Source organism: Rana temporaria, chromosome 2, assembly GCF_905171775.1.
Source record: "Rana temporaria chromosome 2, aRanTem1.1, whole genome shotgun sequence".
Classification (NCBI taxonomy): domain Eukaryota; kingdom Metazoa; phylum Chordata; class Amphibia; order Anura; family Ranidae; genus Rana; species Rana temporaria.
Genome location: NC_053490.1, coordinates 310499970 through 310572058, shown reverse-complemented (window position 1 = coordinate 310572058; position 72089 = coordinate 310499970). Strand labels below are relative to the sequence as shown.

The 72089-nt window shown below is 45.6% G+C and overlaps 1 protein-coding gene across 3 annotated transcripts; it reads left to right on the top strand.

Annotated features, from left to right (window-relative positions):
• Positions 1-27662: 27662 nt before the first annotated feature.
• Positions 27663-70896, top strand: LOC120927004 (zinc finger protein 22-like). Of its 3 annotated transcripts, none has more exons than XM_040337380.1 (5): positions 27663-27827; positions 42860-42942; positions 55145-55271; positions 64000-64113; positions 68554-70896. In XM_040337380.1, the coding sequence occupies exons 2-5, from the start codon at positions 42868-42870 to the stop codon at positions 69297-69299; spliced, it is 1062 nt and encodes a 353-aa protein (XP_040193314.1). In that variant the 5' UTR covers positions 27663-27827; positions 42860-42867; the 3' UTR covers positions 69300-70896. The 3 variants fall into 3 exon arrangements, with proteins under 3 accessions (XP_040193314.1, XP_040193313.1, XP_040193316.1); XM_040337379.1 differs by having other exon boundaries at positions 27664-27810; XM_040337382.1 differs by lacking the exon at positions 27663-27827 and adding an exon at positions 27834-28305.
• Positions 70897-72089: the final 1193 nt, after the last annotated feature.

Here is a 72089-nt window from a genome sequence, read left to right as displayed (position 1 = left end):
TAGCTACATTTAAGTGTATCTCAATTTGAGAATACACTTAAATATACAACGGTGCAGATTCGGAGTTACGACGGCGTATCTACTGATACGTCGTCGTATCTCTACGTGAATCTGGCTATCCATCTCCAAATACGGAAAGGTTTTTTCACAGTAAGAGCTGTGAAAATGTGGAACAGACTCCCTCCAGAGGTGGTTCTGGCCAGCTCAGTAGATTGCTTTAAGAAAGGCCTGGATTCTTTCCTAAATGTACAGAATATAACTGAGTACTGACATTTATAGGTAAAGTTGATCCAGGGTAAATCCGATTGCCTCTCGGGGGATCAGGAAGGAAGGAAGGAATTTTTCCCCCTGCTGTAGTAAATTGGATCATGCTCTGCTGGGGTTTTTTGCCTTCCTCTGGATCAACTGTGGGTATAGAGTTGGGTGTATGGGATTGTACTGTGTTTTTTATTTTGTTTGTTTATTTTTTTGTGGTTGAACTGGATAGGCTTTTGTCTTTTTTCAACCTGACTAACTATGTAACCACATTCACTTCTCTCAATGAGTACTATGCATTCCCCATTATATAGTGTTGCCGCTTCATCCCTTTAAAACTGAACACATTTTAATTACACAGGTTCTGTTGCTGATTAACCACTTAAGGACCAGAAGGATTTGCCCCCTTAATGACCAGACTATTTTTTGCGATATGGCATTGCGTCGCTTTAACTGACAATTGCGTGGACGTGCAACACTGTACCCAAACACAATTTATGGCCTTTTTTTCCTCACACAAAGAGCTTTCTTTTGGTGGTATTTGATTACCTCTACAATTTTTATTTTTTGCGCTATACACAAAAAAAAAAAAAAAGTAATGCAATTTCGAAAAAAGACAATGAGCTAGATTCAGAGAACACTTACACTGGCGTATCTCCAGATACGCAGTGTAAGTGAACAGATGCGCCGTCGTATCTATGCGCCTGATTCCTAACACTAGATACGCCTGACATATGGCTTCATCCGACCGACGTAAGTTGCCGTACGCCGTCGTATCTTGGGTGCATATTTACGCTGGCCGCAAGGGGCACTTCCATAGATTTACGCGTAGAATATGCAAATGACCTAGATACGCCGATTCACGAACGTACTTGCGCCCGTCGCTGTAATCTACGCCGTTAACGCAAGGCGTACGTCCGTCGTAAAGTTATCCCTGCTATAGGTGGCGCAACCCATGCAAAGGTATGGACGTCGGAACAGTCGTCGAATTTTGCGTTGTTTACGTACAGTAAGTCGTACGGGAATGGGGCTGGGCGTAGGCTACGTTCACGTCAAAAGCATTGAGCCGACGTATCTTAGGGAGTATTTGCGACGTTATTCTGAGCATGCGCCGTACGAACGGTCCTTCATTTACATGGGGTCACAGTTAATTTAAATGTAGCACGCCCACTACCTGCCTACTTTGAATTAGGCGGGCTTACGCCGACCATATTACGCTACGCCGCGGCAACGTACGGGCGAGTGCTTTGTGAATACTGCTCTGGGCTCTGTGCGCGCCGTCGGCGTAGCGTATATTCGATACGCCACGCCGGAAGAACTATGCGCCGAGCTACCTGAATCTAGCTCAATATTTTTTTCATTTTGCCATAATAAATATCCCCCTCCAAAAAAAAAAAAAATGTCTTCATCAGTTTAGGCCAATGTGTATTCTTCTACATATTTTGGTAAAAAAAATTACAATAAGCGTATATATTGATTGGTTTGTGCAAAAGTTATATTGTCTACAAAATAGGGGGTTGATTTATGGCATTTTTATTATTATTTTTTTTTACTAGTAATGGCGGCGATCTGCGATTTTTAGCGGGACTGCAACATTGCGGCAGACATAACAGACACCTTTGACACATTTTTGGGACCATTGACATTTATACAGCAATCCGTGCTATAAAAATGCACTGATGTCACTGGCAGGGAAGGGAGGTGTTTCTTACTATGGGGGGATGAGACTGACTGGAGGAGGAGAGAGATCACTGTTTCTAATTACTTGTAAAAGCAGATCTCCTCCCCTGTTAGAATGGGGATCTGTCTGTTTACATTGGCAGATCCCCGTTCTGGCTCTCTGAAGCGATTGCACGTAACGTCCAGAACAGACTTTGTCAGCGGTGCGTGGCTCCCACCCAGGAGGACGTAACGTGCGTACGGGGGGAGGAGCTACTGTTTGTGGACGTCACCCACGATCCATCTGAATTTGTTTGTGGTCTTTATATGCAAGTCTTCTGTGCCTACTATGGCTTGTACACTGTTTTTAAGCCACTTTGCTTTTGAAATATAGACAATCTTTTATAGTCTACACTTAGATCGTTTCTGTCATTTCTATTCCAACATATACTTGCACGATTGACTCCTGTCTGTGACCTTGCTGGACCGAATCATCGTCTTCACCCCATTTGTTGGAACAAGTGCTATTGACCATTTGTTGATTCAGTGGTCCATCACACCTGATAAGTGTGTTTACTTCTAACGGTGGAGGATCTGTCACCCTGATATACCGTTTTTACATATTTGCAGTTTAATATATGCCACAGTTCTAAATTGACAGATTCAGTGATCGGTACAGATCACTAAATTTCGATTCAGAAAAAAAAGGGTGGTAAATTACATATTTATCGGCCCATTTTCCACTCTGACAGATCCCCAGCTGCAGCCAGCACAAGAGAGGATGGGGGAACCTGGCAGAGCCGACGAGGGGGTCTAGGAAAAATAACACAGGGCCTGGAGAGCATACCTTGCTGTACTCACCCCCATCTCCAGTGACCCCACGCTGTAGCCTGTACCCCCCCTCCCCTGGCGTCCAGTGAACCCTGCTGGTACACCCCCCAAATGGCTGGGGATTCAGATTTTCTCTGTTTGTTCTGCCCCCTCCTCCATCCTGGCACCCTAGGGTGGCTGACACCAGCCCTGCCAGCCAGCATTGTCTGTAGATGGGGTTCCTTTTCTCCAGGGCAGATGGGGTCCCTGTCCCCAGGGGAGATGGGGGGGCCCTGTCCCCAGGTGACAAGGGGGTCCTGTCCCCGGGTGAAATGGGGTCCCTGTGCCCAGGTGAGAAGGGGGTCCCTGTCCCCAGGGGAGATGGGGTTCATTGTGTCCAGGTGGGAAGGGGTCTCTGTCCCCAGGAGAGATTGGGTCCCAAGGTAAGATGAAGTCCCCGTTGCTAGGGGAGATGCGGTTCCTGTCCCTAGGTAGGATGGGGTCCCCATCTTCAGGGCAGTTGTGGTCCCTGTCCCCAGGGGAGATGGGGGCCCTGTCTCCAGGTGACAAGGGGGCCCTGTCCCCAGGTGTGATGGGTCCCCTGTGCCCAGGCGAGAAAGGGTCCCTGTCCCCAGGGGAGATGGGGTCCTTGTGCCCAGATGGGAAGGGGTCTCTGTCCCCAGGAGAGATGGGGTCCTTGTCCCCAGCGGAGATGGGGTCCCTGTGCCCAGATGAGAGGGGTCCCTGTGCCCAGATGAGAGGGGGTCCCTGTCCCCAGATGAGAAGGGGACCCTGTGCCCAGGGGAGAAGGGGACCCTGTTCCCAGTGGAGATGGGGGTCCCTGTGCCCAGGTGAGAAGGGGATCCCGGCCCCTGAGGAGATTGGATTCCTGTCCCCAGGCGACAAGGGGGCCCTGTCCCCAGACAACAAGAGGGCCCTGTACCCAAGTGACAAGGGGGCCCTGTCCCCAGACGAGAAGGGTGTCCCTGTGCCCAGGTGAGATGGGTGTCCTTGTGCCCAGGTGAGATGGGGTGCCTGTCCCCAGAGGAGAAGGGGTCCCTGTCCCCAGGTGAGAAGGGAGCCCTGTCCTCGGTTGAACAGGGGGCCCTGTCCCCAGGTGAGAAGGGGTCCCTGTCCCCAGGTGGCAAGTGGCCATGACCAAGCTGCAGGCCGGGCATTCATCCATGGTGGACTGGGCTCCCTCCAGCGTGCTGGATGGGCGATCAGCATATCTCCCCAGAAAGACCTGTCATCATCTGTGCATGAGGGGGATGAGGAGGGCTGGCAGACAAGCCTGCAGAGAGTCGGCTTTCACAGGGCTGCACTGCATCTGTGTGCTTAATGTTTGTTAGCCTGGGAGAAGCCAGTAATGCAGTGTGAGCAGGACTGAGGGGGGCAGGACTGTGGCAGGGGAGAACAGACACCAGACTGAACGGCACTACATTGAGCATGAGAGGGGGACCTGAGGAGCCGGCCGAGGACCGAGGCTGATTGGTCACAGCTGATCACGTGGAAATAATCCTCTGACAGAGGCTTCTTATCATGATTGGAGATGCAGTGTGTCAGACTGACACGCTGCACTCGCAATCGATGCGCTGCGCGCCCCCATGGGTGCGTGCCGGCATGTTATCCTGCTAGACGTCATATGATACCCAGTTAATATAAAATAACCTAAGACAACTGTCCTTCAGACCGTTTTCATCGGATGGACTGATCGTGTGTACGAGGCTTTAGTATCCTTGCCTTACAGGGTTAAATTTCACCAGAGAATCTCTGCATAGAGCTTGAAAACCATCCCTAGGCTGTGGTAGAAACATTGTGATGGATGCAGCTAGTTTCATACACTGTTACATGCTGCTTAAAGCGGAGGATCACCCATAGTCAACACCTTTTCCCCTTAGCTTCATGCTCGTTTTGTCTAGGGGAATCGGCAATTTGTTTTAAAATATGATCCGTACTTACCCGTTTTCGAGATGCATCTTCTCCGCCGCTTCCGGGTATGGGCTGCGGGACTGGGCGTTCCTTCTTGATTGACAGTCTTCCGAGAGGCTTCCGACGGTCGCATCCATCGCGTCACGATTTTCCGAAAGAAGCCGAACGTCGGTGCGCAGGCGCAGTATAGAGCCGCACCGACGTTCGGCTTCTTTCGGCTACGAGTGACGCGTTGGATGCGACCGTCGGAAGCCTCTCGGAAGACTGTCAATCAAGAAGGAACGCCCGCTCCCGAAGACCCATACCCGGAAGCGACAGAGACGATGCATCTCGAAAACGGGTAAGTATGGAATATGGATCATATTTTAAAACAAATTGCCGATTCCCCTAGACAAAACGAGCATGAAGCTAGGGGGAAAATAGAAAAAAAAAAAGAATTGGGTGAACTCCTGCTTTAACTTGTAGGCACCATATAAACATCCGAATGCTTTACCCCAGTGATGGCGAACCTTGGCACTCCAGATGATTTGGAACTACATTTCCCATGATGCTCATGCACTCTGCAGTGTAGTGGAGCATCATGGGAAATGTAGTTCCAAAACATCTGGGGTGCCAAGGTTCGCCATCACTGCTTTACCCCCTTAAATAATTCCTCAGCACCTACAAAGTACTAATAATTTCCCCCATGCCTTACCTAGTACTGTCTCTAAATGAGGTCTAGCAAGATAAGGAAATACATTTTTAATACATCAGTGGGGTTGAGCGAACCCGAACTGTACAGTTCGGGTTCGGTACGGACTTTGGGTTTTTCCCGAACCCGGACCCGAATAATTGAAAAAAGTTCGGGTCCGGGATCGGAGTTCGGGGAAAAAAAAATGTGCGGAGGTCCCCGCAAATTCAATAACCAGACCCTTTAGGTCTAGTATGGATATTCAGGGGAACCCCGCTGTCAATTTAAAACAAAAATGACGTGCAGTTCCCCCTAAATATCCATAACCAGACCCTTCAGGTCTGGTATGGATATTCAGGGGAACCTGAATCTGACGGAGGCAGAGCCACCCGTCACGTGACCCCGCCCCCTCTGACGTACCCTCTGCTACGTAACTGGGTAAGCCGGCTTCCCTCTTCCTGGGCTTCCCCAGTGATGTAGCAGAGGGTACGTCAGAGGGGGCGGGGTCACGTGACGGGTGGCCCTGCCTCCTCTATATAAGAAATGTCACAGCTGCAGCGCGTCATTCGCTGGGCTGTGTCCAGCGCTGAGAGGAGGTCGGGGATGCTGCTGCGCCGCATGGATGGATCTTCTCATCGCTGGAGCGGAGATCACCCGACGCAGGATCTTCTCATCGCTGGAGATCACCCGCAGCCGTCGCAGGATCAGGACAACGCAGGAAGCCGGGATCGAGTGGATTTCTCACCGCTGGAGGTTTTTTTTTTTTTTTTTAATAAAGGACTTTATTCTATGGTGTCAGTGTGTTTTTTTTACAATACTTTACACTTCCTTCGTGAAATGGTATTTCACACAGGGGGGGGGGTCAGGATCTGGGGGTCCCCTTTGTTAAAGGGGTCTTCCAGATTCTGATAAGCCTCCCGCCCGCATACCCCCACAACCACCGGGCAAGGGTTGTGGGGATGAGACCCTTGTCCCCATCAACATGGGGACATCCTCCCCATGTTGAGGGCATGTGGCCTGGTGCGGTTCAGGAGAGGGGGGGGCCGCACTCTGTCCCCCCCTCTTTTCTGCGGCCGGCCAGGTCAACGTGCTTGGATAACGGGTCTGGTTATGGTTATTTAGGGGGAACCGCACGTCATTTTTTTTTTTAATTGACGGCGGGGTTCCCCTGAATATCCATACCAGACCTAAAGGGTCTGGTTATTGAATTTGCGGGGACCTCTGCACATTTTTTTTTCTAAAAGTCTGTGTCCCATTGACTACAATGGGGTTCGGAGTTCGGGTTCGGGTTCCCAAACTTTTTTTTTAAAGTTCGGGTTCGGACCCGAACCCGAACATCCAGGTGTCCGCTCAACTCTATACATCAGTAAACCCCCCCACCAAAAAAAAAAAAAAAAAAGCAAACCATTCCAAATCATTTTTAGAATGTCTCTGTGCCATTTATTTGTATGTGAACATTTTCCTTATAGATACATTATCTGTTGATCCTGACATTAATTTATCCTTCCTTATTATCGATTACAATGCTTTGTGGAGTTCTTGCAGCATTGTCACCACAGTATTCATGCCCCACCACCTCTACTCTGTAGGCCATGACAGTGGTGTATTAAGGTTTTGTGCTGCCCTAGGCCTGACAAAACACATGTAACCCCTAATTAAGATATGATCCACCCCTTCCTGTCAAGGTCACACCCCTTCCTGTTTAAGACCTGCCCTGAAATTTTCCAGTGGGGACACTAGTTCTGAGGGCCACACCCCAAAGCTACATAAGAACTGTCAGACATGGGAGCTGCCAGAATGAAGACATTGTGATTGACGTAGGATCTACAACAGGGGACAATAATTATTTTTAATAAAGGACTTGGCAAAAACTGCCTCATGTTTTTTGTTACACTCCACTGTTTTTTTGGGGGTGAATGGGTATGGGTACTAAGCACAAATTTCTGCAACATTTATGGAGGACTAAGAGGATATAACCATTCCAGTGGCGAAGCAGAAAACATGTAGCACAGTGATGAAGGTATGTGATCCAGGCAGGGAGCAAAGGAAAGATTGGGGGCAGGAACAAATAAATCCATCTGTTTATTTTTCTCATCAGCAATAAACAGAAATAAAATTAAGATCCCTAATATGTACAACTGACACAAGCAAAGGATTGCAGGAGAGTCATACTACCTACCTGCCAGGTATAGGTGACCATGTCTTTGTCCCTTGTGTCTGCGCCATCCCTTACATACCGGCAGCAGTGCGGCCACTTTATGGGGGCGCCAGACCGATTTGTCTTGCGGCCAATCCACCTCATAAGACTGGCACTACACTAAAAGTGGGGACTCTTTTTCATGCTGCCCCCCTGCAAAGTGCTGCCCTAGGCCTGGGCCTTGTTGGCCTAGGCCAAGATACAGCATTGGGCCATGACTATGTAATGGATTAATTAATTTCCTGACACAATTTCCCAGAGTGAAACCCATTCTGCCGCTTGATTCAAATATGGTGAGACAGTGCAATCCATAGACAAAACAGACCACATCTCACCTTTCCAACGTTCACCAGCAAAGAGAGAGTGGGCTATGGCCCACACAGCTTTATTAAAAGCATAGAATCACAAATACATGCATTTGATTGGTTCACATCATACATCCCAGCCCCCCTGTGTGGCTTGTCCTTGGCATGAAGCTCTCATTGGTCAGTCCATATAGGGATGGTTTCCTATTCCATGTTCTTCTTGGAAATCCACGTGTCATAAAAAGTCCATTGTCAGCTCAGCAAGTTTCCTCCACAAGCTTCAAGTGAGGGGAAGGGGTCCTTATACAAGTCCATATCTGCCTTCTCTCCACGAAAAGGCTTGGAATGTGAAGCTGAAGGGGAATGCAATAGGGGGAAGGGCCGGAGGACACATTTGAAAGATGAGAAACAGAAGGAGAAAATGGAAGCTGAACTCTCCGTTTATCCTTTTGTATGTCCATCCAAGTTGAAATATACTTAAAAAAAACATATCTGACTAATCTTATCAAGGAAAACAATTTTCTAATACACTCATATACATATATATTATACCATATATCTATCAAGAAATAAAGGAATAAAAAACAATATATAAGAATATAAGAAAAGCAGCATTTGGAAACATTTAAGTGATTCTAATGCCGCGTACACACCATCACTTTATGTGATGAAAAAAAACGACACTTTCTGTGAAGTAAAAAACGACGTTTTTGAAACTTCAATTTTCAAAGACGAAGTTGCCTACACACCATCGTTTTCTCACAATGATCTTGCAAAGTGAGGTTACGTTCACCACGTTTTTCCATTGAAGCTTGCTTCTGGGCATGCGTGGATGAAAAAACGTCTTAGAAAACGACGTTTTTTGCTACACACGGTCAATTTCTGTGAAGTAAAAAGTGCACTTTTGAAAAACGACACATAAAATTGAAGCATGCTTCAATTTTTTTTGGTCGTTTTTTACAAGACATAAAACGACGTTTTCCCCCACACACAGTCAATTAAAGTGACGTTTTTAAAAACGTCATTTTTTTTCATCACATAAAGTGATGGTGTGTACGGGGCATAACACTAAATAAAATAGAATTAGCCTAATTTGAAAATAGGGATTTTAGAATCATCCACTACAACTACTCTTGGATTACTGAGTAATCCTCTGTTGTCAGCACAGCCATGGGCTGGGCTAAACTGTGATGGGTCACATGTCCTTATAAAGTCGGTTCTGCTTTTTTAGGCGGAGTGGAGTGGAGCTGTCAGTCAAGCATCTGGTCCACCCTGCAGGCATTTCTGCCTCTTGATTCACCTATGGGGCAGATCTGATGTGTGATTTACAGCTCCACTTATTTAACTCAGTAAAATGCATAATTTGTAGCTTGTTAGGGTAGTGTTGGTTTGTCCCCAAATGTCATGTTGTTGGGCTTATTTTACCCTGACAGGGGTGTGGATGGGGGGGGGGGGGGGGGGTCCAACCCCCTACCCCCCCCCCCCCTTTAGCTCATTCTAATGCCACAGGTACCACTGACAATCACTGCACAGTAAAAGCACTTGTAGATGTGGCTTTTGTCACCTGCCAGAACTCCAAAACAGCAGCAGTTCAGAGGGTGGGAAGGAGGCTCTTCTTTTTTCTTCTCTGGCTCTGGTCACATAACACAGGAAAGACTTCCCCTCACACGGATATATCTAAACGGCAGGAGAGTGGATTATTTGGAGGAGGGAGAGCTGTAATGTGTGTATGTGGGGGAGGGGGGGGGTTTACACTTAATGAAAGCAAGAATTGACCCTGTAAATTAAATCTGATGTCCCTGTCACACAGTTGCAGAAAAAATGGTCTTTAGGTGTTGGTGGTGCCTTCACCCTGTAATCATCTATAGGTAGTCTTGATGAAAGAAAGAATTAGACTTGCTGTAAAAAAAAAAAAAAAAATTACGCCCCTGTCACATAGTTATGGAAAAAATGGTCTTTACCAGGAGATCGCTCCATCCAACAACTGAGCGATTAGTTGTTTCCAGTTCAGCTAATCCCCTCTCCTCTGACTGATCGTTAGTGTGCGAGGAAAGGAGGGAGTGGGTGCAGCAGCGCTGTGGGTTGGATTTAAAGTTCCCACAGCACTGATCTGATCTTCATGCTCATCCATCTCTATTAATGGCATATCCATCCCCATCCATGGCTCATCCATCCTCAAATATACAAGAACAAGTCTCCTGCGCTCTGATATTTTATAGGGAATACTATGCAGTGGTGCGATTCAATTAAGAGTTATCATCTAGAGTCTTGCAGCCCTCCTCAGAATCGTGGGTATTCATGAAACTATAAAAGAGAAGAAAGGTAAGATACTCTCTAAGACCCATTTCAAACCAAGCGCAGGAAATTCATATTTACATGCCTCAAGTCAGCACCATCCAAGATGGATCAAAAATGTACCATTTGGACAGTTCTGTCGTCTTAAACGAACTTGCACTCAGAAGGAAGACTACGAAGCACAAAGCATCATTCTAAGAGAAAAATTCAGGGAAAAAGGGTACGGTGAATCACATATTGAGGAAGCATTTCAAAAATATTTCCAGCTCTATGAGGAAGATGGGTCAACAGGTGAAAAAACCGTAAAACACATGGAGAATGAAACCCAGACGGTACGTTTTTGCACTAGATACAATAACAGAGCCCCAACCATTCAGAAAATCTTCAAAAGAAACTGGAAAATCCTGGCAGCTGATCCATTTCTAAAGACCTGTATCCCCCCCCATCCCAATCTGGTATTCAGAAGACCCAAGGATCTAAGAAGTATGGTTGCCCCAAGCAGGGTGAAGAAAAACATCAACAAAAACAAAGGATTGGAAAGTCCCTGGACCACAATCTTTGATCAAAAAGGAAGCTACAAATGTGGTGTAAACACATGTGGCAATTGCTCACATATGCAACACAGGAAAAAAGATGTCATCGGGGTGGATGGAAGACGCCACACGATTAAACAGTTCATCAATTGCGGAATTGCCTTTGTGATATACGGCATTATATGCCCATGTGGCCTACTATATGTGGGACGTACATCACGTCAATTGAGAACTAGGATGAACGAGCACAGGAGTAGTATTCTAACTAAAAAAGACAAAGGCTCTATACCAAAACACTTTAAAGAAGCCCATGGTAGTGAAGTGGAGGGCTTAAAAGTGTTTGGCATAGAAGCCATCCAAAACGGTTTGGACAGTGGGAAGAAATACCAGATCCTCTGTAAAAGAGAGGCCTACTGGATCTTCACCCTGGGCAGTATGGTCCCGAATGGGTTAAATGAAGAGATCGAACTGCACACTGTGACATGAGTATCTGTACACCAGTGGGACAACAATGAAAGAGGTCGACCTGATTCAGGTCCACCCACTATCATAGTACATCCTTCATGCACTTCTTGTCCCCCACCACTAGGGCTTCTTCCCCCTTTCGTTTCTGATGCATATGTTTATACATCACAAACGCAATTAAACATTAATATATTAGTATGAGTAGATAGATCTAGTAAGTTAATTAACACCATATTATGTAAAATAATTTTATTTTAGCTATAGATACAAAACAGCAAACACCATGTTGGGTACTAATGTAACATCATTGAGGGATTTTTTGTCATTTTATTTGTATGTTGCATCTTGTTATTATGTAGATGTCTTGATGGTCTGCAGTCCCCCCTATGTCAACCACCTTGTGAGATGTGGGTGTCTGTGCATGGGCACAGATATGCACATTACTATTGATACAGTGCTTCAACTGTATTTCCCTTTGTACGCAGCCCCATTTAAGCTCCTGTGGATTTTGGCTAAAAGCACCTATCTGGAAAACCAATGAGTTTCTAATATTGCCTTTCCACCCTCCAACCACTAGAGGGTGGCCATCGAGGTAATTTCCCCTCAGGATCCCATTAGTATGGAGTACAAGTGTCCTCTGCACCCTCCACCACTAGAGGGCAGACATCGAGGTCCACCATCTATAACACTTTGCCACCATAGAGTCGCAGTGACGTCACAGCCCCTATGCTGCAGAGCCTGGAGCAGGTTGTCTCCCCTCTGCTCATAGGGTGACGACTCACTGACAGGGTGCGCAGCGCGCAGTACGTCGTGAATGCGGGGCGCGCGCGGCGCGCGTAGTACGGCGCGCGCGCGCCGCGAACAGTACGGCGCGCGCACGCGCACCAATCGCTGGAACGCACTGCTGTCCTATTTGGCTGGCGTGCGTTCCAACGGACTCACATGGAGCTTCAACATCTATCCAGTGGGGATAAGCGCAAAGGGGCAGTCAGGTAAGCCCCCATTATCTCTCCATATGGGGATATAACACACGAGTATTCCTCCACACACTCGGCCTATAATCAATCAACTAACCATAATAAAAACAATTAAATAAATAAATAGTTTAGCCAAAGATGGGAGCCTGTGCACATTTGCAATGACAGGTCCAAAAAAATCCAAAAAATACAACATACACTGTATTACTTTTGTGAGACCACCCTCATTTAAGGGACTGGTGCTCTGAGGATGTAGAGGTGTGGTCCCTGATTAAACGGCCCCCCCCCCCTCCCCTATCTGGGAGGAGTACACCCTGACAGTGACCTATCATCATAGGTCTACCTGCCCACTTGTGGGCGTGTGGCCATGTGCATTAGTGTGTGTGTATGTATATTTAGTCCCATTACCACCACGGCGAGGGAGCACTGCAGACCACGTCAGCTCTGAGGAAAGGGGTACGCCCCCGAAACGCGTCAGCTTTTACTTCTACTGATTGGTTCAAACGATTATTCGTGTTCCACTGACGATGCTGGATATCTGCTGTATTCATTTTTAAAGCCTGTTTTTAACTCCAATTTTGTGAGTATAACCATTGATTCTATTATTGGAATAAATATTTTTTATCAGTATCACACGAGGTCGGTGCGCCCTCCGCTCTCTTTCTTCTCATCCATCCTCATCCATGGCTCATCCATCCCCATCCATGGCTCATTCATCCCCATCCATGGCTCATCCAGCCCATCCATGGCTCATTCATGCTCATCCGTGCCACAATAGCGCTCAGCCCTTGCCACATCAGTGCTCATCCATGCCACATCAGTGCTCATCCATGCCACATCCATCCCACATCAGTACTCATCATGCCACATTAGTGCTCATCCTTGCCATATCTATGCCACATTAGTGCTCATCCGCGCCACATCAGTGCTCATCCATGCCACATCAGTGCTCATCCGTGTCACATCCATGCCACATCAGTTCTCATCTGAGCCACATCCATGCCCCATCAGTGCTCATCCATGCCACATCAGTGTTCATCCATGCCACATCAGTTCTCATGCATGCCACAGCCATGCTACTACAGTGCCCATCAGTGCCACTGAAGTGCATCACAAAAATCAAATTAGATTTGAAACGTATGCCCCTAGAACACCTAATGGTGCTTCCTGCATGTTGGGCCTCTGTATGTGGCCAACTGTGGAAAAGTTTCACACATGTGGTATCGTTATACTCGGGACAAATAGCAGAATATATTTTGGGGGTGTAATTTTTGCAACACAACTTTGTGTAAAAAAAAAAATATTTTCTTTCCATATTTTTCAAAAACTTGTGGGAAAAAATTACATTCAAAAGACTCATTATGCCTCATAAAATATACATTGAGGTGTTTACTTTCAAAAATGGGGTATTTTTTGGGGCATTTCCATTGTCCTGGTGCTCCAGGACCTTCAAAAGTGTAAGAGGCACTCAAGAAGTCAAGGGCTTTTCACCCCTCTGGTCCCTTACAAATTGGTGGAGGTAGTAGGAAGTTTAAGGGGTACAGGCCATACCATGTCCTGGGTGAAAGCTGCACAGGCTGTGAATTCTTCAGAACAAGCCATGCAGGAGCTAATTAAACAATTAACAATGGCTAATACCCAGGCAGTCGATTTGCAACAGGAAATAAACCGCTTACTGGTTGAACAGCTAGCAGGACTGCAAAAGGCGGTGGACCCAGCAGACTGAAATGATGAAAGGCGATCCTGCTGTAAAGAGTGACCCCCGGAAAACTGTTCAGCCGACTATGCAAAAGATGACAGCCACAGATAATGTGGAAGCTTATATGGCAGTGTTTGAAAGGATTGCAACTAGGGAGGTCTCCCTGAGAAAGACTGGGTGAATATAAGAGGAAGTAAACCCTACATTAAAAAATAAAAAAAAATTAAAAAACCTGTAAGACAAACGCATAATGAGCTAGTATGCATAGCATACTAGCTCATAATTAATTACTTACCTGAAAACGACGCCTCTGCAGCGGTCCTCAGAGACGTCTTCTGTCGCCGCCATGATACCCGGAGTGACTTCCGGGTATCGCTGCTCCGGCACTGTGACTTGTCGGAGCAGCGATGATGTCACTCCCGCGCATGCACGCGGGAGCCGCAATCAATACATGTCACCCTCGAGTGAGATTTAAAAAAAAAAATAATAAGTGGCTTGCGCTAACCTCTGAATAAATACATTTGTGTCTAGCCAGTTTTATCACTACCATGAAAGGACTCATCAGACCAAAGCACAGATTTCCACTGGTCTAATGTCCATTCCTTGTGTTCTTTAGCCCAACCAAGTCTCTTCTGCTTGTTGCCTTTCTTTAGCAGTGGTTTCCTAGCAGATATTCTACCATGAAGGCCTGATTCACACAGTCTCCTCTTAACAGTTCTAGAGATGTGTCTGCTGCAAAAGGTGGCTACTTTGAAGAACCTAGAATATGAAATATATTTTCAGTTGTTTCACACTTTTTTGTTATGTGTAATTCCACATGTGTTAATTCATAGTTTTGATGCCTTCAGTGTGAATCTACAATTGTCATAGTCATGAAAATAAAGAAAACTCTTTGAATGAGAAGGTGTGTCCAAACTTTTGGTCTGTACTGTATATATATATATATATATATATATATATATATATATATATATATATTGTAATGTTGGGGTTATTTAGCATCTGGGTAGAGCATCCCAGTGAGCAGAGTCCACGCCAGTTGTGCTTTTTAAGGGTTTGTTGACCCACTTTTATTAAAAGAAAGAAAAACGTCCATCCAGAATTTCCCACGCAGGGGGTTTCAAGTTGCTACAGCAATAAAGAAATAGTCAACCGAAAATGCCGAGCCACCTGGCTCTCTTCAGAAATACAGTCCCTTAGGCTTACACTTCAGCCCTCTTGGCCACGTACCAAAGTACCTGTACAAATCACTGTACCTTTCTCTGTGCTCTCAGCTTCTGTGCTGCTCAGCCCACAGCTTTGGGTCCTCTGTCTATACCATGCAGACATGCATCCTTCTCCCTTGCTTGCCTGGACTCCTCGGGAGGGTGGAGTCCAGAACACTGGTCCTGACTCTACTATAAGCCTAGGAACCACCTGTTCAATCAACCAGCCAGACTCCTGGCTGTTTCCAAAACCCGGTCCCAGGATTAGAGATTCCATCCCACCCATGTCACTATAGAATCTCCGGGCTCCAGGTCCCCAAGTGGATTTTATAAACCGATTCCTCCACATTAAATAACCCTGGAGCCCCTCAACCTGCCTATTTGAGAATCCTGGGCGACCATTACCAGGACAGGGAACTGTACTATCACAATATATATATATAATTAAACAAATAATGCAATAACCATATGGATCAGGTGTGCCATGCTCCTGATCCACACATTGTAATGACAATTAAATAATCAAAAGCGCAAGTGCAAATTGTGAAACAAATATTAAACAAGTCCCAAGAAATTAAAAGTGCAAATGCTGATATGTTAAGTCAATCAACTTATTCCAAGTCCATAAATCAATAAAGTGCGGCTGCAAAGAAATAACAAATCATAATGGCTAATCCCAGTGAGTGATTGTGACGATATTGGTATGATATCCCCGTCAACGTTCCCTTCTTCCCATAACGAAAATCACCCCAATATTCCACGAGGAGGGATATCCCTGGAATCGCCCAGAAAGCCACACATGCCAAGCTTACTGCTAGAACAAGACACTTTAATGACACAAAAACTCAGCTTATATGTGGTTACAGCCTGTTAGGAACGCCCCCCTCACACAGTGGGGTTTCCCATACAGATTATAGGAGACAAGTCGGAGCCGACCATGCAGACACGTTTCTTTAGATAAAGACATCAGTGGAGTTAATTAATACACTGAAGCAATCAGAATAATTAACATACTACTTCTCTAATCATTTAGCCTGATGATACAATACACATCTTTTAAGGGTAAACACAGATCTTCTTCACACAACACAATAGATCAATTAACGTTTAGAATAGTGAGGGGACATTAGCACGTCAATAACCTGTCAGAGGAATGAATCACACATGAAATTCCTTTCTACCTCTACCCATATGGCTAGCAGGGAGCAGTAAACTGAGACATATAGGCAAATGTATCACAATGGCCCCCCTTTTGCTCCCTGCTCCGGCAAACCCGGTTGGACCTTCCCTGGTCCAGTAGGGTTGACGGGTTCAGAGCTTTTAGTCCGAGGCTAACTCCGTTTGGCATGACTGACCTCCCTTGACAACTGCTTCAAACTCAGGTATGTCACCGGGTCGTCAGATCACATGCCGGTCAGTCCCCAAGTCTTTGTGCGATCTGCAAAGTCACCAGAAGTCAGTGTGAAGACAGCAAATGGGTCTGTGCGCCGCCGTCTAGGTGTCCCGCTATGGGAGGGGGCAGGTTATGGCTCTGAAGTGACAATCACAGGAGATTCATAAAAAGAAAAAGTTATATTTGTTGAAATGCTGTAGCACTGGTGCTCAGAGTCCGGGGGGGGGGGGGACTCAGAGCCCCATAAGGTCAGCCACCCCCTGCTCCCTCCGCAGCCGCCGGTTCTCCTCTTTGAGCTTCTCCAGCTCCATCTCCAGTTCATGGAGCCTGGGGGGGTCAGCCCGCTGTGACCTCAGGTGGTTGTTCTCCTCCTCCATGCGGCTTATGCACTCCTCCAGCTCTATGTACTCACGGATCAGATCCTGCTTGCTCATGTCCTGCAGGCTTTCCACGTGGTCCTTCATCATCAGGAACTGGGTGGTGGTGTAAGGGGCCACCGGTGGGCCCTTGGCGAACATCTCGGCCCGCATCTGGGGCGCCCGCTGCGATTCCATCTCCTCCAGTCGCTTCTTCTCCTCCCAGGTCCGCTGGTTATATGACTTCCAGGACCTCTTCTTCTTGGAGGGTAGCTGGCGGTGCCTCTTTCTGCCCAGCTCCCTCCAAGGCCCCTCCGGCTCATGGCTGTCGCCCACGACCAGCTGACAATGGTGTTCCCTGTTGTCCGTAATAACAGATTGTACCATGAGGGCTTCGTAAGGGGTGCCCAATGGTTCTTCCTGACCCAGCTCCTGGGGATCCCAAGCCGAGTCTACACAATGGGCTGCTGCTGGTGGGCGGTACCCAGGTTGAGACCAATTTGACCTGGTGTTGTCATTCATGGGGCAATTCTGCTTGAAGTGACCCAACTGTTTGCACCGGAAGCAGCGTTGTTCGTTGTCCTCCTGGCGTGGGTAGCGAGGGCTATATGTCATCGGTCTGTTAGGCGGTTGGTATCTAGCGGCTGGTGGGTGTGAGGGCGCCGTTGGTTGTGGGGGTTGTACCCGTGGTGTGACCTGGTTTGTCTTGCGAGTATCCGCATATTCATCCGCCAACTTCGCGGCCTCTGGTAGAGTCATGGGCCTGCGATCTCTCACCCAATCCTTGACGTCCGTCTGGATGTGATTGTAAAATTGCTCCAGGAGCATTAGTTGCAAAATGTCCTCTGCGGTGGTGGCCTGGCTGCTGTTAACCCAGTTAGAGGCCGACAGGGACAACTGGCATGCCCATTCCGCGTAAGAGTCTTTCGTGGTTTTGCGTGAGTCCCTGAACTTCTGTCGGTGGGACTCTGGGGTTACCGCATAACGAGTTAGGAGCACTTCTTTAACCCTGGCGTAGCTATGGATATCCTGATCTGGCACGGTCCGGAAAGCATCAGAAGCTTTGCCTGCCAGTTTGCCTGACAATATTGCAACCCACTCTCTTCTAGCTATTCGGTGCAGGTTACATTGTCGCTCAAAATCCGCCAGGTAGTTATCAATTTCACAGTCCTTTTCATCAAAAGCTTTAAAAGCGCTAAACGGAATCTTCCTTGCGTCTGCTGTGCTGTACTCACTGTTCGGAGAATGTGCGGCTGCTTGTTGGACTGCTGCCAGTTTTAACTGTAGCTCTGCGTCTCTTATTTGTTTAGCCTCCTGTAGTTCTGCGTCTCTTATTTGTTTGTCTCTTATTTCTTTAGCCTCCTGTAGCTCCATCACTTTCAGCACCACATCCGGCGTTGGGTTCGGGCCGAACCACGCTAGCTTCTCTCTCATTAGCTTGTTGGTTGGTGACTCCTCCTGAATCACTGGTGTCTCCATCTCTTGTACTGCTGGCGTTGCTGCAATCCCGTTCTCCTGGTCTAGCTCCATTAATTCTGCTATGATGACCCGCTTGGTTTTGTTGCTAGCAATCCTTCCACGAACTTCCAGTAGTTCTTTCAGTGTATTTCTTTTAAGCAGGGTGTAGCAGCCTTCCATTCACTGTTCCCAGTGTCTGCTTGGAATCCTGGTGTAAGGGAGAGTAGAAGGGAAGATCCCGCTGCTGCCAACCAATTTGTGACGATATTGGTATGATATCCCCGTCAACGTTCCCTTCTTCCCATAACGAAAATCACCCCAATATTCCACGAGGAGGGATATCCCTGGAATCGCCCAGAAAGCCACACATGCCAAGCTTACTGCTAGAACAAGACACTTTAATGACACAAAAACTCAGCTTATATGTGGTTACAGCCTGTTAGGAACGCCCCCCTCACACAGTGGGGTTTCCCATACAGATTATAGGAGACAAGTCGGAGCCGACCATGCAGACACGTTTCTTTAGATAAAGACATCAGTGGAGTTAATTAATACACTGAAGCAATCAGAATAATTAACATACTACTTCTCTAATCATTTAGCCTGATGATACAATACACATCTTTTAAGGGTAAACACAGATCTTCTTCACACAACACAATAGATCAATTAACGTTTAGAATAGTGAGGGGACATTAGCACGTCAATAACCTGTCAGAGGAATGAATCACACATGAAATTCCTTTCTACCTCTACCCATATGGCTAGCAGGGAGCAGTAAACTGAGACATATAGGCAAATGTATCACAGTGATCAATTCGTTACAATGCTTTTGTTCCTTATTCGTGAACTAATGCAATGGCCACTCACCAGATACAACTTTTTGTTCATTCGTTTGGATAACCACTCCTATTCAATCGATCAGAATGCAGCCTTTTTAAGCAGGCAATACAATAGCCATCATAGTGTAGTAAATCAATACTCTTTATTAAAAATGTCAATGATAAAAGACTGTTGCACTCACATTTAGGTGTGCCCTTAGGCCGGCACCAAGCTATTTCAGCCGTGTATGCGGGGTAAAAAAGTGTTGGCGTGTATGCCCCTGTAATCTCCACTATCAGCGTGCGTTCCAGGCCTCACTCTCGTTTTTGGCAGGAAGTGACTTAGATCTTCTCCCAGCAGCCTCTTCTACACATTTCGGAAATGTAATTGCGTCATCAGGAAGCTGCTGTGTTGATGTCCCTCATGGGAGTGACTGTAGCTTTAAGGGCAAACCTTGTTCATGGCTGGCGCTTTGACAGAGCTAAGCCTGCCCGTGTGCAACTCTATCGTCTAATACACCTGTTCCAGGATTGGCTGAAGCCAGAGGAGAAGACCACCACACACATTGTAGAGAGAGTTGCACTGGATAGCTTTTTGCATGTGTGGTGACCGGGGAGGGTGAGCCCCACGGCCACACACATGCGCTTGATGGTTAGCTACTTGGTTCTTGGGGCTAGCAGCCCAGGGTCAGGTGGTATTAACCCTTAGTGAGGGCCAGATGGTATTAACCCTCTCTGTCACGTGACGCCACTGTAGTCTTGGTATACCCCGGGAAACTACAGCTCCGGGGGCCTCCGTATCCCCGCTAGTTAGGATGGTAATAACACAGTCCACAACAGGGGTTAATACAACGAAGGCTTTACTGGCATGAAGGCAGGTATCAAAATCTTCACAGCGTTTAAACAGAGTGTCACAAAGGTTCTGCAGACAGTCTCTAGAGGATCACACAGCTGATAATGCTTGAGCTTGGCTGATCATATATATACTCGGCTGCTGAGGCCGGATTAGTAATTCAGGGTCTATGCTTAACTAGGCTGAAAAATAGATACACTTACTGAAGTGTCGGTAGACTTGAGGCTTTTCGCCGGAATAACAGATTGATCCGATAAATGAGCTGAAGTACTGGTTCTGTAGTGTTTAGGGATACTCCACGCTTTGCTGTACTTTCTCCTGAACTGGAGGCTTCTGGCCTGCACTGCTTCTCTTCTGACTGTGTTTTGCTCTGCTCTGCCAGGAACTGTGTGAAGCACTAGACTGACTTAAACAGGAAGTACAATCCCTTATAAGGGCCTGATGAGACTGAAGCTCATTGGTTGAGAGCTGTGGATCATAGAGACTGACCTGTATTCTCCTTGGAACTTACATTCAAAGTTTGTTACAAGTTAAAGTATAACACAACACAATAAGGTCTTGTCTAGCACTTAGTCCTCCTGACTCTAATACACTCTGACTGAACATGAGATGGCTGACTAAACCTCTTAAAGCTATACACACCTAATAAACGTATTATCAACCATAACAGTTTAAATCACATTATGATTGGCTGAGTCCCTGCAGGGGAAACCCCACAAGCCGAGGGCCTCAATCTGACAGGGCCTACAGCAAATACCTGTACTGGGACACCACACATGGTTTTCTAAGGAGCTGCAGCGATGGGTGGCTCAGTCCGAGCCTCAGTCCCTAGATGAGATGGCTACTGCTGTCGAGCCCTACAGTTGTGCAGAAAGTGTCCAGGAGAGTCCCTCTATTACCAGAGAGCTGGCCCGTTCTAAAGGAAGTGCGTTCAAGTGCCAAGATGGCACCGGTTGAATGCATGGTATCTGCTCGGGTCCTTGACACTCCTGCTATGAGCACTAGAATGTCAAACCCTCCTGAGAGTCCGCAGGGAGAACGGGAACCCTGTGAGGTTCGTTGTTGGTCCTGCCAACAACTGGGCCATATGGCAGCAGTCCAAGACTGGAGGAGCAAATGGAATGTGACATGGCTCGACATGGCTCTATGTTTGCTTTTGCCACTGATCCCATGAACAATCTAAGCCTGCTTGAGAGTGTGGTGTGAGTTAATGGGCAGGAGGATGTAGCACTTCTTGATTCGAGGAGTGGGGTTACCCTGCTCCGATCGGACAGGTTTCAGGGAAAGCTGATACCCGAGAAAAAGATTGGAGTGGTCTCTGTACATGGGGTTGTCAAGGAATATCCAATGGCTCATGTTACCCTGTCCACAGGTGATCCTGGGGTTACCTCATGATTTTCTAATTGGGCAAGACTGCCCCCTATTTTGTGACTTGTGTTAACAAAAGTTCAATGGTTCAGGGGCCTCCCCTAAAAAGGAGAAACCCCCATGTAAAGTGTTAAATACTGTTTTGCAGGAGGCAAACAGTAAAGAAATCTGTCAGATGTGTGAACCTGCAGGAGCTGACCTAGATCCCCTGGAGGTGTTTGTAGGATTGGAGGCAGAGAGTTCTCCCTCTGGGTCTGACTTGTCATATCTTGGGGGCTCCCGAGGTGATTTCTTTGGTGCTCAGAGGAAGGACTTACCTTTGATGTGGAAGATATACGCTCTCCCCGAGCTGCTGTGCATCATACTCTATGCTACAGGGTAGCCAAAAATCGCAAACTGCTTAAACGTGGGCATAAACCATTAGCAAGGACCCAGAGGGGGGTTGCCAACCAGTCTTCCAGGGTCAAAGAGTCTAAACCTGGGGATCAAGAGCTAGTGGTTGAGCCTAACGTGGAGAGCAGGTGTCTCACGGAGGGACAGGAACCCTTAGAAAAGGCTGGCGCTGCTCTCAGTGGTAACGAAAATAGAATCTGTGCTGGTGACTTTTTACAGCCGATGTGTAGAAAGAAGGACTCCCGCGCTGTCTGTAAACTAAGCTAGGGGGCACTGCTGCAGACACCTAGTGATCTGTCCTAACCAGAAAAAAAGTGTCAAATAAATAAATAATGGTATCTGCGCTGTGTGACACAAAGGGAAGAGGAGAAAATGTGACTGATGGGCACACTAAGTGAATACTGGATGTGTAAATCACAATGGAAGCAATACGTGATCCAATAACATCAAAATCTTCAGCAAACAGTAATTGATCAATTAAAAAATACTACAATGCATAAGTGAAACATATACAATGAATCTAAGGTGAATCACATATATAAGAGCCAAGAATTGTCAGAAAAAACCCAAAAACTAAATAGCATAAAATTAACAAAAAGTCTCTATATGGTGATCCCAACACCAAACACACATGTGTTTGAAAGGAAGGAAGCTTCAGTGTGAACACCTCTTGTTTCTCCTAGCAGCTCACCTCACAGCTGTTGTACTGACAGCCTAACAATCCTCAGATGTACACAAGTAGATTGTTGTAGCACTGCGATAGTCCTATATGCAACTAAAAGGACTCAGTACCAGATGTTGCATGTGGAAAGACAACATAAGGGTATATATAGCGTAACTCTGCAGAACCAGTAATGGGGCAAAAATGGGTCACACAGTGATGCACTCACTCGAAAAAAGTGATCGCAGCAGGCCACGCCCCCGTTTTAAAGTATTTTAAAAGCCAAATTTTGAAGATGCACACAGTGTGTCAACATGTGCTATCTGCCATCACGGGATATCAATGTACACGTTTTGTAGGTGCAACCCCTTCCTCGCAACTCAAGTAGGTGAGAGGAAGGGGTTGCACCCCTGAAACACGTACATTGATCCCCCATGATGGGAGATAGCACATGTTGACATTAGGCATGGGATCAGGAGGGAAATCCACATTTTGACTCCCAATTTGTGTGCATCTTCAAAATTTGTCTTTTACAGGGGTGACATCTGATGAATCCCTGATGAAGGCAAGATCAACACAGTTTTGACATTCTAATGTCTGATATTGCCTTCACTTTTTCAAAGTTGAACTTGAATCAGGCACTTGCGATGAAAACTTGCGGCGGTGTAACGTATCTACGATACGTTACGCCGCCGCAGTTCTACGTGAATCTGGCCCAATATTTCTAATGTCAAACATAAAAACAAAGACATTGGTTTATTCAAAAATCCTTTTCTAACGCACATGTGAATGTGCACAGAGTAAAATGTTTTCTATTTAACAATCTGTGGCTTCTTCTTTCAATGCTCAATACCAGTTTTTGGAGTAAGATGGTGTTTACAGTGACAATGGGGGTTATTTACTAAAGGCAAATCCACTTGGCACTACAAGTGCACTTGTAGTGCCAAGTGGATTTTCCTTTAGTAAATAACCCCCACAGTGCTGTAAAATTTGCCACAATCAGGCATATCAATGGCCCCCCTACCCACAAAGTATTCCATATATTTTTGATGGACTTCACGGGCGCTTTGGGGGGGGGGGGGCAAGCCAGGACGGCCAGCTTCAAGTGCCGTCAGGGTTGTTTGTTCCCTGAAATCCGGCCTCAGGCAAACTGAGGCCACATAGTTTGTTGAATTTTTCCTTAAGAAATTATGGAGTATGCAGCATGCAAGGACAATATGATTCAGTTTATATTCCGCCATTTTGATTGCAGAGGAATAGGCGGAACTGGCTGGCCATTATCCCAAAATCATTCTCCACCAGTAATTAAAAACCCTCTGGTCCGAGGTGAGGGTCCTCATGGGGAATGGCCGCAACAGGTGTTCACCCAGCCCAAACGCTTCATCAGTGACAAAGACAAACGGGAGTCCTGCCACGTTATCTTCAGCAGGTGGCAATCCTAAGCCACCATTCTGGAGCCATCTGTAGAACACAGTCTGGGCAATGACTCCACCACATGACATCCGACCATTCTTCACCACATCCCCATACAAAAACTTGCATGTCGCCGACACCACCGCCAACATCACTATACTATTAAACCCCTTGTAATTATAATAGTATGACCCCGAGTTGGGGGGTGGGACGATGTGGACGTGTTTGCCCATCGATTGCCCCTCCGCAGTTGGGAAAGTCCCACCGCTGGGAAAATTGGGAAGCCACAGTCTGCCATTCCTGTGGCATTGAAGGAAACTGTGGAGTCAAACAAGAAAATAATTTATTTTTTTTACTTTTGCACATAACATTGCAAGCAGATTAGACACAAACATTCTTGGCCAACATCAGTATAACATTTATTTTAAGGAGTATTTAAAGACAAAATTATAAAGTCCACTAATCAGATTCCTCACCCCGCTCTGATGGCCCATTGTAAAAAAAATTAGGGTGGGGGGGTTCTAAATGAGTTTGGGACCCCTCAAAAAAGCCTCTGACACTCTGCCTGAATTTAAGGAAAACAATAACATTTGTACACATTTTAGGTGTTTAGGGTAAAAAGCACTACAATGGAGCTGACAAAATACATTGTTAAGTGACTAGGCTAGGTATGTATGGGCCCAGGTTAGTGAACGCAAATATGCATGAAGGACAAAAAAGGAGCATTAAAATCTTACAGCATACATGAGGACAAAGGGAACATTCACAGCATATTATAATCATGGTAATTAGGGAATGATGAAAGAAATACAATACATTAGCAAACATTAAATACAGAATGTGATGTTAAAGGAGAAAACTTACCTTAATATAGTCCTTCTGCAGGACATGAATTATGACAGAACAGATAGGTCTCTACAATAATGATCCCCAGAGCCTGGGGGGAGATGCCTGTCGAGAACTGCAGACTTCTCCCTGTCGCCAGTACCACAATGTGGCGACTAGCCTTTTATTCTGGAGTGATGGCTCGCTGCATGCAGGTGTCCTGCACAAACTGAAGAGCAGTAACGGACTGAAAAGCACAAGGCTAAAAAGCGTGAATCGTCTCTCACCACACTTCTACTAACACAAGATTAGCAGAAGGAGCCCAAGAGGTGGTGCGCTTGGTATTGAACTTCCCTTTTATAGTGGCGTTGTACGTGACGGTGTTCTTGGCAATCGGAATTTCCAGCAACATTTGTGCGACCATGTGTATGCAAGACACTGCGTTGCTTTAACTGACAATTGCGCGGTCGTGCAACGTGGCTCCCAAACAAAATTGACGTCCTTTTTTTCCCCACAAAAAAAGCTTTGTTTTGGTGGTATTTGATCACCTCTGCGGTTTTTATTTTTTGCGCTATAAACAAAAATAGAGCGACAATTTTGAAAAAAAAACAATATTTTTTAATTTTTGATATAATAAATATCCCCCCCCCCCCAAAAAAAACGTTTTTTTCCTCAGTTTTGGCCGATACATATTCTGCTACCTATTTTTGGTAAAAAAAAATCGTAATAAGCGTTAATTGATCGCTTTGCGCAAAAGTTATAGCGTCTACAAACTAGGGGATAGTTTTATGGCATTTTTATTAATATTTTTTTTTTACTAGTAATGGCGGCGATCAGCGATTTTTATTGTGACTGCGACATTATGACAGACACATCGGACACTTTTGACACATTTTTGGGACCATTGTCATTTTTATAGCGATCAGTGCTGTAAAAATGCACTAATTGCTGTGAAAATGACACTGGCAGTGAAGAGGTTAACCACTAGGTAATGCTGTAGGGGTTAAGTGTTCCCTAGTGAGTGATTCTTACTGTAGGGGGGATGGGCTGTGTGTGACAAGACAGTGATCACCGCTTCCGATTACAGGCAGAGCGGGGAGATGCTTGTTTACATCAGCGGCGATCGAGTGCGCAGGACCCGCAGTCGGGCTTGCGGCGCGCATCTACAATGCCGCGATCTTAAAGGGGATGTATATATACGTCCTTCTGCCTGTCGGTGCCATGCTGTCGACGTATATAGTCATGCGCTGGTTGGCAAGCAGTTAATTACGCAGGTTCTGAGGCAAATTTAATGCAGATAAGGCACCAAGAGTGTTTATTTACCACCTTAATCAGCCACAGAACCTGTGTAATTAACCACTTCCCGACGGCCGTACGACTATATACGACCGCAGGGTGGTTCTACTTCTCTGGGGCGCCGTCTTTTTACGGCCGCCCCTTTCCTCGTTCCTTTTTACGGCCGCCCCTTTTACGGCTGCCCCTTTCCTCGTTCCTTTTTACGGCCGCGCCTTTCCCCGCACGCGCTCCCGAGCGCGCAGCGGGGAACTCCTGTGCTGGCCGTGTCCCTTGGACACAGCCAATCACAGATCGCTGTGAACGGCCAATCGGAGTGGCCGTTTGCTAGGCGATCTGTGCGGCCAATGAGAGATGATCTCATATGTAAACATATGAGATCATTTCTCATTGCCGGCTCTCGCAGAGACAGCATGCTGTCAGGGAGAGAGGAGACCGATCTGTGTCTCTTGTACATAGGGACACAGATCGGTCACCTCCCCAGTCACCCCCCTTCCCCCACAGTTAAAATAAAATATAGAGGGAATACATTTAACCCCTTCCTCACCCCCTAGTGTTAACCCCTTCAATGCCATTCACATTTATACAGTAATTAGTGCATATTTATCGCACTGATCGCAGTATAAATGTGAATGGTGCCAAAAATGTGTCAAAAGTGTCCGATGTGTCCGCCATAATGTCGCAGTCCCAATAAAAATCGCAGATTCCCGCCATTACTAGTAAAAAAAAAATAATAAAAAATAATAATTCTGTCCCCTATTTTGTATGCACTATAACTTTTGCGCAAACCAGTCGCTTATTGCGTTTTTTTTTTTTTTTTACCAAAAATATGTAGAAAAATACGTATCGGCCTAAACTGAGAATTTTTTTTTTTTTTTTTAATTGGGCTATTTATCATAGCAACAAGTAAAAAATATTGTATTTTTTTTCAAAATTTTCGTTTTTTTTGTTTATAGCGCAAAAAAGAAAAACCGCAGAGGTGATCAAATACCACCAAAAGAAAGCTCTACTTGTGGGGAAAAAAGGACGTCAATTTTGTTTGGGAGCCACGTCGCACAACCGTGCAATTGTCAGTTAAAGCGACGCAGTGCCGGAAGCTGAAATTTCACCTGGGCAGGAGGGGGGTATATGTGCCCAGTAAGCAAGTAGTTAATATGTGTTTATTTTTAGGCTACGTTAACATTGGAGGTGGGTTTGAAATCGTGTGACTTCAGCACAATTTCAAACCCACATTTCAATGCGAGTTTGGGGACGATTGACAGACATCTGTGCGGGTTCCTGCACAGTCCAGATGTCTATTGAAATCGTTCCAAAGTTGCCAAAAGTAGCGCAGGAACTACTTTTGGGAATCGATGTGGCACCGCAAAGTCGATTTGACATGTCAAATAGCATGTTAAATTGGCCCAATGTGAATGTAGGCTTGAGAGGCAGCAACCCTACCTTGGACACCTGTTTTCTGTGTCTGTTTTTGAAAAGTCAGCACTTAGAGTATTTATAGCTGCTTTTAATTGTATTTATTTTTTTGCAAACACGCCTGAAGCTCCTCTTTTGGTCTTTTATTCCATAAGAAATAGATATTTTCACAATGACAATTGATATTAACTCTTACCAAACAGGAATTCCTTTGAGAACAGAGCCAATTAGAAAGAGGCTTGGATGTCTAGAAACCTAGCAATCCAAAAAGAGACGTGGATAGCAATAGCAAGAAGTAAAAGTTATCCAGAACGAGGCTTGGCTATCAGTAAAGCCCGCTATCCAGAACGAGGCTTGGAATAGTCAAGGCGCTTTCTGTGTGTGTAGCTGTTACTACAGACTATCGTTCTATATAGAACTACACCCCCCAGCATCCCTTGCAAGGCCCCTGTCGCAGCCCCTACACCTGGGCAGACTGAAACCGAGGCTTGGAGCGCCCGTCTCATCCCCACCATTGTTGGTGTACTTCCGGCCAGGTCCAATTTTCTGCTTATAAAAGAGGTAGATTGCGGCTCCCGGTACGGTTGGGTGTGTGTTTATGTTGTGTCGGTGTGTGTAGGGCGGCGCCACGGGGTTTAGAGCGGTGTGTGTGGTGGAATTCGGCAGGCCATACAGGCGACATTCTCTGCAGAGAGTCACAAGCTGAGCTGTCAGTGCAGGCAGCCTAATGATAGCTGAGTGTACAGGACACATAGTTATTGGGGGTCTCCCATAGGAGTCCTGTGTAATCTCTGCTCATGTTCTATGGCAGTGCTGGCTGAAGGGGGGAGGCAGAGGACGCTGGAGGGAATGGGCTGCCATTGGAATCCTGCCTTCTGTCCATGTATAAGAATGTGTATTGTGTGTCATGTACTCTCTTCTACTACTGATCACTATATACAGGGATGCACTATTCTACCCAGCTGGTACCTGCTATCTCTGCATTGTGCACATCGAAAGGAGATAGAAACAAAAACACCATGACATGTAAACTTTGGTGCCATTCAAAGGAATGAGGTAATCTACGGCAATGCCTGCGCAGCGCTCTGATGTGATCCCAGCTTCAGGGCCGCTTCACACTACAACGCATGTGTTTTTTGTGTATTTTGTTTTTTTTACAGCCCATTCACTTCAGTGGGCTGTTGAATGCACAGAAAGTAGTGCAGGCGCTACTTTTACAAATCATGCCGCACTGTATTGCGTACCAAGCAGTTTGGCTACAAGCGCACTGTGTTTGGGGTGACATTAAAAGATGAATAGTGCCCAAGCGTGTCTAGCAAGGGCAGTGTGTTCATGTGCGGGTAAGGTGCACGTAAACTGGCCTTTTGCGCACTGTGTTAGGACTCATGCACGCTAGGTGATTGCCCTGTTCTCCTGAATGCCTTTTTCCTGTCGGGAATAAAGCTGCGTCAAAAATGTACTCTGGATGAGCGGCTGTGTTCATGCTGTTGCTGCATCCTAATAGACTCTATTGGGCTGACTGCACGCAGAAGCGATGCACAAAATGTTCCAATCGCCGTATATGGGCCTCTGCACCCCTGTGCATGAGACCCAAGAGATGATTCTGACATCATTCAGAATTTATTGCGGGTGACATCTATCAGTTGACCTACTTTCTGACTTGCGTTTGACCTGCAGGATTTGCATTGCTATAGACTTGTGTGGGAACGCAAAACCCATTTGAAGCAAACAAAAGCCCATCAAGGCTGGCTTATTGTAAAGACTTATATTTTTTATGCTTTAAAAATAACACACATGTTATACTTACCTGCCCTTTGTAATGGTGTTACACAGAGCAGCCCAGAATGATCCTCCTCTTCTCGGGTCCCTCTTCGGTGCTCCTGGTCCCTCCCTCCTATTTAGTGCCCCCACATCAAGCAGTTTGCTATGGGGCACCCGAGCTGAGCCACAGTTCTGTGTGTCCATTCAGACACAGCTGTGGCCCGGCCTGCCCACCTTTTCTCTTCATTGGCTGACTGACTTTGACAGCAGAGGGCGCCAATGGTGCCACACTTCTGTCTCAGCCAGTGAGGGGAGTCTAGGGCAGCTGAGACACTACTGCAACCTTGCTGGAGCTAGAGGAGCGCAGATAAGTATTGGGGGGCTCATGCGCACGGAGAGATTTTATGTTAATAAAAAAGTATGGGGGGGGGGGGGGGGGTTTCTTTAAATCATACTTTCCTAGGTTGATGCAGCATCAGTCCCCCGTCGCCTCTAACACTGAAAACCGAGCAATCGATTACCACTGAACGCTCAGTTCTCAAAGTAGGGAGCTGTAGACTGTCAGTCTTTTTGCATGAGGTTTAACCACTTACTGAGAGGCACAGATGCCGTTCCTCTCTCTATGTGATGCCAAAAACCGGAATCGGTTTCAGTCTCTTGTACACAAGCCATTACGTGCTGGTACAAGCATCAGATCAGACTGATCTTGATTTGATCTGATGCTTTGGAGCAAGGGTGTCAAAATCAATTTCATCTTGGGCCGCATCAGCATTATGATTGCCCTCAAAAGGGCCGGTTGTATCTGTAAGATTAGATGTCCAGTGCATCCCCTCCCCTTACATTAATGTCAAGAGCCCCCCACCATCAGAAGTTGAGTTCCCCACTCTCTCTTACATCACAGTGCACCCCCTTTCCTTATGCTGCTGCTGGGAAGAAGCTGGGTGCATTGCTTGAAAGCAGAAAGTAAGGGTCTGGAGGAGGACTAGAGGAGGGCTGGAGCTCTCCTGCAGCTGCAGGAGAGGTGCGAGGGCCACATGAAATAGCCAGGAGGGCTGGATTCGGCCCGCAGGCCTTGTGTTCAACACCTGTACTTTTGGAGGGTGAAGGAGAGATCTGGGGTCTAATAGACCCCAGATCTGTCAGTAAAGAGGACCTGTCACGGCCTATGCTGTCACAAGGGGCGTTGTTCATCCCTTGTTCTAGCAATAAAAGTGATAAAAAAAAAGAATTCGAGAGACAGTCTAAAAAATAAATAAAAAGAGTAATAGGGGAGAAAAAAAAATAGTCTTACATGCAATGTAAACGGCCATCGCATCACACATGTTGGGTATCGCTGCAAACGTCAGAATGAGAGCAGTAATTCTTACTTAAAGGGGTTGTAAAGGTGTGTGTATATATATATATATATATATATATATATATATATATATATATATTATATTTTTAAATAACAAACATGTCATACTTATCTCCATTGTGCAGTTAGTTTTGCACACAGTGGCCTTGACCCTGGTCTTCTGGTTTCCCTCGGCGGCTGCCTTGGCTCCTCCCTGCAAGAGCTAACCCCCTTTTCCTGTGATACAGCGGGCGGGTATAGCCACCAACTGTATAACTCGGCCCAGCCCCCTGTGTGCTCCGTCATTGATTTGATTGACAGCAGCCGCAGCCAATGGCTGCGCTGCTATCAATATCCAATGACAAGCCGCCTCAAGCTGCGGGAACGAGCCCACAAAGTTTTGTGGCTTAGGTAAGTAAAACGGGGGGCCCGAGAGTACAAGGTGTTTTTTCACCTTAATGAATAGGATGCATTAAGGTGAAAAAACACAAAGCTTTACAGCCCCTTTAAATCTCATCAGAACAATATTGATTTTTCTGACAGTGGATAATGGATGGTTTCAGAGCACGTAATAATCAATTGTGACTTCAAAACCAGAACATGGGAGTAAATATGTAAACAATGGCCCAGGTCAGAGCAACCAGTGTATAGCATCAAAGTCAAAAGTCTCGGAGTCATTTTCGCTACCTACATGACAATGGATGCACAAATAGGGTCAGTAGTCAGCGGATCGCACCATCTGCTGCGCCTACTAGGCAGACTCACGCCCTTTATCCCGAAAGAGGACATTGCAGTCGTGGTGGGAACAATAATCAATTCCAGACTCGACTACGCAAATACCCTCTATCTAGGACTCCCCAAATACCAAATCACTCGTCTGCAAGTCGTTCAAAATACGGCCACTCGACCAGTGACCAGAAAAAAAACATGGGAATCGATCTCACCTTCACTGAGATCCCTTCATTGGTTGCCAGTAAAAGACAGAATCACTTTCAAGGCACTCTGCCTAATACATAAGTGTATTCAAGGAAACGCCCCCCAATATCTATGCGAAAAAATAAAAGCCCATAACCCCAATCGCATTCTGCGATCAACCGATCAAAACTTGCTCCAAATACCCAAAACCAGATACAAGTCAAAAGGAGATCGAAGATTTGCAGTCCAGGGACCTCGCCTGTGGAATGCACTACCAACCACCATCCGACTGGAGTCGGACCACTTGGCCTTCAGGAAAAAGATTAAAACCCATCTCTTCTGAGGTCAAGGGGTTCCTTACCCATGAAATGGATACAGCGCCCAGAGGCGATTCAGTTCGCATGTGTTGCGCTTTACAAGTTTCTCACTCACTCACTCATAAACTGCAGGCTGTGTTCGCACCACATTGCTGTGCAGATCACATGTCTGTGGATGCAAAGTCAGCCATACAAACTGCATTCACACCAAAATGATGCAGGACCCTCTTTTTGGTTTGCACTTGGATCGCACTGTGATCTGCGTACCGATCTGTGGGCGTCATTAATGTTACGTTGACACCCGCATGGGGTTCACAGATGTCAGTGTGAACCGCCGGCGATTCAGGTGTGATTGTGGGAACCCACACAGGAATCGCGCTGGTTCCCGCATCACACAAGTAAGAACCGAGCCTGAATAGTCATACTGCAGTCTTCATATTTTTTTGTATTCTTTATGACAAAGTACGTTTTTATAGTATTGAACAAATTCTGAGAGTGGTGCATGTTATCTACAGCAATTTTTTTTTCTGTTTATTTTTATTTTTTTGCTGTCTTTGTCCTCACTAGGACAGGTGCTCCCAGTGATGACAGGTGCTCACCAAGACATTAAACAATGGGAAATCTTAACAATAGACATACAATTCAAAGTGCAATAGCCACTAGGACCTGTTTGGTTTTGGTACAGGAAGTCCCCCAGTTACAAACAAGGTTCTGTAGGTTTGTTCTTCAGTTGAAATTGTACGTAAGTTGGAACAGATAATTTAATATATATTTTTTTTTAAGTGTAACTCCAGCCCAAAAAAAAAAAATATATATTTTTTTGCATAGTATAGGGAAGGGTTACCACTAGAGGTGCACCGAAATTTCAGCCGCCGAAACATATCCGCTGAAAACACTGTTTTTCATTCAACCAAAAGAAGAAAAGGTGGTGATAATGGCGTTGAAAAGGGGGCATGGTCCGCCCTGGGTCCTGCACATTGCGGGGTGTCATCCTGGTGGTTCAGAGTCCTCTCCTCCTCCCACCTCCCTGAAGTATCACAGGAGGCGAGACATTGTTACTGCAGCCCAGGGAAATTCAAATCCAGCTCAGTGACACAGCGAGAGATCGCCGCTCTGATCCGTGCACTGGTGAGGCTGCATCTAATGGACTTTGGTGGGGCGGCATTGATTTACTTTAAATTGATGATATTAACCAGTTCAGCCTGGAGAGGATTTACACCCTTGACCAGGCCATTTTTTGTGATACGGCACTGCATATTTTTAACTGACAATTGCGCGGCCGTGCAACGGTCTACCCAAATAAAATGTATGTTGTTTTTTTCCACAAATAGAGCTTTCTTTTGGTGGTATTTGATCACCTCTGTGGTTTTTACTTTTTGCGCTATGAACAAAAAAAGACTGTCAACTTTGAAAAAAAAATATATATATTTTTTAACTTTTTGCTATAATACAGGGTTTGACAAAATTAGTTTGAATCTAGGAGCCAGCTAAAAAAGTTAGAAGCCATTTTGAATGTCACTGTTTAATGTTTCATGTTTTCACTCATGGTCCTGCGAGATCATTGGCATGCTAATCTAGCTTTTCATGATTTTCACTTACCGGTCTTGTGATCGGATGTCAATCTCCTGCTGACCTCACCTGACCACCCTTGGATTTCCAAGGGTTTTTTCTAATTGAGCTTTGTAATAATCGTTCTGTTTCTACTAGTTTATTTATTTAATTTTTTATATATATATAACTGTAGAGGGAGGGGATTCACCAGGTGATTGGTGTTCCTCTGTACTGGGAACACACCATCGGTCTCCTCTCACCTGACAGGACGTGGATCTGTGTGTTTACACACACAGATCCATGTCCCTGCTGTGTGACAGGCAATCGCAGGTGCCCGGCGGACATGGTGGCTGTCGGGCATGTGCAACGGCTTCCGAGTGACGCGGTGGCACGCATGCCCCCTAGAGGCCCAGGAAGAGGAGGATGTCATATGAGGGTTCCTGCGGCCGTCATATGTCCATAGCTGGATAGGCAAGTTGTTAGAATGTCAAATAATAATACAATTATTTATAAAAAATATAAATATTTAAAACTGTAATTTTCGGGTTTCATCTAGTGCATTTTCGGCCCCAAGGATTAGTGGAGACAAGGATTAGTGATAAAGTTTCAGTGGAGACATATTTGTCCCATGTTAACTCTTACAGGCGTGAATTTCCCTTCCTAGGGGTAGATTTCCTCTCACTTCCTGTTGTCTCCCTCCGATTGTAAGTATGAGTCAAATAGGGGTGCAACGGATCACAGTTGTTCCGTGATCCGAACGGGTCACCCCCTTCGGATCGGAACACACTGTGATCCTCGGATTGCCACGGCTCCAGAGCTAGGCCGAAGCCGCGGCCTTTCCTAATGTTACGGCGGCGGCTCCGGAGCTAGGCCGAAGCCGCAGCTTTTCCTAATGTTATGGCCGCGGCTTCGGCCTACCTCCGGAGCCCCGACCATAACGCTAGGAAAGGCCGCGGCTTCGGCCTAGCTCCGGAGCCGCAGCCGTAACATTAGGAAAGACCGTGGCTTCGGCCTAGCTCCGGAACACCCCATCTTGGTACACCCGGCAGCGGCCCTCCTCTGTTTACACCCACAGAGGAGGAGCCCGCACTCGTGGGACACGCCGCTCGTCTGTCGGTACTAGCTGGGGGGGGTCACTGTCCTGAGAAGGGGGGGTCACTGTCCTGAGAAGGGGGGGTCACTGTACTGAGAGGAGGGGGGGTCACTGTACTGAGAGGAGGGGGAGTCTCTGTACTAAGAGGAGGGGGGGTGTCTGCACCGAGGGGGTACTATAGTTGGTGGGGGGGGGGGGGAGATGTGGATATTACAGTGGGGGAGATTTTTTTTTCTTTATCGTACATCACGGGACACAGAGGAGCATAGTAATTACTATGTGGGTTATAGAGAGTACCTTCAGGTGTGGACACTGGCACGCCCTTAAGGCAAGAAGTTCCCTCCCCTATATAACCCCTCCCATACCGGGAGTGCCTCAGTTTTTTGCCAGTGTCTAAGGTGTTGGTCACGAGTGAACATGTGCTCCAAGGAGCTCCACTGGAGGGATCCATATTGGATGTAAAAAGCCTCCATGAAATCCGGATCCGTCCAAAGTGCTTCTGAGCCAAAGTGGACGGTACCCGGGCCCCGGTTAAGAAGAACGGGGTTTGGCCTGTAATGCTTCTCTTTGAGAGCTGGATCCTGGTTATTCAGTACTTTGGTCAATTTCCTAATACCAAAAGTTTACTGACAGGGTGCGATATGGGTCCAGGGGTGTGGTGTTCCTGTCCATGGACCCCGGTCCCTGAAGGTCTATAGACGCTGCTCTCCGTGATGGGTGAAGATTGGACTGTCTGTTATGCAGAGTCCTGCAGCGTTGGATCAGGTAAGTGAAGGTGCTTCAGGACTTGGTCCTAGGAGTAACCTTCCTTTATTTGAGCCATTATGTTTGCCTAAAGCTATCTGTCTGTGCTTCTCCTATATGGTCCTGTGTGTTGTGGGGAGGAGGGGTATCTCTAGTCAGGTAGTTAGCCCCTCCTGTGCAGGTTAAAAGCAGAAAAAAGTTGTCCAAAATGTTTGGCTTCACTTGGCTTACCTAGTCCTCACATGGAGCTGTGGTGTTCCATCCTCATGCATGAGCGCGTAGCGTCATGCGCGCGCGCGACATTGATGTGTCTTAGGCGCACGCGCGCGCACAAATGAATTTTTTGTACGCTGCTTCGGTGCGCACGAATGTGCGCGGCGTGCTCCGTGAGATGCGTGTGACGACATGTGCGCGCGTAGCCTCGTGGTGCACGCCTAACAGCGGCGCGCGCATGCGCGCAGGGGGTCTATCTCAGCTGTTCTCTATGAGGCTTGAGATTACAGGACAGAGCAGGTCAGGTGATTACACCTAGTCCTTATATGCTCCAGTCCACCTAACTGGTTCTGGCTGACGGTGGACACAGAGATCTTGTGCACATACTTTCAGTATTTAGTACTGGTGGTGGACAGTGACATCTGCTTAAGGCGCATAGTGGGCTCTGCACCTTGCCAACCATCAAATAGCAGCGTCAGTGCTGGTCTATAGGTTCGCAAGTAGTTGCAACTATTGTGAGTACCTCAGCTTTATCATGGCTAAAGGCTCAGGGACTAGAAGCAAAAAAGCAAAGGGATCGCCATCTGGCTCAGAGGATCTCGGGCATGCTCCTGCGGCTGCTTCCTCTCCTGAAAAATTGAAGGAGGCCCAGGGTGAACCATCAGGGCTGTCAGATGCCTGTTCTGCCCTTGTCCCACCTGCTCCAGTTTTTGTGACACAGGAGGCTCTGGCCTCAGCTATCGGGGGTCTGGAGCAGAGATTAGCGACCTTGATTGCATCCTCTCTCTCAAGGGAAAAACGCACAAGGTCCCCCTCTCCCTCTGAGGAGTCCCTCGATTTGGGGCATGCATCCTCAGAAGAGGTTGATTTACCCTCTGGAGATCTGGCAGAAGGTCAGCTGGAAGTAGTGGACTCTGAGGATTCCACTTTGGGAGAACCCTTTTCGGCGTCGCAATCCGAAAAATTGTTGGTCCAGTCCCTCACTCAATTTTTGGGGTTTTATTCCAATCTCTTCACCGTCCCCAAACCAAACGGGGATGTAAGACCCATCCTGGACCTCAAGGCCTTAAACAAGTTCCTAAAGGTCCAATCATTCCGGATGGAATCGATCAGGTCAGTGGTGGCCTCCCTGCAAGGAGGGGAACTACTAGCGTCCATCGATATAAAGGACGCATACTTGCACGTTCCTATCTTTCTCGACCATCAGAAGCTGCTTCGCTTCGCGGTAAATCAGCGCCACTTCCAATTCGTGGCCTTACCTTTTGGTCTGGCCACCGTTCCTCGTGTTTTCACGAAAGTATTGGCTCCACTGTTAGCCTATCTAAGGTCTCAAGTCATATCCATAGTAGCCTATCTAGACGACCTATTGGTAGTAGACCGGTCAGTGGCCGATCTAAACTCAGCGGTACACAGAACCGTAAAATTTCTGGAATCCATGGGTTGGGTTCTCAACCTGGACAAGTCAGCCTTAATGCCTGTGCAAAGGCTCGAATATTTGGGTCTACTCATAGACACAAAGCTAAAAAGGGTCTTCCTGCCCCAAAGGAAGTTCAAGGCTTTAAGAGAACTAGTTCAACTAGTCAAAGCAAAGCGTCAGCCTCCCATTCGCCTCTGTATGAGGTTACTGGGAAAGATGGTAGCCTCGTTCGAGGCCGTTCCATTTGCGCAGTTCCACTCAAGGGAGCTTCAACATGCCATTCTGTCCGCTTGGAACAAAAAGGTTCAAGCCTTGGATCTCCCTATGTCTCTCTCCCGGTCAGTCCGGCAGAGCCTTTGTTGGTGGCTGGTTCCCCGGAACCTGCTAAAGGGGAAGTCCTTTGTTCCCGTGACATGGCAGGTTGTGACCACGGACGCCAGTCTGCTAGGCTGGGGTGCAGTCCTGGGAGGTTTGTCTCTCCAGGGGAAATGGTCAGCCTCCGAGAGGTCTCTACCCATAAATCTGCTGGAAATTCGAGCAGTCTATCTAGCCCTGTCAGCTTGGTCAGACAGGTTGAAGGGTCTTCCGGTCAGGGTTCAATCAGACAATGTCACTGCCGTGGCATACATAAATCACCAGGGGGGCACAAGAAGTCGTGCAGCCCAAAAAGAGGTGAATCGAATCCTGACCTGGGCAGAGAAATATGTCCCATGCATATCTGCAGTGTTCATTCCGGGAATAGACAATTGGCAAGCAGACTATCTAAGCCGCCAACAGGTGCTTCCAGGGGAATGGACTCTTCACCCCGACATCTTCCAGAGCATTTGTCAGAGGTGGGGAACACCAGATGTCGATCTCTTTGCATCGAGGTTCAATGCAAAGGTGGGCAACTTTCTGTCCCGTACAAGGGATCCACTTGCTTACAGCACGGATGCACTGGTGTTCCCATGGGACCAGTTCTCCCTAATGCATGCGTTTCCTCCGCTGCAATTATTACCCCGTCTTCTTGGCAGGGTAAAGTCGGAAGGAAGACCAGTGATTCTGGTGGCTCCAGCGTGGCCCAGAAGGGCCTGGTTCGCGGACATTGTAAGGATGTCCGTGGGGCAACCGTGGTCCCTTCCGCTTCGGCCGGACCTATTGTCCCAGGGGCCAATATTCCATCCTTCCTTACCGTCTCTCAATTTGACGGTTTGGCTATTGAGTCCCATATCTTAAAGAAAAGGGGTCTCTCTAATGCAGTGGCATCTACTTTGATTAATGCCAGAAAACCGGCATCCAGACTTATCTATTACCGAGTTTGGAAATCTTATGTGGCCTGGTGCGAGACCAGGGGTTGGCATCCCCGGAGGTATCTCATTGGCAGAATTCTGGAGTTTCTGCAGTTAGGGGCAGACATGAAGTTGGCCCTAAGCACCATTAAAGGCCAGATCTCGGCCTTTATCGATTTTTTTCCAAAGGCCACTAGCTACACATTCCCTGATTAAAACCTTTTTGCAAGGTGTGATCCGGCTTAGTCCACCAGTCAAGATTCCCTTGTGTCCGTGGGATCTGAATCTGGTCCTTTCTGTCTTACAGAAACAACCATTTGAGCCCTTGGCTCATATTCCTTTGGTCCTTCTGACCAGGAAGGTGATATTTTTGGTAGCCATAACCTCCGCCAGGAGGGTTTCGGAGTTGGCGGCCTTGTCTATAAAGAACCGTACCTTATATTCCATAAGGATAGAGTGGTCCTACGGCCCCACCCGGCTTTCCTACCTAAAGTTGTTTCAAAATTTCATTTGAATCAGGATCTTGTTCTCCCGTCTTTTTTCTCAGAACCTAGTTCTGCAAGGGAGAAGTCTTTACATACGCTAGACGTATTAAGAGCAGTTAAGATCTATCTTAAGGCTACTGCTCAGGTCCGGAAAACTGATACATTGTTTATCCTGCCAGAAGGTCCCAGATGTGGGCAGGCAGCGTCGAAGTCCACTATCTCCAAATGGATTCGGCAGGTCATTACTCAAGCCTATGGCTTGAGGGGAAAGGTTCCCCCGTTTAAGGTTAAAGCACATTCCACTAGAGCGGTGGGTACTTCCTGGGCAGTGCATCATCAAGCCTCAATGGCTCAAGTCTGCAAGGCCGCGACATGGTCGTCTGTCCATACTTTCACTAAGTTTTATCAATTGGACATAAGAAAGAATGAGGAGAGCGCCTTTGGGCGCAGTGTGCTGCAGGCTGCAGTTTGATTCCTCATGTCTGATGCCGCCCGGCTTATTTCTTGGGGTCTCCCTCCCCTCATAGCATTGCTTTAGGACGTCCCACATAGTAATTACTATGCTCCTCTGTGTCCCGTGATGTACGATAAAGAAAATAGGATTTTTATAACAGCTTACCTGTAAAATCCTTTTCTTGAAGTACATCACGGGACACAGAGCACCCGCCCCTCTTTTTGGGGTATTTGGGACACTTATTGCTTGCTACAAAACTGAGGCACTCCCGGTATGGGAGGGGTTATATAGGGGAGGGAACTTCTTGCCTTAAGGGCGTGCCAGTGTCCACACCTGAAGGTACTCTCTATAACCCACATAGTAATTACTATGCTCCTCTGTGTCCCGTGATGTACTTCAAGAAAAGGATTTTACAGGTAAGCTGTTATAAAAATCCTATTTTTTTTTTTTGCCGATCCAAAAAATGATCCGATCCGTGACTCCTGATCCGAGGAACGATCCGAACTGTGAGTTTTTTGATCCGTTGCACCCCTAGAGTCAAATGTAACTTGGGGACTGCTTGTAAACTGAAAGCATCTCTGTCAAGTTTAAAGTGCCTACATATTTTTCCAGCAGCCCCCAAATACAGGGCTGTACTGAAGGGCAAAGTTCCCCCACCTTACATTGAGCCAGGACTATACTAATGCTATCAAGTGGAGGTTACTCACAGTACTACATGTGTCCTTTCTGTGCTGTTTGGAAGCTAGAATTGCAGCTCTTCAGTGACTTATGTACATTGAAGGAGTGTTATTCTGTAACATAAAACAAAAAACCCTAAGGTTGGCGCTGCGCTGAATTAATTGAGTGATTAAAAGGTGTAACAATAAAAATTAATAGTTATATAAATGAAGAGCAGCTAGCATTAAATTGTGTACCACAATATTACAAACATAAAAACAAAAAAAGGGGATGCAGCGCTAATAAGTGACGAATCAGCAATATAGGTGAGTAATTGGTGATGTTAGTAGAAAAAAATCAATAATAAAAATGATCATTCCAAAGAATAAACAATTTAAGGAATAAATAAGAGAAAATCACCACGCTGCAAATAGTCCAGAAGTTAATGAATGATTGCACTTAATTTTCTCTTAATTGTCCCACAAGTGAAAATGTGAAAAAAACTAAAAAAAGAAAAGATGACACGGAAAATCCATATAAAAAAGATCCATAAAGATTTCCAAGACGGTGAAGATAGGGTGATGAAAGATGAAATTCCACACTGCACCCGTGCTTATAAAATGCCTCCTTACCGCAATTAAAGACTGTATCTCACCAGTCTCATAAAGCCTATGGGAATTGAGGTATCCCACAACCCATCCACCTGGATGATCAGAGGGCTCAGCATAGGGTCCGAACGGAACCGTGGATAATGAAAGAGAAAGGGATTCTCATAGTGTATACCGTTTAAAATCACAATCGATATTTATTAAAAGTTGCACTTACAGTTAAGTAGTGTATAATAGGCAGTAACAAGCAGTCATAGAAAAAAGTCCTTCTCCGATGCTCCAATGCTACGATGCTTCCTCGCTACCAGGACTCACACACCGCTAGCGTACAGGGCGAAAACGCGATGACGTCACAGCAACCCGACGATCGTTTCGTCTCAACAGGACATCTACGGGGGTTAAGTGTAAGTGCAACTTTTAATAAATATCGATTGTGATTTTAAACGGTATACACTATGAGAATCCCTTTCTCTTTCATTATCCACGGTTCCGTTCGGACCCTATGCTGAGCCCTCTGATCATCCAGGTGGATGGGTTGTGGGATACCTCAATTCCCATAGGCTTTATGAGACTGGTGAGATACAGTCTTTAATTGCGGTAAGGAGGCATTTTATAAGCACGGGTGCAGTGTGGAATTTCATCTTTCATCACCCTATCTTCACCGTCTTGGAAATCTTTATGGATCTTTTTTATATGGATTTTCCGTGTCATCTTTTCTTTTTTTAGTTTTTTTCACATTTTCACTTGTGGGACAATTAAGAGAAAATTAAGTGCAATCATTCATTAACTTCTGGACTATTTGCAGCGTGGTGATTTTCTCTTATTTATTCCTTAAATTGTTTATTCTTTGGAATGATCATTTTTATTATTGATTTTTTTCTACTAACATCACCAATTACTCACCTATATTGCTGATTCGTCACTTATTAGCGCTGCATCCCCTTTTTTTGTTTTTATTCTGTAACATGCCATCTAGCATACTAGCGTGAGCTACAGTATGCCTTTGTTTTATTTTTTTGCGCCGTACTCACTGTGATATCCCGGAGATAAGTTTCAGTCTAGTAGGCGTTCCTAGTCAGAGGGGAACATGATTGACGGCCGGCTATGGCGCGTCACGCCTCACGGAAATAGCCGAAATAGGACGTGGCTCTTCACGGCGCCTGCGCAGTCAGCTACGATGTCTGTGCGCAGGCGCCGTAAAGCGCTGTGAAGAGCCGAGTCCTACTCGGGAGGCGTGACGCACAATAGCTGGCCGTCAATCATTGTCCCCTCTGACTAGGAACGCCCATTCCCCGCGGGGGGCCTGAAACTTATCTCCGGGATTAAACAGTGAGTACGGCGCATTTAAAATAAATAAAGGCATACTGTAGCTCACGCTACTATGCTGTATTTCTTGCTAGAAACTTGCATTTAAGGGTGAACCACCGCTTTAACTTCAAGAAGTGGATGGATGGGACAGGCTTCATAATGTCTTCAGCATTACAGAACAGTTCCATTTCAATGTGATGATCACTGGCTATACCATGACCTAGATAAATAAGAACCTTCACATACATTGTATTAGTAAAATAAAAACATTTCAACATTGTGTAACTCCCTGGTACCCAACTTGCATCTCTTTGATACTTTCTATGTGACCCTTGGACTCCAGCAGTCTGTAGTAATAGAAGTATTGACTTGTAAATAGGTAATAACTGTGATCTCTAGTAGACTTGTGTAACATTCCTCTAGTCTCCGACTGCTTTGTACAGCAGGTCTCCAAAGCTGGATTTATATAGCGCCAACAGTTTGCAGAGCGCCTAACAACACGAGGGCAGACAGTAAATTTACAATACAGGAGGAATTAGAGGGCCCTGCTCCTTGGAGCTTACACTCTAGAAGGGGGGGGGGGGGTCAAGTGAAACGAAAGGTAATAACTGTCGGGGATGAGTTAATGGAGAAAATAGACAAAGTTGTTAGGTGTGGGTAGGATAGGCTTCTCTAAAGACAAGGGTTTTCAGGAATCGTCTAAAAGCTTATAGAGTAGGAGATAATCGGACAGATTGGGGTAACAAGTTCCATAGGATTGAAGAAGTTTGGGAAAAGTCCTGGTGGTGACAAGGGAGATAGAGAGCAGGAGGTCGTGAGAGGAACGAAGAGAACAACTAGGGTGGTATTTTGAGACTAGGTCAGTGATGTAGCTGGGGGCAGAGTTGTGGATGGTTTTGTAACTTATTGCTAGTATTTTGAATTGAATTTGTTGGGTGAGTGGAAGCCAGTGGGGAGATTGACAGAGAGGAGTAGCAGATACAGAGCGTTTTTTAAGGTGGATGAGTCTGGCAGCAGCATTCATGATGGACTGAAAGGGGGATAGACTATGTAGAGGTAAGCCAATGAGCAGGGAGTTGCAGTAATCGAGGCAAGAGATGGCCAAGGAGTGAATTAAGAGCTTTGTTGTGCCATTGGTTAGAAAGGGGCATATTTTGAAGATGTTGCAGAGGTTGAGGCGGCAAGATTTGGACAGTGATTGGACGTGGGGTTAAAAGGACAGTTCAGAGTCTAGGATTACACCTAGGACCCTGGCATGTGTTGATGGGTGTAAAGTTTTGACAGAGATCAAGGGAGGGGGAACTTGGGGGAGGAAAAATTATAAGTTTTGTTTTGGTTAGATTAAGTTTGTGAAAGTGGTGTGACATCCAGACTGATATATCTGTTAGTAAATTAGTATTATAATCCTAATGGGGTGTTTTTTCTTTTGTGACAGTTGGATTGTAAATTTTTAATCCCCCCCCAAATGTTTTCTTTTAACCAGCATTTCAAATGGCTGCGTGTGAGACAGATGCTGAAAGCAGTCATTCTATGGATGAAGACGACACAGAAAATACATCCTTGCAGGTAATTGATAAAGTTTTTGTGGAGTAATTTCTGTATCTTTTTTGTGCATTAACACAGGAAACCTTGTTGTGATGCTTCAGAATTATATTTTCTAAAAGTGATAATAAAAAATATACGCTAGGGTTACATACATGAGTAGCTACAGAAGATGCAAAACTAGAAATTGTATATAAGTGGAATTGGATCGATTTCCCATATAGACACAGTTCAAGCAGGCAGCAATTTTAGATATACTTTTTCTTGATGCTTTAAATATTCAAGTGGCACTTCCAGTCATTTTAAAGCATAGTCTCAACACAGCTTAGGTGCCGATTGTAAAAATGACAGGATACTTCCGGGCCCTGGAGTGTGGATCATTGATCTTAGATATTATTTATATGTTTTACTTTTACGTTATTATGCATTTCTATGTACTAAAATGTAGTCCTTTAAAATCTCAAAATGCACTTATTTTGTGCTCTTGATTCCAATGTAATTGGACTTTGTATGTTGGTCTAATAAATTAAGTGTGGACATCAGTGTTATGTTCGTCAACGGAATTAACACTATTTTAGTCTACTAAAATATTACAGCCATTGCAATTTTAATAATTTTTTAAATATATATTTTAAAGGTTGTACTTCTGTTTGTCAAAAAAACATATTTTTGTTTATGAAACGTATAACTTTATTTATGAAGACATTATATATCACAACAGCTAAATCTGTGTCTGTACTGCATGATCAAATCCTAATACCATAAATAATAACACGTTATTCAATTTTTTTACTCCAGGAGTATATAATGAGTTTGGCAATTCTAAAGAAACGCTTAAATAATGCATCTATAAGGCAATTTAAAGTGATACTAAAGTCTCTAGTTGAAAATAACAAACATGTCATACTTGCCTGCTATGTGCAGTGGTTTTGCACAGAGCAGCCCAGATACTCCTCTTCTCTGGTCCCTCTTTGGTGCTCCTGGCCCCTCCCTCCTGTTAAGTGCCCCCACAGCAAGCAGCTTGTTAGGGGGGGCACCCAAGCCGATCCACAGCTCCCTGTGTCCATTCAGACACAAAGCCGTGGCCTGGCCCACCCCCTTTATCTTCTCATTGTCTGACTGACTTTGACAGCAGCGGGAGCCAATGGCGCCACTCTGCTGTCTCGGCCAATGAGGAAGGGAGTCCCAGGCAGCCGAGACACTGCTGAAACACAAAAGTTTTTTTATCTTAATGCATAGAGTGCATTAAGATATAAAAAAACCTTCTGCCTTTACAACCACTTTAACTAAACCCATTAGATATTAGTCGACTAAAATGTACTGGAGATTTTGAGTTAACTAAATACGACTAAAACAATTCAGATGACTAAAATGCAACTAAAACTAAAATGGCATTTTAGTCAAAAGACTATGACTAAAACGAAAGTAAAATTTGACATCAAAACTAACACTGGTGGACATGGAATCTTATTGCACGCTCCTTATCTGGTAGAAAGTGTTAGGGTTGTCACATGAACAAGGAGTTTTTACATTTTGTATTAACTTAACCAGGATTCTAACCATACCTGCCAAGGCTAGTCATATTCTGGTAACATCCAGTAAGTGGTATGTATCAGTAGTACAAAATATCCGTGGTTGACAACCGGATCCAGCATAATTCCATGTGGTCTGCCTGGATGCAGGTGTTCTGGTCCTTTAAAACTAAAATCATTTAAATTGGTTCTAATGGCAGAAGGATTTTTACCCTTCAGGCATTCTGTGCATGAAGATGAAAAACCTTCTGTATGCAGCAGCTCCCCCTAATACTTACCTGGGCCTCATCTCGATCCAGCCATGTGCACGAGAGCAACAGCTCTGGGACTCTCCTCCTCATTGATTGAGATGCCATTGGCCCCTGTTGCTGTCAATTAAAGCCAGTGAGGAGAGAGAGAGGGGGTGGGTGCGAGCCCCGTCTTTGTGTCGGAACAGACACACAAAGCAGAAGCTCAGGAGCCCCCAAAGCCAGCTGCTTGCTCTGGGGGCAGGAGGGAGGAGCCAGGAACACAGTTTTCAGGCGATAATTTTCGGAAGCCGAAATTTTGGTGCACCACAAGTTTTCTATTAAGTTGTTGTGGGTAAAGTTCCGCTTTAAACTCACTCCAGGTTCTTAGGACATAGGAAATAGTAATTTCTTCCCTGTTTTTAAACCCATCCAATGATCGGAATCCGCTTTTTATGTGTTTTTAGGTGTATGCCAAGCCATACTATTTTATCTTATGAAAATCCAAACTATGAAAACAATTAAACAGCTTGTTTGTACTATTAGGAGGACCCAATAGAGTTGCTAAGGGATTAGGGGTGCAACGGATCACCCCCACACTGTGATCCGCGGATTGCCACGGCTCCGGAGCTAGGCCGAAGCCGCGGCCTTTCCTAATGTTACGGCGGCGGCTCCGGAGCTAGGCCGAAGCCGCAGCCTTTCCTAATGTTATGGCCGCGGCTTTGGCCTACCTCCGGAGCCGCGACCATAACGCTAGGAAAGGCCGCGGCTTCGGCCTAGCTCCGGAGCCGCCGCCGTAACATTAGGAAAGGCCGCGGCTTCGGCCTAGCTCCGGAGCCGCGGCCATCTTGGTACACCCGGCGGCGGCCCTCCTCTGTTTACACCCACAGAGGAGGAGCCCGCACTCGGACACACCGCTCGGGGAGTGCCTGTCGGTACTAGCTGAGGGGGGGTCACTGTACTGAGGGGGGGTCACTGTACTGAGGGGGGGTCACTGTACTGAGGGGTCACTGTACTGAGGAGGGGGGTCACTGTACTGAGGAGGGGGGGTCACTGTACTGAGGAGGGGGGGTCACTGTACTGAGGAGGGGGGGTCACTGTACTGAGGAGGGGGGGTCACTGTACTGAGGAGGGGGGTCACTGTACTGAGGAGGGGGGGTCACTGTACTGAGGGGGGGGTCACTGTACTGAGGGGGGTCACTGTACTGAGGGGGGGGTCACTGCTGAGGAGGGGGGGTCACTGTACTGAGGAGGGGGGGTCACTGTACGGAGGGGGGGGATCACTGTACAGAGGGGGGGGTCACTGTGAGGAGGGGGGGATCACTGTGAGGAGGGGGGGGTCACTGTACTGAGGAGGGGGTCACTGTACTGAGAGGAGGGGGGGTGTCTGCACTGAGGGGGAACTATAGTTGGTGGGGGGGGGGGACATGTGGATATTACAGTGGGGGGGAGATTTTTTTTTTTTTTGCCGATCCGAAAAATGATCCGATCCGTGACTCCTGATCCGAGGAACGATCCGAACCGTGAGTTTTTTGATCCGTTGCACACCTATAAGGGATCAAAGAGCACCATGGGGGTTATTTACGAAAGGCAAATCCACTTTGCATTACAAATGGAAAGTGCACTTGGAAATGCAGTCGTTGTAAATCAGAGGGTAGATCTGAAATCAATTTATTATCCAATTATGTGCAAGCTAATGGGGCTGTTTTTTATTTTCCTTGCATGTCCCCCTCGGATCTACAGCGACTGCACTTCCAAGTGCACTTTCTGTGCAAAGTGGATTTGCCTTTCGTAAATAACCGTCTACGTCAGTTGATCAGATACATAATTTTGGAGCACACTGTATATCCCAGTGATATTAGTGTTAATTTCACAGGTCTTTAGCCTCAGCAAGGACAAAAACTAGTGGTTAGCCTGAACTGTTTTTCAGAGCTGCCACCTGATTCAACTTTCATATGGTTGTTCAACACAACAGAGAAACTGGAAGTGAGGAATTCAGACAAAGAAAAAAAACATTTAGAAGGGAAATCGAAGGAAAAGGTAAGTGAACCAACAATGCACTAGCTTAAAGGAACCTACTTGAAAAATACAAACCTTTACAACCCCTTTAATGGCACTTCAAGCGTGATGCACATTTTTGTCTGTTTCTGGGAACACCCGCAGAAATGAGTACCCAGAATATCAAGATGTGAATGAGGCCTGAACCTTTAGGAAATGGGTTCTGCAAGTGGTAGCTCCACCCCCCCCCAACCCTAGTAGGTTATTTATTGCTTATCCTATCATGTGCTGTATTGGAAGATGATTTGGGGAAAACGAGACTTACCCGGTAACTCAATTTCCAGAAATCTGAAATTCCCGTCCATATTTCAGTGATTATGGGTTCAAACTTTTTTGTGGTATGTTCTACTGTTTGCCTTTTAGTTCTTTAACCACTTAACGACCGCCCACTGTATATGTACGTCCTGTTTTTAAAGATGGATATCTCGGTAACAGCAGCAGCTACTGCCACAACTGAGATATCCATCTCTTCAGTGAGCGGTCCTGTCAACGATAACGGCGGTCTCAGCTGCGGATTCGCCCCCCTCCTTCCGCTTTTCCGCGCCCTCCGCCTCTTACCGGAGCCGTCGGTAGCGGCGGAGGCGATTGGGTCCTGCTGCCTGCTGTGTGGGGATGCGAGTGAGGGCAAGATGGCCCCCACCCGTCCCCATAGCATTGCTGGGCGGAAGTGACGTTTTTTTTTTTTTGCATGTAAGTGTAAATATGAGATCGGAGGTCTTTTTGACCCCAGATCTCATATTTACGAGGACCTGTCATGCTTTTTTCTATTACAAGGGATGTTTACATTCCTTGTAATAGGAATAAAAGTGATACATTTTTTTTTTTTATTTCAGTGTAAAAAACTATAAAATAAATAAAAATAAATAAGAAAACAACATTTTCTTTATCGTACATCACGGGACACAGAGCGGCATTCATTACTATATGGGTTATATGGAGTACCTTCAGGTGTAGACACTGGCAATCTCAAACAGGAAATGCCCCTCCCTATATAACCCCCTCCCATAGGAGGAGTACCTCAGTTTTTCCGCCAGTGTCTTAGGTGTTAGTCATGGTTTAGCTTGCCTCCACATCCTTGGGATTAGGTGAGCTAACCGGTTCTGTCCAAAAAAGCCTCAGCGCTAAAGTGGTCAGTAACCGGACCCCAAACCCTTGGGGTATAGCCCATAATGCTTTTCTTTTTAGAGAGCTGGACCCTGGGCCCAGAACTTAGAAACCTTTGGGTGCCTAATGTTTCTGTTGCCAGAGTGCTATATGGGCCCAGGACAGTGGATCCTTCATAGGAACCCAGGGCCTGAAGGTCTAGACATCCCCACCGAGATGGGGGAAGATTGGGCCTCTTGCTTGGCAAAGTCCTGCGGCATGGAGCAGGTAAGTGAGGGGAAAAACTTGCGGAACTTGGTTCTTAGCAGGTTTTTTCTGGGGGGTCACAGGGGACATGCCTAAAGTTATGCACTGCATCTGGCAAACTAGTCACATATCATAAAGATAGGATGGCTCTCTATGTATTATTCCCCATAAGATGTGACCTCCCTTGTAGTGTTGGAAAAGCATTGAGTGGGGCCTGTGATATAAAAGTATATGTGTGTGTCAGAGAGCTGTGCTTACCTGCAAGCCTCCAGGCGATGCTCCATTCAGTCTTCCTCCTCACGGCCTGCAAAGCAGGCAAAACGCCGACCTCCTCATGGTTCCAGGCTGCAGGCTGCAGTTTGCTGGAGCAGAGAGGTCCCTTCCTCCCAACCCCACCCCCCCCCTGTCGGGAGGGGCATTTCCTGTTTGAGATTGCTGGGGGGGAAGGGCGGGTCAGTGGCTTAAGGAAGGGGCGGCCCTTCCTTGTTTGTTCCATATAGCTCATTCAATACTTTGGAACTGAGGAGGAAAGACCAGAACGGCAAGCACAGGGCGCCGAGGACACACAGTGGCCAGAAAGAATATTGCAGTCTTCAGAAAGACTGTTTTCAAGCCTAGGAATAGGCTGTTTCTTTTCCATCTCATAGTTTTTCTTGCAATACTACTCAGGGGGACAGAATGTTTTTTCTTTCCTAGATTTGAAAAAAAAAAAAAAAAAAAAGTGTCATCTAGGGGAGAGGAAGCATTTTTTATCCCCCAAACAGGTGTTTGGGCATTTAACTATTTATAAGTCCCAGGTACCAATAAGTAGCAGGTGTACCTCGGTATTGTACCATGGCATCAAAAAACAAGGGTACAAGAGGTGGGGATTCCCCCAGAGAGTCTGAGGTCTCGGACAATGCTATGCCGCTGCTTTCCCCACAGGGAGCCTTGGGGCCATCGGGATCTGGGGCTGGAGCTGACGCGGGTCAGTCCAACCCTAAGATGGTCACGGAGGAGGTATTACTCACCTCTTTAAAAGAGATGCAGAAAAGCATGGGTAAAATGATAGCCGCAGCTATGCGGGGCAGTAAGCGGAATAGATCTCCGTCGCCCGAGCGCGGACCCTCAGAAGAGGAGGTCCTTTCCTCAGGGGAATTGGACGACCTCTTGGACAAGGACCAAGTAGGTTCAGGGATCGAAGATCCGGATACAGAGGAGTCTGGGGCAGTCTCCCTGAGGGAGAGCTGGTGGATTCAAGGATTGTCGGACTTGGTCCATAGGGCATTCAACTTGCCAGTACCAGATCTCCAGGTATCGACGGTTTCAGCTTTGGGCTCACTGAGGGCGCCTCAAAGCAATGCTGTGTTTCCGATCCATCCTCTATTAGAGGGAGTTTTGTTCCAAGATTAGAACAAGCCAGATAAGATCTTCTTACCACCTAAGAAGTTCTCTGTCCTATATCCTATGGAAGAAAAATTTTCCAAAAGATGGGCTACTCCTGCAGTGGACGCAGCCATCTCATGTGTTAACAAATCGTTAACATGCCCTGTAGAAAACATACAGGTGTTCAAGGATCCAGTTGATAAGCGCTTGGAAGCACTACTTAAGAACTCCTTCACTACTGCAGGGGCAGTAGTACAGCCAGCTGTGGCTGCGATTGGGGTCGCTCAAGCATTATCGGATCAATTTAAGCAGATGCTTAAACTTATTCCTGCCCAGCAGGCAGAAGAATTTTCGGATGTCCCTAAGGCCATATGTTTTACGGTAGACGCAATCAAGGATTCTATCCAGCAAGCGTCACGTTTATCGTTATCCCTTATCCATATGAGAAGACTCTTATGGTTAAAAAGCTGGGAGGCTGAGCCCCCATGCAAGAAGCTCCTGGTAGGGTTCCCCTTCCATGGAGGACGACTCTTCGGAGAAGACCTAGATAAATACATTCAGACCATTTCAAACGGCAAGAGTACTCTCTTGCCAACTAAGAAGAAGGTTCAGGGGCCTGCGTTTAAACGACAGTATTCCCCTGGGCAGGGGCCCTCTAATGCCAAGCAGTATCGACGGCCTCCTGCAAAAGCAAACTTCGGCTTCAACAGCAAATCACAAGGACAGGCTGTTAGAGGCAAAAGGCAGTGGTTTCGCAAACCAGCAAAACCAGCCCCCAAGCCAACCTTATGAAGGGGCGCCCCCACCCACGAAGGTGGGGGGAAGGCTGCGACTCTTTTCAGAGATTTGGGAAGCCAGCATTCCCGACGAGTGGGTACGGTCTTCCGTGGCCACAGGCTACAAATTAGATTTCCTAAGGTTTCCTCCTCCTCATTTCCAGGAGTCGAGGATTCCAAACGATCCGCCTCGGATTCCGGCCAGTCCTGGAACAGGGGCTGGGTTTCTACTCCAACCTATTCATCATCCCCAATGGAGATGTCAGGCCAATTTTGGACCTAAAGATGGTAAATGCATATCTAAAGATCCGCTCATTTCGGATGGAATCCGTGCGGTCAGCAGCTGCCACACTCCAGAAGGACGACTTCATGGCGTCCATAGACATAAAGGATGCCTACCTTCATGTTCCAATTTATCAGCCACATCAAAGATATCTACGCTTCATGGTGGCTTCGCGTCACTTCCAATTCGTGGCGCTTCCCTTCGGGTTGGCTACGGCCCCCCGGGTGTTCACGAAGGTCCTAGCTCCGATCCTAGCCAAGCTAAGGATCCAAGGGGTCACGATCCTAGCATACCTGGACGACCTCCTAGTCATAGACCACTCGTCTCCCGGCTTGGAGCGAGCAGTGGCCCTCACGGTCCAATACCTCGAGAGGTTCGGCTGGGTCCTAAATCGAGAAAAGTCAGCTTTCCAGCCCACAAGGCAGTTGGAATATCTCGGCATGAGATTAGACACAGAACAACAAGGAGTGTTCCTACCTCTGAGGAAGGTAAAAGCCATCAAGGAATTAATCCTACTGGTTCTAAGCAAGAAAGAACCGACTATTCGCCTATGTATGAGGTTACTAGGCAAGATGGTGGCCACGTTCGAGGCGGTACCATACGCCCAGAGCCACACTCGCATCCTACAGGCAGCCATCCTGTCAGCATGGAGCAGAAGGCCACAGGCCTTGGATATCCCGTTGCCGCTCTTATCAAGAGTCCGACAAAGTCTGTGTTGGTGGTTAGACCCTCAGAATCTACTGAAGGGGAAGTCTTTCAGCCCAGTGGCTTGGAAGATAGTGACCACAGACGCCAGCCTGATGGGCTGGGGAGCAATTTTGGATGGTTGCACTCGCCAAGGTACTTGGGCAAAGCCAGAGAAGCAGTTGCCCATCAACATCTTGGAGCTCAGAGCTGCTCGACTAGCCCTCAGGGCTTGGACGTCAAAATTGCAGGGGTTCCCGGTGAGAATTCAATCAGACAATGCCACGGCCGTGGCATACATAAATCACCAAGGGGGAACCAGGAGTCAAGCCGCTCAGAGAGAGGTGAGCTTGATTCTCCTATGGGCAGAGGCGCATGTGCCCTGCATATCGGCAATATTCATTCCAGGAGTGGACAACTTTCAGGCGGACTTCTTAAGCCGCCAGACTCTATGGCCGGGGGAATGGTCTCTGCATCCACAAGTCTTTCAAGCACTCTGCCAAAGATGGGGAGTGCCGGACGTGGATATCATGGCATCGAGACTCAACAAGAAACTAGACAGGTTCATATCCCGCTCAAGGGATCCGATGGCCTGCGGAACCGATGCGTTGGTTTGCCCTTGGCATCAGTTCAAACTTCTTTATGCGTTTCCCCCGCTCCAGTTACTACCCCGCCTGCTGCGCAGGATCCGGGTGGAACACATACCAGTCATCCTGGTAGCTCCAGCATGGCCCAGAAGGGCATGGTACTCACTCATCCTAAAGATGGTAGTGGGAGACCCTTGGACTCTTCCTCTACGGCCAGACCTGCTATCGCAAGGTCCGATCCTCCACCCTGCCTTACGGCATCTAAATTTGACGGCCTGGAAGCTGAATCCCTGATTCTCAGGGGTAGAGGTCTGTCTCAGAAAGTAGTCTCTACCCTAATCAGAGCCAGGAAACCGGTCTCTAGGGTGATTTATTACAGGGTCTGGAAGGCCTATGTAGGCTGGTGTGAGTCCAAGCGATGGCTTTTCTCGCAAATTTACCATCGATAGAGTATTAAGTTTTCTCCAGCTAGGAGTGGATAAAGGATTGGCATTAAGCACAATCAAAGGACAGATTTCTGCTCTGTCAGTGTGGTTTCAGCGGCCGCTGGCCACCCACTCGCTGGTTAAGACCTTCCTTCAAGGGGTCTTACGTATTAGACCTCCAGTTAAATCCCCGCTTTGTCCGTGGGATTTAAATCTTGTTCTGTCAAGTTTACAGAAACAACCGTTTGAGCCGTTGGCTGAAATTCCTTTGGTTCTACTGACAAGGAAGTTAGTATTTTTGGTTGCCATAGTTTCCGCAAGAAGAGTTTCGGAGCTAGCGGCCTTATCCTGTAAGGAACCATATCTTGTTTTTCATAAGGACAGGGTCGTTCTCCGCCCTCATCCTTCCTTCCTACCGAAGGTCATATCCAGTTTTCATTTGAACCAGGATTTGGTATTACCATCCTTCTTTCCTAAACCTACTTCCAGAAAGGAAGGGTTGCTGCATACCTTGGATATCGTCAGGGCCATGAAGGCCTATCTTAAAGCTACAAAGAAGATCCGGAAAACAGATGTGCTGTTCATTCTACCGGAGGGGCCCAAGAAGGGGCAGGCAGCTGCAAAGTCCACCATTTCTAGGTGGATTAAGCAATTAATCACTCAGGCCTACGGCTTGAAAGGGTTGCCTCCTCCAGTATCATTAAAGGCTCATTCTACTAGAGCCATGGGCGCCTCCTGGGCAGCACACCACCAGATCTCTATGGCTCAAGTTTGCAAGGCGGCAACCCGGTCTTCTGTCCACACGTTTACAAAATTCTACAAGTTGGACGTAAGAAGGAATACTGATACTGCCTTCGGGCAGGCAGTGCTGCAGGCTGCAGTTTGAGACCCTCGGATTCCGGGGGCTCCTCTTTTTTGAGTTAAATTTAAAATTATTTTTCTCAACTAAGTTGGATTTATTATGATTTGAGTATATCTCTAAATTAAATCCTTTTGTCTTGGAGATGTTCTCCCTCCCCTCATTGTAAGCATTGCTTTGGGACATCCCATATAGTAATGAATGCCGCTCTGTGTCCCGTGATGTACGATAAAGAAAAATAGATTTTTAATACAGCTTACCTGTAAAATCTTTTTCTTGGAGTACATCACGGGACACAGAGCTCCCACCCCTCTTTTTTGAGGACCATTTTGGGAGGCATACTGCTTGCTACAAAACTGAGGTACTCCTCCTATGGGAGGGGGTTATATAGGGAGGGGCATTTCCTGTTTGAGATTGCCAGTGTCTACACCTGAAGGTACTCCATATAACCCATATAGTAATGAATGCCGCTCTGTGTCCCGTGATGTACTCCAAGAAAAAGATTTTACAGGTAAGCTGTATTAAAAATCTATTTTTTCTTTTTTAAAGCGTCCCGTCGAGCTCGCGCGCAGAAGCGAAGGCATTCGTGAGTAGCGCCCGCATATGAAAACGGTGTTCAAACCACACAAGTGAAGTATCGCCGCGATCGTTAGAGCGTGAGCAATAATTCTAGCCCTAGACCTTCTCTGTAGCTCAAAAAATGCAACCTATATAAATTTTTAAACGTCGCCTATTGAGATTTTTAAGGGTAAAAGTTTGACGCCATGCCACGAGCGGGCGCAATTTGTAAGCGTGACATGTTTGGTATCATTTTACTCGGCGTAACATTATCTTTCACAATATATAAAAAATATTGGCCCAAATTTATTGTTGTCTTATTTTTTAATTCAAAAAAGTTAATTTTTTCCAACCAAATAGAGCTACAAATTTTAGAAAATACAAACAATTATGTGCCACGTGATCCGTGATAAGAAACCAATATAAATATAGCATAATTCATATAAGATATTAAACTTCATTCAAACATATAACTAAAAAAAAATGATAATATATTGATAATTAATAATTCAACAGTTCGTCAAATGGTTATAAAAAGGATAATATAAAAGTCCTAAACAAATGTGACTTGTCTTGTGATGAATCTTCTCAAAGGAATTCAAGAAATAAGCCTTCACCAACTGAACAATTGGTCACCCAAAGTGCTCAAGTATAAATCCTGCTTACCAGGTGTATTTGACCACTTTACCTAAAAAGTAGGTCTGAATTGAGTTTGGTGGTCTCAGCCCGGCTCCCGGTGGGTGTGCTATGCGAGGTAAGCCTGCGCTTAGTACGCCCGCCCCCCTCCCACAAAAACCACCACACTTACACGCACTCGAAATTGGGTTAACATGCACGCACTTTGACCACGTGGTCTCTAAAAAAAGAGAGGCGAAGGACTAACGGGGCTGGTTGAGCGGGCAAAATCCTCTCACTCCCTTATAGGGAGTCCCTCTGCCCCGTTGGGCTTCAAAGCGGAGCAGGTAGGGCGGGCGGGCTGTGTGGGAGGACCCCCTCACACCCGCCATTGCCACCCGGGGCATGGAGAAAGGTGGCAGATTGCCTCTGGGGGAGGCCTGCCTACTCCCAACTCCTGCAGTCCGGCTCCTCTCTCGAGTACACGCACAAAATACACTTTAAAAAAAAAAAAAAAAATGCCAAATAGCTTGCTTACATGTAAAGTGCCTTAACCCGGCACAGAGGCTGCATGCGTGTCTAGTGGCCGAATGGCATCTTGCGGCTTTTACTCGTAACTGGCGTGCATTCCACCTCGCCCCGCACACAGACCAAAGGGACTGGAAGTGGCGTGACCAAGGCTCGTCTTGACGTACGCTTGGTAAGATTTTACGTCATCAGGAAGCGTTCCATAGTCTTATATGAATTATGTTATATTTATATTGGTTTCTTATCACGTATCATGTGGCACATAATTGCTTGTTCTTTTATTGTCTGTGAGCTTTGCGTTTCCTGTTTAAGGTAATTTGTGCCACATTTTCTTGCGTTTCCAGAAAATGTAGGTAACAAGCTCTGTTTTTCATTACAGGAACCAATGAAATCTGATAATGTCACCGTCCGTTTCTCAGTGGAAGAGTTGGAGTCATTTGAAGAAAGACAAAACAAATCTTGTAAAAATGAACCGACTGAAATCCACCAGACCCCAACCTTAGTGGGTAAGAAGATTTACTGACAGTTAGCCTGGTGAAGATAAGGTAGCTGTATTTATTGGTTTGGTCTAGGGCCGAAACAACTAATTGATTATGAAATTAATCGATTACAATTTTCATAATCTATTAATCGGCCAGTAACATAATGGGGTTAAAAAAAACAAAATTTAGCCCTTTATAGTACAAAAAAGCAAATGGCTACTGTAAATATTACTTTCACTGTCCCACAGTAAAAAAATTAACCCCTTACAGTAGTGATTATTTGCTCTTTTTTGTACTTATTTTTGTTTTTTTAACCCCATTATGTTACTAAACATCTCAGTCCTGGGTCACACCTTTGTTTTTTGGTGTTTTTTGCAGAAACACACTACAGTTCATTTACATGTTTTCCTATGGGACACACACGTTTACATCCATGATTTTTTTTCAGCTGCTGCTTATTTGGAAAGGGCAAGGACTTTTTAACGCAAAACGGTGCTATTTTGTGTTTTTTGGTTTAATATACTTCAATGGAGAAGCTGCAGAAAAGTATGTAATGCGTTTTTGCGGCAATTTGTGTTTTGTAATCTGCCCAACAACAAATTGGCCCAAAAAAAATTAAAATGCTATTTTTTTTTTTAGGCTATTATCCGATTAATCGAAACAATAATCGGCCAACTAATCGATTATGAAAATAATCGTTAGTTGCAGCCCTAGTTTGGTCTGCTGGCTAATTTAAAGAGTATATCCAAGCATTACCCATATTTACCCTAAACTTGCCTGTCTCCCACTAGAACATGTTCCAGCATTATTTTGTTTTCTTTTACATGGTTCACGCAGCAAAAAAAATAAAAACTTTTATTACTCACTGTGACTTCTTTACCAGGTTTATAGGATGTTTTCAGGGAAAGCTGCTGGGAGGTTAGCAGTAGGCGAACCCCCACAACTACATCTCCCAAGGTGCCTTCCCTTACACAGTGTGTGGGCATGTCCTGTAAACTTTTTAAGGGAGCAGCATTGTTTTGCTTGGAATGCATGTGGATTGAGGGAGTGGGAGAGTTCTGTAGTCCAGCAGGCAGGGCTGGCAATGTTGGTTGTGATTTCAGTGCTAAAAAAAGGCATTATGTTGCAAGCCCAAACAGGATGTTAGGAGCACACTGTATATACTGCAAATCAACAGGTATTTGATATACTTAAAGGGGTTGTTAAAAATGTTTTTTTTTTCACCTTAATGCATCCTATGCATTAAGGTGAAAAAACTTCTGTCACTGACCGGCTCCCCAGCCCCCCTAGTTTCTTTATCGTTACATCACGGGACACAGAGCGGCATTCATTACTATATGGGTTATATGGAGTACCTTCAGGTGATGGACACTGGCAATCTCAAACAGGAAATGCCCCTCCCTATATAACCCCCTCCCATAGGAGGAGTACCTCAGTTTTTACGCCAGTGTCTTAGGTGTTGGTCATGGTTTAGCTTGCCTCCGCATCCTTGGGATTAGGTGAGCTAACCGGTTCTGTCCAAAGGCCTCAGCGCTAAAGTGGTCAGTAACCGGACCCCAAACCCTTGGGGTATAGCCCATAATGCTTTTCTTTTTAGAGAGCTGGACCCTGGGCCCAGAACTTAGAAACCTTTGGGTGCCTAATGTTTCTGTTGCCAGAGTGCTATATGGGCCCAGGACAGTGGATCCTTCATAGGATCCCAGGGCCTGAAGGTCTAGACATCCCCACGGAGATGGGGGAAGATTGGGCCTCTTGCTTGGCAAAGTCCTGCGGCATGGAGCAGGTAAGTGAGGGGAAAACTTGCGGAACTTGGTTCTTAGCAGGTTTTTTTCTGGGGGGTCACAGGGGACATGCCTAAAGTTATGCGCTGCATCTGGCAAACTAGTCACATATCTTAATGATAGGATGGCTCTATGTGTATTATTCCCCATAAGAAGTGACCTCCCTTGTAGTGTTGGAAAAGCATTGAGTGGGGCCTGTGTGATATAAAGTGTATGTGTGTGTCAGAGAGCTGTGCTTACCTGCAAGCCTCCAGGCGATGCTCCATCAGTCTTCCTCCTCTGAGCCTGCAAGCAGGCATAACGCTGACCTCCTCGTGGTTCCAGCTGGAGCAGAGAGGCTCCCTTCCCCCCAACCCCCCCCCCCCTATCGGCGGGCGCGCGCGCATTCACGTGTTATAGGCGCAATTCGCGCCGTTTAGCTGAGGGGGGAAGGGCGGGTCAGTGGCTTAAGGAAGGGGCGGCCCTTCCTTTTTCGTTCCAAACAGCTCATTCGATACATTGGAACTGGGGAGGAAAGACCAGAGCGGCAGCACGGGGCGCCGAGGACACACAGTGGCCAAAAAGGATATTGCAGTCTTCAGAAGACTGTTTTCAAGCCTAGAAATAGGCTGTTTCTTTTCCATCTCATAGTTTTTCTTTGCAATACTACGCAGGGGGACAAAATGTTTTTTCTTTCCTGGATTTGAAAAAAAAAAAAAGAAAAAGATTGAAAAAAAAAAAAAAAAAAGTCATTTTTTATCCCCCAAACAGGTGTTTGGGCAATTAACTATTTATAGTTCCAAGTACCAATAAGCTAGCAGGTGTACCTTGGTATTGTACCATGGCATCCGGGTCAGAGGGTACAAGAGGTGGGGATTCCCCCAGAGAGTCTGAGGTCTCGGACAAAGTTATGCCGCTGCTTTCCCCACAGGGAGCCTTGGGGCCATTGGGATCTGGGGCTAGAGCTGGCGTGGGTCAGTCCAACCCTAAGATAGTCACGGACGAGGTATTACTCACCTCTTTAAAGGAGATGGAGAAAAGAATGGGAAAAATGATAGCCACAGCTATGCGGGGCAGTAAACGGATTAGATCTCCGTCGCCCGAGCGCGGACCCTCAGAAGAGGAAGTCCTTTCCTCAGGGGAATTGGACGACCTCTTGGACAAGGACCAAGTAGGTTCAGGGATCGAAGATCCGGATACAGAGGAGTCTGGAGCAGTCTCCCAAGGGGAGAGCTGGTGGATTCAAGCCTTAACGGACTTGGTCCATAATGCATTCAACTTGCCAGTACCAGATCTCCAGGTATCGACGGTTTCAGCTTTGGGCTCACTGAGGGCGCCTCAAAGCAATGCAGTGTTTCCGATCCACCCTCTACTAGAGGGAGTTTTGTTCCAAGATTGGAACAAGCCAGATAAAATCTTCTTACCACCTAAAAGATTCTCTGCCCTATATCCTATGGAAGATAAATTTTCCAAGAAATGGGCTACTCCTGCAGTGGACGCAGCCATCTCATGTATTAACAAATCGTTAACATGCCCTGTAGAAAACATACAGGTATTCAAGGATCCAGTTGATAAACGCTTGGAAGCACTACTTAAGAACTCCTTCACTACTGCAGGGGCAGTAGTACAGCCAGCTGTGGCTGCGATTGGGGTTGCTCAAGCATTATCGGATCAAATTAAGCAGATGCTTAAACTTATTCCTGCCCAGCAGGCAGAAGAATTTTCGGATGTCCCTAAGGCCATATGTTTTACGGTAGACGCAATTAAGGATTCTATCCAGCAAGCGTCACGTTTATCGTTATCCCTTATCCACATGAGAAGACTCTTATGGTTAAAAAGCTGGGAGGCCGAGCCCCCATGCAAGAAGCTCCTGGTAGGGTTCCCCTTCCATGGAGGACGACTCTTCGGAGAAGACCTAGATAAATACATTCAGACCATTTCAAACGGCAAAAGTACTCTCTTGCCAACTAAGAAGAAGTTTCAGGGGCCTGCGTTTAAACGACAGTACTCCCCTGGGCAGGGGCCCTCTAATGCCAAACAGTATCGACGGCCTCCTGCGAAAGCAAACTTCGGCTTCAACAGCAAGTCACAAGGACAGGCTGCTAGAGGCAGAAAGCAGTGGTTTCGCAAACCAGCAAAACCAGCCCCCAAGCCGACCTTATGAAGGGGCGCCCCCACCCACGAAGGTGGGGGGAGGGCTGCGACTCTTTTCAGAGGTCTGGGAAGCCAGCATTCCCGACGAGTGGGTACGGTCTTCCGTGGCCACGGGCTACAAATTAGATTTCCTAAAGTTTCCTCCTCCTCATTTTCAGGCGTCGAGGATTCCAAACGATCCGGAGAAGGGAGCCGCATTAATGTCGGCATTAAATCATCTACTTTCCCAGGAAGTAATAGTAGAGGTACCAGTCCTGGAACAGGGACTGGGTTTCTACTCCAACCTATTCATCATCCCAAAGTCCAATGGAGATGTCAGGCCAATTTTGGACCTAAAGATGGTAAATGCATACCTAAAAGTCCGCTCATTTCGGATGGAATCCGTGCGGTCAGCAGCTGCCACACTCCAAAAGGACGACTTCATGGCGTCCATAGACATAAAGGATGCCTACCTTCATGTTCCAATTTATCAGCCACATCAAAGATATCTACGCTTCATGGTGGCTTCGCGTCATTTCCAATTCGTGGCGCTTCCCTTCGGGTTGGCTACGGCCCCCCGGGTGTTCACGAAGGTCCTAGCTCCAATCCTAGCCAAGCTAAGGATCCAAGGGGTCACGATCCTAGCATACCTGGACGACCTCCTAGTCATAGATCACTCGTCTCCCGGCTTGGAGCGAGCAGTGGCCCTCACGGTCCAATACCTCGAGAAGTTCGGCTGGGTCCTAAATCGAGAAAAGTCAGCTTTCCTGCCCACAAGGCAGTTGGAATATCTCGGCATGAGATTAGACACAGAACAACAAGGAGTGTTTCTACCTCTGAGGAAGGTCAAAGCCATCAAGGAATTAATCCTACTGGTTCTAAGCAAGAAGGAACTGACTATTCGCCTATGTATGAGGTTACTAGGCAAGATGGTGGCCACATTCGAGGCGGTACCATACGCCCAGAGCCACACTCGCATCCTGCAGACAGCCATCCTGTCAGCATGGAGCAGAAGGCCACAGGCCTTGGATATCCCGTTGCCGCTCTCATCAAGAGTCCGACAAAGTCTGTGTTGGTGGTTAGACCCTCAGAATCTACTGAAGGGGAAGTCTTTCAGCCCAGTGGCTTGGAAGATAGTGACCACAGACGCCAGCCTGACGGGCTGGGGAGCAATTTTGGATGGTTGCACTCGCCAAGGTACTTGGGCAAAGCCAGAGAAGCAGTTGCCCATCAACATCTTGGAGCTCAGAGCTGTTCGACTAGCCCTCAGGGCTTGGACGTCAAAATTGCAGGGGTTCCCGGTGAGAATTCAATCAGACAATGCCACGGCCGTGGCATACATAAATCACCAAGGGGGAACCAGGAGTCAAGCCGCTCAGAGAGAGGTGAGCTTGATTCTCCTATGGGCAGAGGCTCATGTGCCCTGCATATCGGCAATATTCATTCCAGGAGTGGACAACTTTCAGGCGGACTTCTTAAGCCGCCAGACTCTATTGCCGGGGGAATGGTCTCTGCATCCACAAATCTTTCAAGCACTCTGCCAAAGATGGGGAGTGCCGGACGTGGATATCATGGCATCGAGACTCAACAAGAAGCTAGACAGGTTCATGTCCCGCTCAAGGGATCCGATGGCCTGCGGAACCGATGCGTTGGTTTGCCCTTGGCATCAGTTCAAACTTCTTTATGCGTTTCCCCCGCTCCAGTTACTACCCCGCCTGCTGCGCAGGATCCGGGTGGAGCACATACCAGTCATCCTGGTAGCTCCAGCATGGCCCAGAAGGGCATGGTACTCACTAATCCTAAGGATGGTAGTGGGAGACCCTTGGACTCTTCCTCTACGGCCAGACCTGCTATCGCAAGGTCCGATCCTCCACCCGCTGGCCACCCACTCGCTGGTTAAGACCTTCCTTCAAGGGGTCTTACGTATTAAACCTCCAGTTAAATCCCCGCTTTGTCCGTGGGATTTAAATCTTGTTCTGTCAAGTTTACAGAAACAACCGTTTGAGCCGTTGGCTGAAATTCCTTTGGTTTTACTGACAAGGAAGTTAGTATTTTTGGTCGCCATAGTTTCCGCAAGAAGAGTATCGGAACTGGCGGCCTTATCCTGGTAGGAACCATATCTTATTTTTCATAAGGACAGGGTCGTTCTCCGCCCTCATCCTTCCTTCCTACCGAAGGTTATATCCAGTTTTCATTTGAACCAGGATTTGGTATTACCATCCTTCTTCCCTAAACCTACTTCCAGAAGGGAAGGGTTGCTGCATACCTTGGATATTGTCAGGGCCATGAAGGCCTATCTTAAAGCTACAAAGAAGATCCGGAAAACAGATGTGCTGTTCATTTTACCGGATGGGCCCAAGAAGGGGCAGGCAGCTGCAAAGTCCACCATTTCTAGGTGGATTAAGCAATTAATCACTCAGGCCTACGGCTTGAAAGGGTTGCCTCCTCCAGTATCATTAAGGGCTCATTCTACTAGGGCCATGGGTGCCTCCTGGGCAGCACACCACCAGATCTCTATGGCTCAAGTTTGCAAGGCGGCAACCTGGTCTTCTGTCCACACGTTTACAAAATTCTACCAGTTGGACGTAAGAAGGAATTCTGATACAGCCTTTGGGCAGGCAGTGCTGCAGGCTGCAGTTTGAGACCCTCGGATTCCGGGGGCTCCTCTTTTTTGAGTTAAATTTAAAATTTAAGATTATTTTTCTCAACTAAGTTGGATTTATTATGATTTGAGTATTTCTCTAAATTAAATCCTTTTGTCTTGGAGATGTTCTCCCTCCCCTCATTGTAAGCATTGCTTTGGGACATCCCATATAGTAATGAATGCCGCTCTGTGTCCCGTGATGTAACGATAAAGAAAAATAGATTTTTAATACAGCTTACCTGTAAAATCTTTTTCTTGGAGTACATCACGGGACACAGAGCTCCCACCCCTCTTTTGAGGACCATTTTGGGAGGCATACTGCTTGCTACAAAACTGAGGTACTCCTCCTATGGGAGGGGGTTATATAGGGAGGGGCATTTCCTGTTTGAGATTGCCAGTGTCCATCACCTGAAGGTACTCCATATAACCCATATAGTAATGAATGCCGCTCTGTATCCCGTGATGTACTCCAAGAAAAAGATTTTAAGCTGTATTAAAAATCTCTTTTTTCCTCACCTGAGTCCAGTATTCCCCCGCCGGAGACGCGTTCATCTCCTCTGCCAGTTTTTTTGGCTCTTGATTGGATAGATTGATAGCAGTGCAGCCATTGGATCCCGCTGCTGTCAATCAAATCCAATGACCGGGTGGCTGTCTATGAACGCTGAATGCTGGACTCGGGAGTGCGCCCACAAGTTAGACAGGTTATATGATGTAGGGAGGCGCTACCAGCGCCGCCAGGGGACCCCAGAAGTCCAAAATCATGGCCACTCTGTGCCAAACTAACTGCACAGTGAAGGTAAGTATATGTATGTTTGTTGAAATAACAACAAAACCTTTATAATCCACTTTAAGGGAGTTAAACATGGAATTGTGCATACATTACAGAGATGTGCTTATTTATTTTACTCTGACAAACATTTTTGTAAGTTGTCTTAAATACCTTAAAGGGGTTGTAAAGGTTCGTCTTTTATTTTCTAAATTGGTTCCTTTAAGCTATTGCATTGTTGGTTCACTTACCTTTTCCTTCGATTTCCCTTCGAATTTTTTTTTTCATTGTCTGAATTTCTCACTTCCTGTTTCTCCTCAGTAAGCTTTCCACCATCATCCGAGCGGTGGAAAGTCATTTAGAACAGCTTACTGAACACCTTACTGAGGAGGAACAGGAAGTGAGAAATTCAGACAAAGAAAACAAAGAAAAAAAAACATTTAGAAGGGAAATCGAAGGAAAAGGTTAGTGAACCAACAATGCACTAGCTTAAAGGAACCTATTTAGAAAATAAAAAACAAACCTTTACAACCCCTTTAATCTCATATGCAATATATAGCATAGGATTATGACAACCCACCATAACCCATCAAGGCATGGACTGCACTAGACCTCGGAAGGTATGTTGTGGTATCTGCCGATACTTATCCGAACTAGAATGAACTATTTCAGCAATTTGAGCTACAGTAGCTCTTCTTTTGGAATGGACCACACAAGCCAGCCTTTCCTTTCCATGTGCATTAATGAGCCTTGGCTGCCCCTAACCCTGTTGCTGATTCACCATTCACCATTTTTTTGACCATTTTTGGTAGGTTCTGACCACTGCAGACTGGGAACATCCCAAAAGAGCTGCAGTTTTGGAGTTACCCTGACCCAGTCATCTAGCCATTACAGTTTGACCTTTTGTCAAAGTCGCTCAAATCCCTATACTTGACCATATTTCTTCTGCTCTCAACACAATAACTTCAGGGACAACCTGTTCATTTGCTTCCGAACATATCCCACCACTTTCAGGTGCATTTGTAAGGTAGTAATCAATGTTATTCACTTTAACCATAAGTGGGCACAATGTTATGGCTGATGGGAGTCAGATTTGTCCTTGATAGGTTAGTCTTTTAATAACAGAATTTCTTTGACTTGGCAAAATTGCAACCATGTCCATACATCCACATTGCTTTATCTTGACAAATAATCGAGCTTTTGACATTTGATGGGCTAATTACTAATGCCTTATAAGGGGACAGCTCAAACATTGGGGTTATATATTACAGCATTGTAAATTGGATGTGCAGTAACCCATAGAAACCTATTAGAAATCATGTAGCTCTGCTAATCTGAATACAGCATGCTGTAATCTGGTTACTGAAATTTGCATATTTATGATGTTCATTGCTTGTGGAATTACCTGCTAATGAATTTGACATATAATTCCTATCTTTTTACTAACAGGTTATATCTATGTAAAGCCAGAGATTATGTCCCGTATTCACCAAGGAGAAGAATTATGTGTAAAGAGCAATTTGTATTCTCAGAAGAGGAACTGCAGAATGGGTCCTTCCACAAGTGAGTATTCTTAACGTGCAAGTCCACCTTAACGCTAAAATCCCTGCATCTACAGACATCCACATTCTAACACTAACTCTGTAAAGAAGAAATCAGTATACATACCTGTTCTGAAGCCGATCCGGTCTCCGGCGACGGAAGCTCTGCAGAGGACACAGTTGACAATGGCTGTAAAATGAATGGGGAGTGACTTCACCCATAGACTTACTATGGGGCTTCCGTTGTCGGCTGTGTCCTCTGCACCCGCCTACACAGCGACGCTGCAGCTGACAGCTCAGCGTCGGATCGGCTTAAAAAAAGGTATGTATACTGATTTCTTCTTTACACTGCTAGATAGGTTAGTGTTAGATTATGGATGTCTGTAGATGCAGGGATTTTAGTGTTGGGGTGGACTTCTACTTTGATGGATGTGTCTGCACAAGTATCAAATCAAGTAAATATGTATGGGGTCACTCAGGGAAGCAAATGGAGGATGCCATTGTGGAATTAAACTATGCACTTGAATTTGTTAAAAAAATGTATTAAAACTATATCAAGTTTTAATTCTTTTAACAATGTGCGTGTGAGTTAGACTGCTTGAGTAAGTAATCTGTTGTCATTTTTTTTTTTTTTTTTTTATTATGTTTACATTCACAGTAAGCATATCCTCTGATTTCACTGTATACATTTTAGCCAAAATGGAAGAACTGTTTAGATACATTCAAAGTATTAATTTCCATCAGCGCTTCATTTGTCTTAAAGCGGAGTTCTACCCAAAAGTGGAACTTTCACTCGTTGTATTCCTCCCCCCTTCAGTGCCACATTTGGCACCTTTGGGGGGGACAACATACCTGTCTAATACAGGTATACTGTTCCCACTTCTGGAAGTCTCAGCCGCGGGTATTGACGTTACTGCCTGGGCTCCCTCCTCCTTCCCCGGCCGCTGAGCCAGTAGGAGAGAGGAGCGGAGCCTTACTGTTGGGTTCCCTTACTCGCAATGGAGGCGGCATGCACCCGACAGTTGATGAAAACATCAGCTGCAGTGTCGACATCGCTGGACTCCAGGACAGGTAAGTGTTTTATTAAAAGTCAGCAGCTGCAGTATGCACAGCTGCTGGCTTTTAATTTTTGCAGCGATGGGCAGACCTCCGCTTTAAGACATTTAACATCAAATATTTTGGGGTTTCTGATATAGAACTTCCTACATGCTTGTTAGCAGCCTGTGTAGCAGATCAATCCAGATGGTTCCTTCTCAGATAATTAACTTTTCCACAAGACCAAATCATACATAGGTTGGATTAACAGGTAAGATTGTAAAAAGAGAAAAAGATTTAGACCAGACCATAAATGGTTCAGGCAAATCCTGGTGCTTGCAAGTACCTTTGCACACGTCCCTGCAGAGCCACTTTGGATCCTAGGCCCAGGCTGCTTGTTTAGATTAAAGCCAAACACTAGGAAAACTAGAACTATTCCCTTGCAATGGGGCTGCGCCTGCACTGCAGGGGTTGCTTGTTTGTTTATGTCTACGGTATGGTGAAACTATTTAACTTGCCTGATCCTAGCTCCCCAAGCAGATAGCTCTTCCCCATGCTCCAGCAGTGAACTGCCCCTTGACTAGCTCACATCCAGTGCAGAGCTATTGAGACTGAATTGGTCTTAATAACTTCAGAGGACATTGGACCACCAGAGAATAAGGAGAAGATGCTATGGGGATCAGTCTAGAAGCTTGGAGGAGCTTGAGAATTGTGTATGTAAAAATCCAAATCCCCTAGACCTCAATGAGCAGTTGACCAAACAGTGCAGGTAGTGCCCCACTGCAAGGGAGAAGATTTTTTTAATTTTTTTCCCCACGGTACAGCACACAGCAGCCTCGGGAGAGAAGCCGTGCTCACAGGAAAGTCTCATTAGTTTTTTTTCTTATACTCCATGCCGATAACGTCTGCATGGAGGAAGCTGAATAGAGGGATGTCAGTGCAGGTAGTTGTTTGCGGCACATAAGACATTAGAAGCCAGTGCGATCTTGGGTCCTGACTCAGTTGGCCTTTGGACAGTCAGTATACAATGCTCGTTTTTAATCTCTGTAATGAGGATCCCATTGATGCGGCAAGAGGCTTTCAGTGCGGTGGAGGGCACATGTTTATGTTGGAATTTTCAGTACTTTCCATGCAATTTGGTGGTTTTGGAGTGCACCATTACATAATAGAAGAAATGTACTTTTATTTCACTTTTTTCTGAACCTTTTCATGTTATATTTGTTTGTGACACATTGATCATTGATTTTTTTTTTTTTTTTTTTATCTAGTTATTTATATTCCTGCAGGATTTAAATTGGCATTGAAATTTTGCATGTTTTCACACATATATTTATCAAAAACGTTTGCACTGTATTGAATTGGGTTGCACTGATACCATTTGTTTTATTGGCAAGCAGGAGTATAGATACTTTTGGTCAAGTTCTAGCCGATACTGTGTACTGATACTTTGCAGTGCGATTTACATCAATACAAACAAATTGGCGCAAATTGCACTGAAAATAAATGTGTAAAGGGATTAAAGTGCCATTTAGTCAGTTTAAACAGTTTAAATGTTAAAACTCACAGTACATATCTGTAGAAAATCGGGGCCGAATGAGGTGCTTCATAGGGCTGGAGGTGACGTTCTGAGACCCCGTGAGTATAGGGCAGAAGTGATGTCAGCTTGGAGGCGGACTGCCTCTACATCTCCTCCAGCTCTGTGAGCACCCTGATTTCATTCCAGATATGTACTGTGAGTAGACGCACACCAGCAGGAGAAATTGCATGTGATTCAGAATCGCACAGCATTCCTGTTCAAAATGCATGTGATTCTTTGCAGTGCGATTTGCACCCATTCATTTTGTATTGATGCAAGTCGCACTGCAAAGTATTGGGATAATTTTGTGATATAGTTCCAGGGAAGCAGTAATCCACCGAATAGGTTATTTCTATAATGTCCTCTGATGTTCTGTCCTGGAAGATGAAATGAGAAAATTATAGTTAGCATGGACTCCCACCCTATATTCTGTGTTGTATTGGGGTATTATGTTATTCCATTAGTTACCTTTGGTTCTTCCTTACTACTGAGGACACTAGGTAACTGTGCTCCTTTTTTTTTTTTTTTTGATTGCGAATTTGTTTCCTGTTTTAGGTGGTGAAGTCACTCTCTCATGTGCTGTCCTGTAACATAAATGGTAATGGAGTTACCAAGTAACTAACTCTAGTTTTACAGTCATTGCGATAGAAGTAGAATAATAATAATAATTTAAAAAAAAAGGATTTTTTACATGCACATGATTAAATGATTGAAGTCGGCACAGTTTAACCTCATTCAATAAGCTAACTGGTCTTTATAATTGCAAAGTGAATTTCCATTTAGCTTAATTAATGAAGTGAAGTTTTACTGCCTTCAGTCATCCAGTCATATGTGAGCAAAAAGCCTTTGTCTTAATTGTCCATGCACATGATTGGATATTCTTTGCAAAGTGCATTTTCACTTAGCTTTGTAAAATAAGATAAAGCTAAATGAAATTTTAAGCTGGCCATAAATGGATAGAAATGCAGCCAGTTCAGCAATGACCAGTCAAATTTCGATCCCTCTGACAGTTTTCACTCAATTTTTCTGTGACGTTCCCACTTGACAGGTGTCGATTCAACTTTTGTCTAATAAGATGTTGGAAAATTTTTATTTGATAAGTGACTGCAGCTCTGATCAGTAAATTACCCTTGTCTGGATAGGAAATAACATTTAAAAAAGTGGCCCAACTACGGCCAGCTTTACTTGGCAAAGTAAATATACCTTACTCTTGCAATTTGCAACACATTGGAGCTGAATTAGTAAAAGAGTTTCAGCCCAATTTGTTTTTCCTCTGTACCTGTCACCAGAGAAGTTAATTGCTTATTTGAATGTATACTTATTATTGTGTATAGATTTGCCTGTATGTGTAAATATGCCCCTTAGGTCGGCCATAGACGGTTCAAATCTCAGTAGGAACCAGCCAAGATTCAAACCATATACGGGCAGGCTGAATGTACCAAGTTGACCAAAGATCAACTTGGGTACAAACAGCCTGCCGAATTTTACATACGATTATCACTAGCGTTTGGTATAGCCGCTAGCAATAATCACTGTCGTTTCCTGGCATGGATGGCTTCCACTGCCCCCCACCAGGAGAGTACAATGGCTTGGTGGGAGGGATTCCTCTGTCAGCAGTATTTGTGCTGTTGGCAAAACCCATAGTTGCAGGAAAGAAAATCACTCTGTGAATTGGCCTGCCTTAGTTATATATTCTTATTGCCACAATGTCATATACTTTGAGAAAAAGTCTGTGGAAACCAACTAAAAAAGGGAAAACAATTATAGAAAACTCTGCCTTAGTAACTTGATTAACTGACATGATGGACCCAGTTTTAGCACAAATTTATTTTCAATTATTTCCTCCATCAGGTGACAAATCGACAGAAGCAAGTAAAGCACCCAAGGTCCCAAAAGAAGAGAATGAAAATGAAACATTGCTTTGTGAAAGTCCATCAAATTCCAACACCATTTTAAAGAAACAATACATATCAACGCTTGCAATGAAAAATGCAAAGGAAAAATCTATAAAGCATGAAACACAGGAAGAAAAGATAACTGAAACAAGAACACAGAGAGGTCGCCGAAGAAGGAAATACGTGATGAGTGGAAGCACAAATGCCGAAGGAGCTGATGCCACTTTAACGGGCAATAAAGCCAAAGCTAACTCAGAAACAAAAGTGGCTAAGCCAGCTAGATCTTTCCTCTGCTCAGTTTGTGGCAAGTGTTTTACCCAGAATGCCAGTCTGATCATCCATCAGAGAACTCACACAGGTGAAAGACCACATGTGTGCAAAGTATGCAACAAGAGTTTCATTAGTAGTGCTTACCTTGTAATGCACCAGAGAATTCACACTGGAGAGCGTCCGTACGTGTGCACCGAGTGTGGGAAAAGCTTCATAAATAGCTCCAATCTCATCATACATAGGAGAGTGCATACAGGAGAGCGTCCCTATGTCTGTACCGAGTGCAGCAAGAGCTTCCGCCACAGTTCTGATCTCGTTAGGCACCAAAAAGTTCACACAGGAGAACGGCCCTATACCTGCAACGAGTGTGGCAAATGCTTCTTCCGCAGTTCACATCTCATCAGACACAGGAGGGTTCACACCAAAATTTAGAAAATGTCTCCTTTGAATTAATCAGCGTACTATGATTTTACTTCATGCATTGCCAAATATTTAGTTTGACTTAAACGGGCTTAAAGAGTAATTCTAGGCAACTATTAAAATCAATCAAGTGCTAATGCTCTCCAGGAAATGTTACACCTGTGCTACAGTCATAACATTTAATCAGTTTTATCTATGTGAAAGAGTTTGAGCCCAGTAGGGTTGTATTTTGCTGGCTTCTTGCAGGCATATTGGGTGGGGACTGCAGCCGCTTCTCTTGATGCTGTGTTTTACAACCTTCTGCTCAGGCGCTGTTGTGTGTGGGCAAGCCAAGAATGGACTCGGAGTGAAAGGTGATGGAACCTTGGAAAACTCGGCTTGTTTTTGAAAAAATAAATAAAAAGCCAGGTGCTCAAGACGAATGCCAGGATTAGAGGCAATCAGGGGGGCGGGCTGTACCCTTGACTAGCTTAAACCTTTTAAAGATCATGGCTCAATTTTGGATGGACTCTATTTGGTCAACCTCTGGCCTATTGCTTAAAAGCGCCAGGAAAAAAAACTCAAAAGTTAGTAATATATATGCAATATGAACAGTTATGTAATGGAGTTCTGCTTTTTTTTTTTTTGCTTATTTAAATTATTTTTATTTGAATGGAAAAAAAAAAACAATGTTTCAGGAAACAATTTTTTGTTTCTGTGTTTTCAGACTAGTTGTCACTTACAGTGCACTTTAACCCACAGCAGTTTCCATACAATTAAAGGCACAAGTTTACTAGCAATTTTAATCCGGAATCAAGGATCACAGAGGGAAGTTTTCCCTTTTTAATTTATTTTCTCTCCACATCATGTTGTAAAATGTGTAGTACAGGAATTCCATGGGTATTCAGTGAGAAACCACTGTAGCTGAAAAATAATAATTTAAGGTATGTCAGGTCCTAAGCGTTTTTAACTAAACAGTAGGCGTTGAACCTGCTGGCATGCATCCTACAATGAGTAGTTCCTTTTTCATATGCATTAATCAGTCTTCAAAGGTAGAGCTACTAAACACCAATGTGCCAAGGATGTCGATAATTTCCAAAATATGCTGGGTAAAAAGCAGAATTCCTGGTCTTCATAATACTTAAATATTAGAGTGGAAGATTTTACGTAAACACATAACATTCCTTTTTCCTTTAATTTATTCTCTATACAGGTATAACTGATTATCTTTTCCTATTTGGTAACTGGTGATCTTTCCTGATCTTTACCTAATTTTGTCTTTGTAAAAAACTCCATTCATTTTTAACTGGAAATAGTCTAATGCAGCAGATAATAAGCCCTAACTATTACCATATCCCTGTCACTTCGACTATCTCCAGTTGTATATGTAGACAGAAAAATAAAATGGTGGTGATAATTTTTGACTTGCAACGAGTAAAATATTTCATTTCTTGATAACAATGTCTACTGTGTCCAAGTGCAACACACTTCTCTTCTTGTATGAATGCACTCAGGGGAAATAGATGTAAGAAAATATTCTCTATAGTAAATGTTGACAATGTATATAGCTTTGTATAAACTTTTTTTTTTTTTTTTTTCAAAGAATCACAAGTTAAAAGTAAAAAAAAAACACAATAAATTATATTCGCATATAATCATAAAAAGGTATGCTTATTTTGTAAAATGGTTTTAGATCTGAAAATTAGGTGTTTGATTTTGTTACATTCCTGGGTCAGGATGAAAAAATCCACTTAAGTTCTGTAATTTTTAACTTTGGGTAGAGTTTTAAGGCCATAGCTTTGTTGCTATAAAATTCCCCTCTGTGTCCTACCTTTGCACTGCTGCTAGTTACCGGAATTGGTATTGCTCGAAAGGATTTCAGTGAGAAATTCTGCAAAGGCGAGAAAAGAAACACTGGTAACTGTCAGGAGCTTCAGAGTTGGCCCCACTACAACACCAAAACTAGTAGAGATGGTGGCATTGGTGTGTAAAAGAAGACTGCTGGACACATTTTACAAAACTGGATCAAAAGACAAGGACGGTACATTTTTTGCACAGGGTGCCCCTGTCACATTTGACCTGGCAGAATATTGGTTATTTTTATTGAATGAGTAAAGTGGGTCCAATCCCTATACCATGCCCAAGAGTAGAGAGGTCAGCAATACAAAAGCTGGCCATAAATAGTTTGAATCTCAGCTGATTCATCAGTAGATTCAATCCATCTATGGGCAGGCTGAATGTACCCATTCAATTGACGTGGGTACAACCAGCATGTCGGATTTTCAGCATGCAAATAATGCCAGCGGTCTATAGCTGCTAGCAATAATCTTTGTTCATCCAGCAGGGATGTCTCTTATGCCAGCCCCCCCCCTGCGGGAGGGATTCTCCCTTCAATGCTAGCTGTATTAATGGGGAGATCGAGTGATTTTTTTTCCTGCAACCTGTGGTTGCACCATCTATGGCCTACCTAATGTTCAAGCAACATTGTCATTCATTAGAGCCTAATGAGAGAACTAATATGCTTTTTGACATGTCAAATTTCAGGTAAATGGATCAGCTGCACTTTCATTATTAAAGGCCATAGACACGAGCTGAATATTGGGTGGCATTAGCCTGATCAATAGAAACCAGCCAACATTCAGCCCATGTGTACAGCAGCAGGTCTGACAGAAGCCTGTTGGAGGGACATGACTGAATAAGGTCTGCTGATCGTCATCCGATCAGCGCTCTCAGCCAACGGCTGAGAATGCTGACCAGTGTGTTCTGACATGGGGTTGTCCCTCTGTCAGAACAAAATAGCTCAGTGGGGGAGATCGCTGTACT

Excerpts from the sequence above, each read along its gene's own strand:
- LOC120927004 (XM_040337380.1), top strand. The coding sequence starts at position 42,868 with ATGGCTGCGTGTGAGACAGATGCTGAAAGCAGTCATTCTATGGATGAA. Across the intron at positions 42,943-55,144 it reads CAGAAAATACATCCTTGCAG|GAACCAATGAAATCTGATAA; the intron begins GTAATTGATAAA and ends TTTTCATTACAG. Across the intron at positions 64,114-68,553 it reads CAGAATGGGTCCTTCCACAA|GTGACAAATCGACAGAAGCA; the intron begins GTGAGTATTCTT and ends TTCCTCCATCAG.